Below are 72,089 nucleotides of genomic sequence, written 5' to 3' on the forward strand. Positions count from 1 at the left end.
TGATAAAATACGGCAAGCATTACCTTTACTCCAATCCTCATCTCCACCTGAGACCACCTCAGCCTGGATTTCATTGTCCAAATCATTATCAGCATTTTGGTCAAAGCCATTCAACAAGTCTCTAGGAAGTTCCAAACTTTCCCACATTTTCCTCTCTTCTTCTGAGCCCTCCAAACTGTTGCAACCTCTGCCTGTTACCCAGTTCCAAAGTTGCCTCCTGGCAGAGAAATTGTTTTGAGATGATTCAAGCACATTACATTTATTGTCCACTTTATTTCTATTATTATTACATTGTAATATATCATTAAATAATTATACAACTCACCATAATGTAGAATCAATGGGATAAATTTTAGCAAGTATAAATGAAGGCTTAATGAATTTTTTTTTGTTTTTTTTGAGATGGAGTCTTGCTCTGTCACCCAGGCTGGAGTGCAGAGGTGTGATCTTGGCTCACTGCAATCTCTGCCTCCCAGGTTCAAGCTATTCTCCTGTCTCAGCCTCCCAAGGAACCAGGATTTCAGTTGCATGCCACCATGCCTAGCCAATTTTTGTATTTTTAGTAGAGACAGGGTTTTGCCATGTTGGCCAGGCTAGTCTCAAACTCCTGACCGCAAGTGATCCACCTGCCTCACCCTCCCAAAGTGCTGGCATTACAGGCGTGAACCACCATGCCTGGCCTATTTCTTTTTCTTTTCTTTCCTTCCTTTTTTTTCCTCTCTCTCTTTTTTTTTTTTTTTTTTTTTTTTTTTTTTTGATAGCTGGGTGGCAGATGTATAAATTGTCATTGACCTAATAGAATTAAGTCAGGCCACAGAGAAAACTGAGAGCATCACGATTTAAAACACAGAATTCTCAAATGGACCACTGTGTTTAGACCTGATTGTGGAATGGAATGCCACACCTAGGCATATGAGGTATGGTTGGGGGCACTGTCACATGTCCAGCTTGGGAGCCATCATGTGTCCAGGTCGGGAGAGGTAAATGGACGAGACACAGACATGTGATGGGGGTGCAGTCACATGTCCAGATCAGGTGCCTGGGAGGGCCATCTCCTGGTGGGAGCCAGTCACATGTTGGGGTGGAGCCACCTGGTGGGGGCGCAATCCTGTGCTGGGGACACAGTCACCTGTCGGGAGCTAGTCACCTGCTGGGGGCGCTGCCTCGAGCCTCATGGCGGCCCCTGTTTCCGGCATGGGCCCACTCGGGCCCTGTGCTCTGGGCCTTCTGCTGCTGTTCCTGGTGGTACCACCTCCCCGGGTCGCAGCCTCAGTCCACAGACACCCAGAGAACCAGGGAATCTCCCTGACTGCCAGCATGGGTAGGCCCTGCCCCAGGGGCGGGTGGGCGGCTGGAGACATTGCCCTTGGGGCCTCTCTCGGTGCCGGGCCTCCTCCTCTATGTCGCCTGCCCGCCCCTGCCCCTCTCCCATGTCCCCTGCCTTCCCTTCCTCCTGTGTCCCCTGCCCCTCCCCCGCATCCCCTGCCTGCCCTACCTCTCCGGTGGCTCCAGCGTGGCTCCACCGTGAGCTCCGTTCTCCCTGCAGCCTGTGGTCGGCCCAGCATGGAGGGGAAGATCCTGGGCGGTGTCCCTGCGCCGGAGAGGAAGTGGCCGTGGCAGGTCAGCGTGCACTACGCAGGCCTGCACATCTGCGGCGGCTCCATCCTCAATGAGTACTGGGTGCTGTCGGCTGCCCACTGCTTTCGCCGGTGAGGGGGCGTGGGCCTGGGATGGTGAGGGTAGGTGGGCCTGCATGGCGTGCCCACAGCAGCTTGGATGGACCCCACGCAAGCCTCCCCCTTCACCACTGTCGGCACTCTTCACCACTGTCCGCCTGCGCAAAGCCAGGTCCCCACCAGTGAGGCTGGTCCCCAAACACACAGCTGGGTCCCCATCTGTGAGACGGGTCTCCCAAGTGCACGACCAGGTCCTCAAGAGTAACGCCGGTCCTGAAGATCACGGCCAGGTCCCCACATGCAAGGCTGATCCCCTAAGTGTATGGTTAGGTTCCCATGAGCTAGGTTGATCCTCAAATGCACAGCCTGGTCCATACGTGCAAGGCTGGTCCCCTAAGTGCACGACCAGGTCCCCACGAGTGAGGCTGGTTCTCAAGGGCATAGCCAGATTCCCACAAGTGAGGCTGGTCCTCAAGTGAACAGCCAGGTCCCCATGAGCAAGGCTGGTCTCTAAGCACCTGGCCTTCCCGATTGCTCCTCCAACAGCCCCATTCACCACAGCTGCCCTGCACAGCAGGCATGCCTCTCCTGTGGCCATCTGGCCTCCAGAAGGATGTGTGCAACCAGGTTATCTAAGAGTGAGAGCAGGTCTCACATGCATGGGCTGCTGGCCTGTATAGCTGGTGGCTGTGTACAGACTTGGGTCCCCAGAGCCTCCATGGGCCAAGTCGACTCCTTAGGGGGCAACTCTGCCAGACAGCCAGATAGGTCCCTACTATGCTGCAGGAAGAAGCTGGCTTTTCAATCCCACTGAGTGAGCACCAGCCCCCTGTGCTTGGCATGCCCAGGCTTGTGGGCTGACCACACAGGAAGCTGTGGGCATTGTGCCTCTGTTCTCACCCCCACAGGGACAAGAATATCAAAATTTATGACATGTATGTAGGCCTTGTAAACCTCAGGGTGGCCGGCAACCACACCCAGTGGTATGAGGTGAACAGGGTGATCCTGCACCCCACATATCAGGTGTACCACCCCGTCGGAGGTGACGTGGCCCTGGTGCAGCTGAAGACCCGCATTGTGTTTTCTGACTCCGTGCTCCCGGTCTGCCTTGCAACTCCAGAAGTCAACCTTACCAGTGCCAATTGCTGGGCTACAGGATGGGGACTAGTCTCACAACAAGGTAGGAATACAGTGCAGGGCTTTGTGGGCAGGATGAAGGCTTCTATTCCACCACAGGGAAGAAAATGCTCTGCCAGCTAAGGGGGCCAGGTGTTTGGGGACAGGAATCCCCATCCATCAATCAACATTTATTTGTTTGTCAGCATGGATATTTTGTTGTTTTGTTTTATTTCTGACTGGCTTTGTTGTATGCAGAAAAATACAGCTACTTTGATGTGAAGTTGGTATGCAGTATATCAAGAACACAAATTTAAAAGCATAGTTTTCCTTAGGATTGTAAATGGAACTTAGAAATCTCTTTTAGCTTATCTAAAAACCATTTGTTATTAAACTTTTCTCCAGAAAGGCCTGTGCATTCTTTGTAGATTTATACCTGGGCACTTTTCCATATTTAGGTCTATTCAAAAGAGATTTTTAAAATTGCATTTGCTAATTAGTCACAGCTATTGATTTTTGCACATTGATCTTATATCCAGTCATCTTATAAAATTTACTTTTAGTAGTTTATCAACTGACTATTTTGACAGTTCTAGATAAAAGATAATATTTTCTTCTAGTAAAGACTGTTTTATCACTCTCTTTCCATATTTTATCTTTTATTTATTTTTCTTGTCTTCTTACAATGGTTGGAACCTCCAGTAGAAATGATGCCAGATCTTTTCTTGGTTTTGGTTTGGTTGGAAATGCTTATAATGGTTCACTATAGCATTTGTGGCCTAGCCTGGAGATTTCAGATTGATGTATTACACCAGATTTAAAAAGTTACCTTTTATAGCTGATTTACTTAATTAAAAAAAATTATAGATAATTATTGATGTTATTAAAATGCTTGCAGCAACTCTTGATAGGATCATATAGTTTTGCTCTTTTAATCTATTGATGCCACAAATAGGCATTTAAGCTGGGTGCAGTGGCTCACACCTGTAAATCCCAGCACTTTGGGAGGCTAAGGTGGGAGGATTGCTTGAGCCCAGGAGTTTGAGACCAGCCTGGGCAACATAGTGAGATCCTGTCTCTACAAAAAATGCTGACTTAGCTGGGCTTGATGGCATATGCCTGTAGTCCCAGCTACTCAGGAGGCTAACGTGGAAAGATCTCTTGATCCCAGAAGGTCAAGGCTTCAATGAGCCAAAACTGCATATCTGCACCAAAGCCTGGAAGCCTGGGGAACAGTGAGACCTTCTCTCAAAAAAAAAAAAAAAAAAAAAAAAAAAAAAAAATATTTAATGTGAGATGGGTCTAGAATTTTTTTCTTAGCTAATTTTAATCTTTGGCATCAGTGTACTGCTGACTTTGTAGAATGAAACTTTACCATTTATTTGTACTCTCTGCAATAGTTTCTATTAAAGTAAAGATTAGCTACTTCTTGAAGGTTTGATGTGGCCATAAAACACTCTGATCCTAGTACCTTTTGCGGGTATAAATGATTACTCTATCTTACTTTCTGTTATGGCTACTGGTTCATTCCAATTTTTAAATTTATTCTTAGGCCAATTTTGATGGATTATATTTTTCTAGAAAGTTGTTCATTTTATTCCAGATTTTGAATATAATGATATTGTGTAAGATTGTAATTCATGTGCTATTATTTTTCTGACCTCTCTTCATTCCTTATCAGAGTTGCCAAAATTGTCTATTCTATTGCCTTTTTTATATAAAACTACCTGCTACAGATTTTGCACTGGTGCACGTGGGGAGATGGTGGTGCCTGGGACTTTATATGTTGGGTGCTTTGCTATTCGTTCCTACAGCCATCTATTCATTCATTAAACTTTTTATATTCTTTAAGTTTGCTTAACCAAACTTTTCTAATTTTTTGAGCTGAAAATATAAAAGATATTCAACATTTCATACTTTTTCTATGAATAAATTAAAGATTATAACTTGTCCTTTAAAGTCTTCTTTGGTCATGTTACAGGTTTTGAATTCTTATATATTTGTAATTCATTTCTCAAAACTATGTGCACCCTATTTTGATTTTTTCTATATCCAATAGTATAGGACAAAATTTTTCATATCTACAAAAAAGGCCATTGGAATTTTATAGGAATTGCACTGAATGTTCAGACCATGTTGACTATGTTGACTTTAACAATATTAAATCTGCCTATCCATGAATATTGGAGTTATTTCATTTATTGAGTCTTTTTTTTTTTTTTTTTTTTTTTTAATTTTTATTATACTTTAAGTTCTAGGGTACATGTGCATAACGTTTATATCATGTATAACTCCCCAATGCAATCCCTCGCTCCTCCCCCCTCCCCCTGATAGGCCCCAGTGTGTGATGTTCCCCTTCCCGAGTCCAAGTGATCTCATTGTTCAGTTCCCACCTATGAGTGAGAACATGCGGTGTTTGGTTTTCTCTTCTTGTGATAGTTTGCTAAGAATGATGGTTTCCAGCTGCATCCATGTCCCTACAAAGGACGCAAACTCATCCTTTTTGATGGCTGCATAGTATTCCATGGTGTATATGTGCCACATTTTCTTAATCCAGTCTGTCACAGATGGACATTTGGGTTGATTCCAAGTCTTTGCTATTGTGAATAGTGCCGCAATAAACATACGTGTGCATGTGTCTTTGTAGTAGAGTAATTTATAATCCTTTGGGTATATACCCAGTAGTGGGATGGCTGGGTCATATGGTACATCTAGTTCTAGATCCTTGAGGAATCGCCATACTGTTTTCCATAATGGTTGAACTAGTTTACAATCCCACAACAGTGTAAAAGTGTTCCTATTTCTCCACATCCTCTCCAACATCTATTGTTTCCTGACTTCTTAATGATTGCCATTCTAACTGGTGTGAGATGGTATCTCATTGTGGTTTTGATTTGCATTTCTCTGATGGCGAGTGATGATGAGCATTTTTTCATGTGTCTGTTGGCTGTATGGATGTCTTCTTTTGAGAAATGTCTGTTCATATCCTTTCCCCACTTTTTGATGGGGTTGTTTGTTTTTTTCTTGTATATTTGTTTGAGTTCTTTGTAGATTCTGGATATTAGCCCTTTGTCAGATGAGTAGGTTGCAAAAATTTTCTCCCATTCTGTAGGTTGCCTGTTCACTCTGATGGTAGTTTCTTTTGCTGTGCAAAGCTCTTTAGTTTAATGAGATCCCATTTGTCAATTTTGGCTTTTGCTGCCGTTGCTTTTGGTGTTTTAGACATGAAGTCCTTGCCCATGCCTATGTCCTGAATGGTACTACCTAGATTTTCTTCTAGGTTTTTATGGTATTAGGTCTAACATTTAAGTCTCTAATCCATCTTGAATTAATTTTCGTATAAGGGGTAAGGAAAGGATCCAGTTTCAGCTTTCTACTTGGGCTAGCCAATTTTCCCAGCACCATTTATAAATAGGGAATCCTTTCCCATTTCTTGTTTTTCTCAGGTTTGTCAAAGATCAGATGGCTGTAGATGTGTGGTATTATTTCTGAGGACTCTGTTCTGTTCCATTGGTCTATTCTCTGTTGTGGTACCAGTACCATGCTGTTTTGGTTACTGTAGCCTTGTAGTATAGTTTGAAGTCAGGTAGCGTGACGCCTCCAGCTTTGTCCTTTTGACCTAGGATTGTCTTGGCAATGCGGGCTCTTTTTTGGTTCCATATGAACTTTAAAGCAGTTTTTTCCAATTGTGAAGAAGAAACTCATTGGTAGCTTGATGGGGATGGCATTGAATCTATAAATAACCTTGGGCAGTATGGCCATTTTCACGATATTGATTCTTCCTATCCATGAGCATGGTATGTTCTTCCATTTGTTTGTGTCCTCTTTGATTTCACTGAGCAGTGGTTTGTAGTTCTCCTTGAAGAGGTCCTTTACATCCCTTGTAAGCTGGATTCCTAGGTATTTTATTCTCTTTGAAGCAATTGTGATATGGAAGTTCATTCCTGATTTGGCTCTCTGCTTGTCTGTTACTGGTGTATAAGAATGCTTGTGATTTTTGCACATTATTTTGTATCCTGAGACTTTGCTGAAGTTGCTTATCAGCTTAAGGAGATTTTGGGCTGAGACGATGGTTTTTCTAAATATACAATCATGTCATCTGCAAACAGGGACAATTTGACTTCTTCTTTTCCTAACTGGATACCCTTGATTTCTTTCTCTTGCCTGATTGCCCTAGCCAGAACTTCCAACACTATGTTGAATAGGAGTGGTGAGAGAGGGCATCCCTGTCTTGTGCCAGTTTTCAAAGGGAATTTTCCAGTTTTTGCCCATTCAGTATGATATTAGCTGTGGGTTTGTCATAAATAGCTCTTATTATTTTGAGGTACGTTCCATCAATACCGAATTTATTGAGCGTTTTTAGCATAAAGGGCTGTTGAATTTTGTCAAAAGCCTTTTCTGCATCTATTGAGATAATCATGTGGTTCTTGTCTTTGGTTCTGTTTATATGCTGGATTACGTTTATTGATTTGCGAATGTTGAACCAGCCTTGCATCCCAGGGATGAAGCCCACTTGATCATGGTGGATAAGCTTTTTGATGTGCTGCTGAATCCGGTTTGCCAGTATTTTATTGAGAATTTTTGCATCGATGTTCATCAGGGATATTGGTCTAAAATTCTCTTTTTTTTGTTGTGTCTCTGCCAGGCTTTGGTATCAGGATGATGTTGGCCTCATAAAATGAGTTAGGGAGGATTCCCTCTTTTTCTATTGATTGGAATAGTTTCAGAAGGAATGGTACCAGCTCCTCCTTGTACCTCTGGTAGAATTCAGCTGTGAATCCATCTGGTCCTGGACTTTTTTTCGTGGGTAGGCTATTAATTGTTGCCTCAATTTCAGAGCCTGCTATTGGTCTATTCAGGGATTCAACTTCTTCCTGGTTCAGTCTTGGGAGAGTGTAAGTGTCCAGGAAATTATCCATTTCTTCTAGATTTTCTAGTTGATTTGCGTAGAGGCATTTATAGTATTCTCTGATGGTTGTTTGTATTTCTGTGGGGTCGGTGGTGATATCCCCTTTATCATTTTTTATTGCGTCTATTTGATTCTTCTCTCTTCTTCTTTATTAGTCTTGCTAGCGGTCTGTCAATTTTGTTGATCTTTTCAAAAAACCAACTCCTGGATTCATTGATTTTTTGGAGGGTTTTTTGTGTCTCTATCTCCTTCAGTTCTGCTCTGATCTTAGTTATTTCTTGCCTTCTGCTAGCTTTTGAATGTGTTTGCTCTTGCCTCTCTAGTTCTTTTAATTGTGATGTTAAAGTGTCAATTTTAGATCTTTCCTGCTTTCTCTTGTGGGCATTTAGTGCTATAATTTCCCTCTACACACTGCTTTAAATGTGTCCCAGAGATTCTGGTATGTTGTATCTTTGTTCTCATTGGTTTCAAAGAACATCTTTATTTCTGCTTTCATTTCGTTATGTACCCAGTAGTCATTCAGGAGCAGGTTGTTCAGTTTCCATGTAGTTGAGCGGTTTTGATTGAGTTTCTTAGTCCTGAGTTCTAGTTTGATTGCACTGTGGTCTGAGAGACAGTTTGTTATAATTCTGTTCTTGTACATTTGCTGAGGAGTGCTTTACTTCCAATTATGTGGTCAATTTTGGAATAAGTGCGATGTGGTGCTGAGAAGAATGTATATTCTGTTGATTTGGGGTGGAGAGTTCTATAGATGTCTATTAGGTCCGCTTGGTGCAGAGATGAGTTCAATTCCTGGATATCCTTGTTAACTTTCTGTCTCGTTGATCTGTCTAATGTGACAGTGGAGTGTTGAAGTCTCCCATTATTATTGTATGGGAGTCTAAGTCTTTGTAGGTCTCTAAGGACTTGCTTTATGAATCTGGGTGCTCCTGTATTGGGTGCATATATATTTAGGAGAGTTAGCTCTTCCTGTTGAATTGATCCCTTTACCATTATGTAATGGCCTTCTTTGTCTCTTTTGATCTTTGATGGTTTAAAGTCTATTTATCAGAGACTAGGATTGCAACCCCTGCTTTTTTTTGTTCTCCATTTGCTTGGTAGATCTTCCTCCATCCCTTTATTTTGAGCCTATGTATGTCTCTGCATGTGAGATGGGTCTCCTGAATACAGCAGACTGATGGGTCTTGACTCTTTATCCAGTTTGCCAGTCTGTGTCTTTTAATTGGAGCATTTAGTCCATTTACATTTAAGGTTAATATTGTTATGTGTGAACTTGATCCTGTCATTATGATATTAACTGGTTATTTTGCTCATTAGTTGATGCAGTTTCTTCCTAGCCTCGATGGTCTTTACATTTTGGCATGTTTTTGCAATGGCTGGTACCGGTTGTTCCTTTCCATGTTTAGGGCTTCCTTCAGGGTCTCTTGTAAGGCAGGCCTGGTGGTGACAAAATCTCTAAGCATTTGCTTATCTGTAAAGGATTTTATTTCTCCTTCACTGATGATGAACTTAGTTTGGCTGGATATGAAATTCTGGGTTGAAAATTCTTTTCTTTAAGAACGTTGAATATTGGCCCCCACTCTCTTCTGGCTTGTAGAGTTTCTGCCGAGAGATCTGCTGTTAGTCTGATGGGCTTCCCTTTGTGGGTAACCCGACCTTTCTCTCTGGCTGCCCTTAAGATTTTTTCCTTCATTTCAACTTTGGTGAATCTGGCAATTATGTGTCTTGGAGTTGCTCTTCTGGAGGAGTATCTTTGTGGCGTTCTCTGTATTTCCTGAATTTGAATGTTGGCCTGCCCTACTAGGTGGGGAAGTTCTCCTGGATGATATCCTGAAGAGTGTTTTCCAACTTGGTTCCATTTTCCCCCTCACTTTCAGGCACCCCAATCAGACGTAGATTTGGTCTTTTTACATAATCCCATACTTCTTGCAGGCTTTGTTCATTCTTTTTCTTCTTTTTTCTTTTGGTTTCTCTCTCGCTTCATTTCATTCATTTGATCCTCAATCGCTGATACTCTTTCTTCCAGTTGATCGAGTCGGTTACTGAAGCTTGTGCATTTGTCACGTATTTCTCGTGTCATGGTTTTCATCTCTGTCATTTCGTTTATGATCTTCTCTGCATTAATTAGTCTAGCTGTCAATTCTTCCACTTTTTTTTCAAGATTTTTAGTTTCTTTGCGCTGGGTACGTAATTCCTCCTTTAGCTCTGAGAAGTTTGATGGACTGAAGCCTTCTTCTCTCATCTCGTCAAAGTCATTCTCTGACCAGCTTTGATCCGTTGCTGGCGATGGGCTGCGCTCCTTTGCAGGGGGAGATGTGCTCTTATTTTTTGAATTTCCAGCTTTTCTGCCCTGCTTTTTCCCCATCTTTGTGGTTTTATCTGTCTCTGGTCTTTGATGATGGTGACGTACTGATGGGGTTTTGGTATAGGTGTCCTTCCTGTTTGATAGTTTTCCGTCTGACAGTCAGAAGGACTGTCTGTTGGTCTGTTGGAGATTGCTTGAGGTCCACTCCAGACCCTGTTTGCCTGGGTATCAGCAGCAGAGGTTGCAAAGATAGAATATTGCTGAACAGCGAGTGTACCTGTCTGATTCTTCCTTTGGAAGTTTCCTCTCAGGGGGACTCCACCCTGTGAGGTGTGGGGTGTCAGACTGCCCCTAGTGGGGGATGTCTCCCAGCTAGGCTACTCAGGGGTCAGGGACCCACCTGAGCAGGCAGTCTGCGTTCTCAGATCTCAACCTCCGCGTTGGGAGATCCACGGCTCTCCCCAAAGCTGTCAGACAGAGTCGTTCGCCTCTGCACCGCCCCCGCTGCTTCCCTATGGACTGCAGCTGTGGGCTGTCCCCAGAGGTGAGTCTACAGAGACAGGCAGGTTTCCTTGAGCTGCTGTGAGCTCCACCCAGTTCGAGCTTCCCAGCGGCTTTGTTTACCTACTTAAGCCTCAGCAATGGCGGGCGCCCCTCCCCCAGCCTCGCTGCTGCCTTGCGGATAGATCGCCGCAGAGGCTGTGTTAGCAGTGAGGGAGGCTCCGTGGGCGTGGGACCCTCCCGGCCAGGTGTGGGATATATTCTCCTGGTGTGCCTGTTTCCTTAAAGCGCAGTATTGGGGTGGGAGTTACCCGATTTTCCAGGTGTTGTGTGTCTCAGTTCCCCTGGCTAGGAAAACGGATTTCCTTCCCCCTTGCGCTTCCAGGTGAGGCGATGCCTCGCCCTGCTTCAGCTCACGCTGGTCAGGCTGCAGCAGCTGACCAGCACCGATTGTCCGGCACTCCCTAGAGAGATGACCCCAGTACCTCAGTTGAAAATGCAGAAATCACCGGTCTTCTGTGTTACTCGCGCTGGGAGTTGGAGACTGGAGCTGTTCCTATTCGGCCATCTTGCTCCGCCCCCTATTTGAGTCTTTAATTTCTTTCAGCAATGATTTGTAGATTCAAGTATACTAGTGTTTCACCACCTTCATTAAATTTATTATTTTAGAAGGCATGTTATTATTTTAGATGCTATTGTAAATGAAATTGCTTTTGTAACTATCTTTTTTGGATTGTTCATTGGGGGTGTATAGAAACACAACTGATTTTTGGCCAGGTGCAGTGGCTCATGCCTGTACAATCCCAGCACTTTGGGAGGCCGAGGCAGAAGGTTCACAAGGTCAAGAAATTGAGACCATCCTGGCCAACATGGTGAAACCACATCTCTACTAAAAATATAAAAATTAGCTGGGTGTGGTGGCACATGCCTATAATCCCAGCTACTCAGGAGGCTGAGGTAAGAGAATCACTTCAACCCGGGAGGTGGAGGTTGCAGTGAACCGAGATCACGCCATTGCACTCCAGTCTGGGCGATAAGCTTGAAATTCCATCTCAAAAAAAAAGAAACTGATTTTTTTATGTGTTGACTTTATACCCTGCAACTTTGCTGAATTTGTTTATTATATGTAGTAGTTTTTTCTTTTTTTAAAGGATTAATTAGGATTTTCTATGTATAGGATCATATCATCTATGAATAGAGATTGTTTTACTTCTTTGTTTCCAATTTGAATGGCTGTCATTTCCTTTTCTTGTCTAAATTATCTGTCTAGAATTTCTAGTACAAAATAAATAGCAGTGACCAAAGTGGAAATCCTTGTTTTGTTTCTGATCTTATGGGAAATGCTTTCAGTCTTTAACCATTGAATATGATGCTAGTTGTCAGTTTTTAAATAAATGCCCTTAATGTTGATGAAGTTTTTCTACATCAATTGAGATGATCCTATGTTGTCTTTTTTCTTTTATTCTATTAATGTATATTATATTGACTGATGTTCTTACATTGAATTACACTTGTATTCCTTGGATAAATCTCCCTTTGTCATGATTTTATATGCTGTTGGATACAGTTTGCTAATATTTTGCTGAGGGTTTTCACATCACATTCTTAAAGGTATGATCTGTAGTTTTATTTTCTTATGGTGTCTTTGGCTTTGACATCAGGATAATTCTGGTCTCATAGAATGAATTATGAAGTGTTGCTTCCTCTTCTATTTTTTGGTGGAGTGTGATAAAGATTGATTAATTTGTCTTTAAATATTTGGTAGAATTTACCAGTGAAGTCATCTGGTCCTGTACTTTTCTTTTTTGGGAGATTCTTATTGTTGAATCAGTCTCTTTACTTGCTATAGATCTATTCAGATTTCCTATTTCTTCTATGGGAGTTTAGATAATTTGTACGTTTGTAGAAATGTGTCTATTTCATCCAAGTTATCTCATTTGTGAGATATTATTTCAGAAATTTATCATCATTTTTATGCATTTGTCTTTTGAATCCTGTAGCAAATAAAAAGTGGAATTAAAAAACAAATAAAAAGTGGAATTCAAAATCAAACTCACTTATAAGTGAGAACATGTGGTGTTTGGTTTTCTGTTCCTATGTTAGTTTGCTGAGGATAATGGCTTCCAACTCTATCCATGTCCCTGAAAAGGACATGATCTCATTTTTTTTTTTTTTTTGCACAGTATTTCATGGTATACATGTATCACATTTTTTAATCCAGTCTATCATTGATGGGCATTTAGGTTGATTCCATGTCTTTGCCATTGTGAATAGTGCTGCAATAAATATATGCATGCATGTATCTTTATAATAGAATGATTTATATCATGGTTTAATGGTTTCTATATTTGCCCATGCATTTACCGTTACCAAAGTCCTTTAATTTGTCATATGGCGTTGACTTACTGTTTTATGTCCTTTCGTTTCAATGTGAAGCACTCTGGTTAGCACTTCCTCTTAGGAAGATCTAGTGGTGCAGACTTCCATGGCTCTTGTTTATCTGTGAACGTCTTAATTTCTCCCTCATTTCTGAAGGATGATGTCTGATATAGGATTCTTGGTTGAAAGGTTATTTTTTTTTTTTTCCTTTTAGCACTTTAAGTACATCATAACACTGTCTTCTGATCTCCTTAGTTTTTTTTTTTTTTTTTTTTTTTTTGAGGCGGAGTCTCGCTCTGTCGCCCGGACTGGAGTGCAGTGGCCGGATCTCAGCTCACTGCAAGCTCCGCCCCCCCCGGGTTTACGCCATTCTCCTGCCTCAGCCTCCCGAGTAGCTGGGACTACAGGCGCCCGCCACCTCACCCAGCTAGTTTTTGTATTTTTAGTAGAGACGGGGTTTCACCGTGTTAGCCAGGATGGTCTCGATCTCCTGACCTCGTGATCCGCCCGTCTCGGCCTCCCAAAGTGCTGGGATTACAGGCTTGAGCCACCGCGCCCGGCCTCTCCTTAGTTTTTTATGAGAAATTGGCTATTAATCTGATTGAGGATCCTTGTACATGACTAGATACTTCTCTCTTGCTCATTTCAAGATTGTCTCATTGCCTTTAGTTTTTGACAGTTTGATTATAATGTGTCTTGTTGGGGGTTATTTGAGTTTATAATACTTGGAGTTTGTTCAATCTGAATTTGTAGATTTAAATATTTCAGCAGATTGCAAAATTTTGAACTATTATTTCTTCAAATATTCTTTCTACCTCATTCTGTCTATCTTCTCTTTCTGAAAATACCATAACACATATCTGGTTCATTTGGTGGTGTCCCAGGAGTCTCTTAGGCTCTCTTTACTTTCCTTCTTCTTTTTCCTTTCTAATCCTTAGATTTTATAATTTGAATTGTCCTATCTTCAAGTTCACCTATGCTCTCTTGTGCTTGCTCAAATTGTCTGCTTTGCCCCTCTAGTGAAGTTTTCATTTCAATTATTTGGCATTTTAATGCCAAATATTCTGTTTGGTTCCTTTGATAATTTCTACTTACTAATAGTATCATTTTGTTCATATATCATTTTCCTGATTTTCTTTAATTCTTTATGCTTTCCCTTAGCTCTTTGAGCATATTTAATATACTTGTTTAAAGTCTTTGTCTAGACTTCTTTAAGGACAGTTTCTGTCCATTTATTTTGTTTTCTTGAGTGTGCCATAGTTTTTTTCTGATTTTTGTTGTTATTATTACTATTATTGAAAACAGGAGTATTGAGTTTTATACTTATAATGAATGTTATATGTGGCTGAGTATTGATAATAATAATATATTAACTCTGGAAATAAGATGCTCTCCAACCCCAGGGTTTTCTGTGCTTTTTTTGGTTGTTGAAAGCTATAGTAGTCTGTTTAATGATTTTCCCAAACTATTTTTCAAAGACTGTATTCTTTCTCATGTGTGGTCACTGAAGTCTCTATTCCCTAGCTGCTGTTAGCTACTGTTTTGGCAGTATTTTCTTGAATGCTAGGAACTAAAAACCAACAAAACCAAAAAACTCTTCTTATGATCTTTGCAGATTGACTCTGTGCCAAGACACTTTTTCAATACTTAGCCATGCGTGCACCAAGCCTAGGGATCAGCCTGAGATGAAAGTTTTGGTCTTCTCAGGTTTACTTATGAGCATGTGTCTACCCTGGGCATGTTCATGGCCTTCTAAATTCCCGCAAGTACAGAGGTGCTTTTTCTAAAAATCTTTTCTGATTTATTTACTTTTTAAATTATATATTTTTATTTTGATAGATTTAGGAGGTACAAGTGCAGGTTTGTTACATGAATATATTCCATAGGGGTGAAGTCTGGGCTTTTAGAGTAACCATCACCCAAATAGTGAACATTTTATCCAATAGGTAATTTCTCATCCCTCATCACCTTCCCTTCCTCCTACCTTGCTGAGTCTCCAATGCATATTATTCCACTCTCTGTGTTGTGAACTTTATTTAGCTCCCACTCATAAGTGAGAAGAAGCATTATTTGACTTTCTGAATTATTTCACTTAAGATAATGGCCTCCAGTTCCAACCACATTACTGCAAAAGACATGATTTTATTCCTTTTTATGGTTGATTAGTATTCCATGGTGTGTGTGTATGATACATGTTATTTATTTATACATACAATATAAAATATATACACAAACACACCACATTTTCTTTATCCCATCATTTGTTGATGGGCACTTAGTTAGGTTCTATTTTTTTTTCTTTTTTGTTCATGCTGTCCCTGGGTGGGCTCGAAGGTTGGTTCTATATTGACATAGTTTGGATGTTTGTTTCCTCCAAATCTCACGTTAAAATGTGCACACCAGTGTTTGAAGTGGGGCCAGTAGGAGGTGTTTGAATCATAGGGGTGGATCCCTTATGAATGGCTTGGTGCCATCTTTGCAGTAATGAGTGAATTCTTGCTCCATTTGGTTTGTGCAAAAGCTGGACTAATGTTTAAGAGCCTACCATCTCTTTTGCTTCCTCTTGCATCATATGACATGCCTGCTTCCCTTTCACCTTCTACCCTGATTGTAAGCTTCCTGAGGTCCTCACCAGAGGCAGATGCTGACACTATACTTCTTGTACAGTCTGCAGAACAAATAAACCTCTTTTCCTCATAATTTCTCCAGCCTCAGTTATCCTTTATAGCTATGCAAAACAGACTAATAGCCATATTTTTGCTATTTCAAATAGTGCTGCAGTAAACATACGAGTGCAGGTATTTTTTTGTATAGTGACTTATTTTCTTTTGGATAAATACCCAGTGGTGGAACTGCTGGATTGAATGGTAGCTCTATTTTTAGTTATTTGAGGGATCTCTATAAAGTTTTCAATAGAGGTTGTACTAATTTTCTTTTTTTTCCTTCAACTTTTAAGTTCAGGGGTACATATGCAAGAGGTGCAGGTTTGTTATGTAGGTAAATATGTGCCATGGTGGTTTGCTGCACAAATTATCCCATCACCTAGGTATTAAGCCCAGCATCCATTAGCTATTCTTCCTAATGCTCTCCCTCCCTCCATTCCCCTAAACAGGCCCCAGTGTGTGTTGTTTCCCCACTCCCTGTGTCCGTGTGTTCTCATAATTCAGCTCCCACTTACGAGTGAGAACATGTGATGTTTGCTTTTCTGTTCCTGCATTAGTTTGCTGAGGATAATGGCTTCCAACTCCATCCATGTCCCTGCAAAGGACATGATCTCATCTTTTTTCCATGGCTGCATAGTATTCCATGGTATACACGTACCACATTTTTTAAATCCAGTCTATCATTGATGGGTATTTAGGTTGATTCCATGTCTTTGCTATTGTGAATAGTGCTGCAATGGACATTTGCATGCATATATCTTTATAATAGGATGATTTATATTACTTTGGAAATATACCCAGTAATGGGATTGCTGGGTCAGATGGTATTTCTGCCTCTAGGTTTTTGAGGAATCGCCACACTGTCTTCCGCAATGGTTGAACTAATTTACAGTCCCAGCAACAGTGTAAAAAATGTTCCTTTGTTCCTACAACCTCACCAGCATCTGTTGTTTCTTGACTTTTTAGTAATAGCCATTCTGACTGGCATGAGATGGTATCTCATTGTGGTTTTGACTTGCATTTCTCTAATGATCAGTGATGTTGAGCTTTTTTTCATGTTTGTTGGCGGCATGTATGTCTTCTTTTGAGAAGTGTCTGTTTATGTCCTTTGCTACTTTTTAATGGGTTTTTTTTTCTTGTAAATTTGCTTAAGTTTCTTGTAGACTCTGGATATTAGACCTTTGTCAGATGGATAGATTGCAAAATTTTTTCCCCTTTCTGTAGTTTGTCTGTTCACTCTGATGATAGTTTCTTTTGCTGTGCAGAAGCTCTTTAGTTTAATTAGATCCCATTTGTCAATTTTTGCTTTTGTTGCAATTGCTTTTGGCATGTTTGTCATGAAATCTTTGCCTGTGCCTATGTCCTGAATGGTATTGCCTCGATTTTCTTCTAGGTTTTTAAGTTTTTTTGTTTTTTTGATATGGAGTCTTGGTCTGTCACCAGGCTGGAGTGCAGTAGAGTGATCTCAGCTCACTGTAACCTCCAACTCCCTGGTTCAAGCAATTGTCCTGCCTCAGCCTCTGGAGTAGCTGGGATTACAGACACACGCCACCACACCCAGCTAATTTTTGTATTTTTAGTAGAGACGGGGTTTCACCATGTTGGCTGGAATGGTCTCGATCTCCTGACCTCGTGATCCACCCACCTCAGCCTCCCAAAGTGCTGTGATTAGAGGCGTAAGCCACCATGTCTGACCTCTAGGTTTTTTTATAGTTGTGGGTTTTACGTTTAAGACTTTAATCCATCTTGAGTTAATTTTTGTACATGGTGTAAGGAAGGGGTCTAGTTTCAACTTTCAGAATATGGCTAGCCAATTCTCCCAGCACCATTTATTAAATAGGGAATCCTTTCCCCATTGCTTGTTTTTGTCAGGTTTGTTGAAGAACAGATGATTGTAGGTGTACAGTCTTATTTCTGAGTTTTCTATCCTGTTCCATTGGTCTATGTGTCTGTTCTTGTTCCAGCACCATGCTGTTTTGGTTACTGTAGCCTTATAATATGTTTGAAAGTGGGTAGCATGGTGCCTCCAACTTCGTTCCTCTTACTTAGGATTGTCTTGGCTATTCAGGCTTTATTTTTTGTGCCATATGAATTTTAAAATAGTTTTCTTCTAATTCTGTGAAGAATGTCAATGGTAGTTTAATGGGAATAGTATTGAATCTATAAATTACTTTGGGCAATATGATCATTTTCACAATATTGATTCTTCCTGTCTATGAGCATGGAATGTTTCTCCGCTCGTTTGTGTCCCCTCTGATTTCTTTGAGCAGCAGTTTGTAGTTCCTTTTGAAGAGGTCCTTCACTTCCCTTGTTAGCTGTATTCCTAGGTATTTTATTCTTTTTGTAGCAATTATGAATGGGAATTCATTCATGATTTGGCTCTCTGCTTGCCTATTGTCAGTGTATAGGAATGCTAGCAAGTTTTGCATATTGATTTTGTATCCTGAGACTTTGCTGAAGTTGCTTACCAGCTTAAGAAGCTTTTGGGCTGAGACAATGGGGTTTTCTAGATATAGGATCGTGTCATCTGCAAGATAATTTGACTTCCTCTCTTCCTATTTGAGCACCATTGATTTCTTTCTCTTGCCTAATTGTCCCGGACAGAACGTCCAATATTATGTTTAATAGAAGTGGTAAGGCTGGGTACGGTTGCTCACGCCTGTAATCCCAACACTTTGGGAGGTCGAGGCGGGTGGATCACCTGAGGTCAGGAGTTTGAGACCAGCCTGGCCAACATGGCGAAACCCCGTCTCTATTGAAAATGCAAAAAAGGAGGGGGCAGAGCAAGATGGCCGAATAGGAACAGCTCCAGTCTCCAACTCCCAGCGCGAGTAACACAGAAGACCAGTGATTTCTGCATTTTCAACTGAGGTACTGGGGTCATCTCTCTAGGGAGTGCCGGACAATCGGTGCTGGTCAGCTGCTGCAGCCTGACCAGCGTGAGCTGAAGCAGGGTGAGGCATCGCCTCACCTGGAAGCGCAAGGGGGAAGGAAATCCGTTTTCCTAGCCAGGGGAACTGAGACACACAACACCTGGAAATCGGTAACTCCCACCCCAATACTGCGCTTTAAGGAAACAGGCACACCAGGAGAATATATCCCACACCTGGCGGGAGGGTCCCACGCCCACGGAGCCTCCCTCACTGCTAACACAGCAGTCTGCGGCGATCTATCCGCAAGGCAGCAGCGAGGCTGGGGGAGGGGCGCCCACCATTGCTGAGGCTTAAGTAGGTAAACAAAGCCGCTGGGAAGCTCGAACTGGGTGGAGCTCACAGCAGCTCAAGGAAGCCTGCCTGTCTCTGTAGACTCACCTCTGCGGACAGGCACAGCTGCAGTCCAATAGGGGAAGCAGCGGGGGCAGTGCAGACGCGAACGACTCTGTCTGACAGTTTTGGGGAGAGCCGTGGATCTCCTAACGCGGAGGTTGAGATCTGAGAACGGACAGACTGCCTGCTCAGGTGGGTCCCTGACCCCTGAGTAGCCTAGCTGGGAGACATCACCCACTAGGGGCAGTCTGACACCCCACACCTCACAGGGTGGAGTCACCCCTGAGAGGAAACTTCCAAAGTAAGAATCAGACAGGTACACTCGCTGTTCAGCAATATTCTATCTTCGGCAAACTCTGCTGCTGATACCCAGGCAAACAGGGTCTGGAGTGGACCTCAAGCAATCTCCAACAGACCAACAGACAGTCCTTCTGACTGTCAGAAGGAAAACTATCAAACAGGAAGGACACCTATACCAAAACCCCATCAGTACGTCACCATCATCAAAGACCAGAGACAGATAAAACCACAAAGATGGGGAAGAAGCAGGGCAGAAAAGCTGGAAATTCAAAAAATAAGAGCGCATCTCCCCCTGCAAAGGAGCGCAGCCCATCGCCAGCAACGGATCAAAGCTGGTCAGAGAATGACTTTGACGAGATGAGAGAAGAAGGCTTCAGTCCATCAAACTTCTCAGAGCTAAAGGAGGAATTACGTACCCAGCGCAAAGAAACTAAAAATCTTGAAAAAAGAGTGGAAGAATTGACAGCTAGACTAATTAATGCAGAGAAGATCATAAACGAAATGACAGAGATGAAAACCATGACACGAGAATACGTGACAAATGCACAAGCTTCAGTAACCGACTCGATCAACTGGAAGAAAGAGTATCAGCGATTGAGGATCAAATGAATGAAATGAAGCGAGAAGAGAAACCAAAAGAAAAAAGAAGAAAAAGAAATGAACAAAGCCTGCAAGAAGTATGGGATTATGTAAAAAGACCAAATCTACGTCTGATTGGGGTGCCTGAAAGTGAGGGGGAAAATGGAACCAAGTTGGAAAACACTCTTCAGGATATCATCCAGGAGAACTTCCCCAACCTAGTAGGGCAGGCCAACATTCAAATTCAGGAAATACAGAGAACGCCACAAAGATACTCCTCCAGAAGAGCAACTCCAAGACACATAATTGCCAGATTCACCAAAGTTGAAATGAAGGAAAAAATCTTAAGGGCAGCCAGAGAGAAAGGTCGGGTTACCCACAAAGGGAAGCCCATCAGACTAACAGCAGATCTCTCGGCAGAAACTCTACAAGCCAGAAGAGAGTGGGGGCCAATATTCAACATTCTTAAAGAAAAGAATTTTCAACCCAGAATTTCATATCCAGCCAAACTAAGTTTCATCAGTGAAGGAGAAATAAAATCCTTTACAGATAAGCAAATGCTTAGAGATTTTGTCACCACCAGGCCTGCCTTACAAGAGACCCTGAAGGAAGCCCTAAACATGGAAAGGAACAACCGGTACCAGCCATTGCAAAAACATGCCAAAATGTAAAGACCATCGAGGCTAGGAAGAAACTGCATCAACTAACGAGCAAAATAACCAGTTAATATCATAATGACAGGATCAAGTTCACACATAACAATATTAACCTTAAATGTTAATGGACTAAATGCTCCAATTAAAAGACACAGACTGGCAAACTGGATAAAGAGTCAAGACCCATCAGTCTGCTGTATTCAGGAGACCCATCTCACATGCAGAGACATACATAGGCTCAAAATAAAGGGATGGAGGAAGATCTACCAAGCAAATGGAGAACAAAAAAAAGCAGGGGTTGCAATCCTAGTCTCTGATAAAACAGACTTTAAACCATCAAAGATCAAAAGAGACAAAGAAGGCCATTACATAATGGTAAAGGGATCAATTCAACAGGAAGAGCTAACTCTCCTAAATATATATGCACCCAATACAGGAGCACCCAGATTCATAAAGCAAGTCCTTAGAGACCTACAAAGAGACTTAGACTCCCATACAATAATAATGGGAGACTTCAACACTCCACTGTCAACATTAGACAGATCAACGAGACAGAAAGTTAACAAGGATATCCAGGAATTGAACTCATCTCTGCACCAAGCGGACCTAATAGACATCTATAGAACTCTCCACCCCAAATCAACAGAATATACATTCTTCTCAGCACCACATCACACTTATTCCAAAATGACCACATAATTGGAAGTAAAGCACTCCTCAGCAAATGTAAAAGAACAGAAATTATAACAAACTGTCTCTCAGACCACAGTGCAATCAAACTAGAACTCAGGACTAAGAAACTCAATCAAAACCGCTCAACTACATGGAAACTGAACAACCTGCTCCTGAATGACTACTGGGTACATAACGAAATGAAAGCAGAAATAAAGATGTTCTTTGAAACCAATGAGAACAAAGATACAACATACCAGAATCTCTGGGACACATTTAAAGCAGTGTGTAGAGGGAAATTTATAGCACTAAATGCCCACAAGAGAAAGCAGGAAAGATCTAAAATGGACACTCTAACATCACAATTAAAAGAACTAGAGAGGCAAGAGCAAACACATTCAAAAGCTAGCAGAAGGCAAGAAATAACTAAGATCAGAGCAGAACTGAAGGAGATAGAGACACAAAAAACCCTCCAAAAAATCAATGAATCCAGGAGTTGGTTTTTTGAAAAGATCAACAAAATTGACAGACCGCTAGCAAGACTAATAAAGAAGAAAAGAGAGAGGAATCAAATAGACGCAATAAAAAATGATAAAGGGGATATCACCACCGACCCCACAGAAATACAAACAACCATCAGAGAATACTATAAACACCTCTACGCAAATCAACTAGAAAATCTAGAAGAAATGGATAATTTCCTGGACACTTACACTCTCCCAAGACTAAACCAGGAAGAAGTTGAATCCCTGAATAGACCAATAGCAGGCTCTGAAATTGAGGCAACAATTAATAGCCTACCCACCAAAAAAAGTCCAGGACCAGATGGATTCACAGCTGAATTCTACCAGAGGTACAAGGAGGAGCTGGTACCATTCCTTCTGAAACTATTCCAATCAATAGAAAAAGAGGGAATCCTCCCTAACTCATTTTATGAGGCCAACATCATCCTGATACCAAAGCCTGGCAGAGACACAACAAAAAAAGAGAATTTTAGACCAATATCCCTGATGAACATCGATGCAAAAATTCTCAATAAAATACTGGCAAACCGGATTCAGCAGCACATCAAAAAGCTTATCCACCATGATCAAGTGGGCTTCATCCCTGGGATGCAAGGCTGGTTCAACATTCGCAAATCAATAAACGTAATCCAGCATATAAACAGAACCAAAGACAAGAACCACATGATTATCTCAATAGATGCAGAAAAGGCTTTTGACAAAATTCAACAGCCCTTTATGCTAAAAACGCTCAATAAATTCGGTATTGATGGAACGTACCTCAAAATAATAAGAGCTATTTATGACAAACCCACAGCTAATATCATACTGAATGGGCAAAAACTGGAAAAATTCCCTTTGAAAACTGGCACAAGACAGGGATGCCCTCTCTCACCACTCCTATTCAACATAGTGTTGGAAGTTCTGGCTAGGGCAATCAGGCAAGAGAAAGAAATCAAGGGTATCCAGTTAGGAAAAGAAGAAGTCAAATTGTCCCTGTTTGCAGATGACATGATTGTATATTTAGAAAACCCCATCGTCTCAGCCCAAAATCTCCTTAAGCTGATAAGCAACTTCAGCAAAGTCTCAGGATACAAAATTAATGTGCAAAAATCACAAGCATTCTTATACACCAGTAACAGACAAGCAGAGAGCCAAATCATGAATGAACTTCCATTCACAATTGCTTCAAAGAGAATAAAATACCTAGGAATCCAGCTTACAAGGGATGTAAAGGACCTCTTCAAGGAGAACTACAAACCACTGCTCAGTGAAATCAAAGAGGACACAAACAAATGGAAGAACATACCATGCTCATGGATAGGAAGAATCAATATCGTGAAAATGGCCATACTGCCCAAGGTTATTTATAGATTCAATGCCATCCCCATCAAGCTACCAATGACTTTCTTCACAGAATTGGAAAAAACGGCTTTAAAGTTCATATGGAACCAAAAAAGAGCCCGCATTGCCAAGACAATCCTAAGTCAAAAGGACAAAGCTGGAGGCGTCACGCTACCTGACTTCAAACTATACTACAAGGCTACAGTAACCAAAACAGCATGGTACTGGTACCACAACAGAGATATAGACCAATGGAACAAAACAGAGTCCTCAGAAATAATACCACACATCTACAGCCATCTGATCTTTGACAAACCTGAGAGAAACAAGAAATGGGGAAAGGATTCCCTATTTAATAAATGGTGCTGGGAAAATTGGCTAGCCATAAGTAGAAAGCTGAAACTGGATCCTTTCCTTACCCCTTATACGAAAATTAATTCAAGATGGATTAGAGACTTAAATGTTAGACCTAATACCATAAAAACCCTAGAAGAAAATCTAGGTAGTACCATTCAGGACATAGGCATGGGCAAGGACTTCATGTCTAAAACACCAAAGCAATGGCAACAAAAGCCAAAATTGACAAATGGGATCTAATTAAACTAAAGAGCTTCTGCACAGCAAAAGAAACTACCATCAGAGTGAACAGGCAACCTACAGAATGGGAGAAAATTTTTGCAATCTACTCATCTGACAAAGGGCTAATATCCAGAATCTACAAAGAACTCAAACAAATATACAAGAAAAAAACAAACAACCCCATCAAAAAGTGGGGAAAGGATATGAACAGACATTTCTCAAAAGAAGACATCCATACAGCCAACAGACACATGAAAAAATGCTCATCATCACTCGCCATCAGAGAAATGCAAATCAAAACCACAATGAGATACCATCTCACACCAGTTAGAATGGCAATCATTAAGAAGTCAGGAAACAACAGGTGTTGGAGAGGATGTGGAGAAATAGGAACACTTTTACACTGTTGGTGGGATTGTAAACTAGTTCAACCATTATGGAAAACAGTATGGCAATTCCTCAAGGATCTAGAACTAGATGTACCATATGACCCAGCCATCCCACTACTGGGTATATACCCAAAGGATTATAAATTACTCTACTACAAAGACACATGCACACGTATGTTTATTGCGGCACTATTCACAATAGCAAAGACTTGGAATCAACCCAAATGTCCATCTGTGACAGACTGGATTAAGAAAATGTGGCACATATACACCATGGAATACTATGCAGCCATAAAAAAGGATGAGTTTGCATCCTTTGTAGGGACATGGATGCAGCTGGAAACCATCATTCTTAGCAAACTATCACAAGAACAGAAAACCAAACACCGCATGTTCTCACTCATAGGTGGGAACTGAACAATGAGATCACTTGGACTCGGGAAGGGGAACATCACACACTGGGGCCTATCATGGGGAGGGGGGAGGAGGGAGGGATTGCATTGGGGAGTTATACATGATATAAACGGTATGCACATGTACCCTAGAACTTAAAGTATAATAAAATAAAAAAAAAAAAGAAAAAAAAAAAACAAAAAGAAAATGCAAAAAAGTAGCTGCACATGGTGGCACACATCTGTAGTCCCAGCTACTCAGCATGCTAAGGCAGGAGAATCACTTGAATCCAGGAGGCGGAGGTTGCAGTGAGCCGAGATAGCGCCTGAGTGACAGAGTGAAACTCTGTCTCAGAAAGAAAAAAAAAAAAAAAGGTGATGAAAAAGGGCATTCTCTTGTACCGGTTTTCAAGGGCAATGACTGCCTCCAGCTTTTGCCCATTCAGTATAATATTGGCTGTGAGATTGTCATATATGGCTCTTATTATTTTGAGGTCTGTTCCTTCAACACCTAGTTTAGAGTTTTTAACATGAAAGGATGTTTAATTGTATCAAAGGCCTTTGATTATTGAGATTATCACGTGGTTTGTGTCACTGGTTCTGTTTATGTGACGGATTACGTTTATTGACTTGCGTGTGTCGAATCACCCTTGCATCCCAGGGATGAAGCCAACCTGATTGTGATGGATAAGCTTTTTGATGTGCTGCTGGATTCAGTTTGCCAGTATATTGTTGAGGATTTCTGCATTGATATCCATCAAGTATATTGACCTGAAGTTTTGTTGTGGTCGTTGTAGTATCTCTGCCAGGTTTTGGTATCAGGATGATGCTGGCCTCATAGAACAAATTAGGGAGAAGTTCCTCCTTTTCAATTTTTTTGTAATGGTTTCAGTAGAAATGGAATCGGCTCTTCTTTGTACCTCTGGTAGAATTCAACTGCAAATCCATCAGGTTCTGGGCTTTTCTTGGTCGGTAGGCTATTTATTACTGCTTCAATTTCAGAACTTGTTATTGGTCTGTTCAGGGTTTCAATTTCTTCTTGGTTCAGTCTTGGGAGCATGTATGTGTTCAGGAATTTATTTTCTAGTTTTCTAGTTTCTTGTCTAGATTTTTTTAGTTTATGTGCATAGAAGTGTTTATAGTATTCTCTGATGGTTGTTTGTATTTCTGTGGGGTCAGTGGTGATATCCGTCTCATCATTTCTGATTGTGTTTATTTGAGTCTTCTCTCTTTTCTTCTTTATTAGCCTAGTTAGTGATCTATTTTATTCATTCTTTTTTTTAGAAAACAGCTCCTGGATTCATTGATTTTTTGAAGGATTTTTCATGTCTCTATCTCATTCAGTTCAGCTCTGATCTTGGTTATTTCTTGTCTTCTGCTAGCTTTGGGGTTTGTTTGCTCTTGGTTCTCTAGTTGTTTTAGTTGAGGTGTTAGGTTCTTCAGATCTTTCTAGCTTTTTGATGTAGGCATTTAGTGCTATAAATTTCTCTGTTAGCACTGCTTTAGCTGTATCCCAGAGATTCTGACATGTTGTCTCTTTGTTCTCATTAGTTTCAAAGAACTTCTTGATTTCTGCCTTAATTTCGTTATTTACCTAAGAGTCATTCAAGAGACGGTTATTCAATTTCCATGTAGTTGTGTGATTTTCAGTGAGTTTCTTAATCTTGACATCTAATTTGATTCCACTGTGGTCTAAGGGACTGTTTATTATGTTTTCAGTTATTTTGCATTCGCTCAGGAGTCTTTTACTTTTGCTATATGATCAATTCTAGAGTAAGTGCCATGTGGTGATGAGAAGAATGTATATTCTGTTGTTTTGGAGTGGAGAGTTCTGTAATTATCTATTAGGTCCACTTGATCCAGAACTGAGTTCAGATCCTGAATATCTTTGTTAATTTTCTGTCTCGATGATCTGTCTAATATTGTCAGTGGAGTGTTAAAGTATCCCACTATTACTGTGTGGGAGTCTGAGTCTCTTTGTAGGTCTCTAATAACTTGCTTTATGAATCTGGGTGCTCCTGTATTGGGTGCATATATATTTGGGATAGTCAGCTCTTCTTGTTGAACCCTTTACCATTACTTGGGTCCAGGGAGCTAAGCAGCATCATTCTGCGAGCCCTACTTCCATGGCACCCCACAAGTTAAGACCACTGACTTTGAATTCCAGCCTGCCAGTCACAATAGGTTGGAATCTGCTTAAGAAGGACCAGTTCCCCAGGAAGAGGAGCAGTGCCATCTCTGCAGTTCAGTCAACTCATCTCTTCCAGCCTGCTGGCTCTGGAGAGTCCAGACAATCTGGATGAAAAAGGGTCCTCGACAATGCAGCACAGCTGCACTACCAAGAAGCAGCCAGACTGCTTCTATAAGTGGGTCCCTGATTCTGTTCCTTCACACAAGGGACAACCCTCCCCAGGGTTATGTAGGGACAGATTTCCCACCTTGCTGGGAATCCTGGGGCCAGAGTACACAAAACTCCTGGGTCTCCGTATGTGCCTGAGTGGCTGCTCTGTGGGGACTCCACACAGCTCTGTGTAGAGACCCAAGGACCTGGTGACATTGGCTTATGAGAGGATCGCCTGATCTGGTTGCAAAGATTCATGGTAGAAGTGTGGTATCGCACAATCACTTCACCACTTCCTTTGGCTTGAGGGCGGGAATTCCTTTGGGTCATCACCCCACCCTGCCTTTCTTCATTCTCCGTCGGGGGAGCTGTTTGTCTAGTCAGTCCCAGTGTGAGAACCTGGATATTTCAGTTGAAATATCACCCCACCCTGCCTTTCTTCATCTCCCCACCCTGCCTTTCTTCATTCTCCGTGGGGGGAGCTGTTTGTCTAGTAAGTCCCAGTGTGAGAACCTGGATATTTCAGTTGAAAATGCTGAATTCACTTGCCACTTTCACTTCTCTCTGTGAGTGCCACAGACCACAGCTGCTTCTAATTGGCCATTTTAGTCTTGTACTAATTTTCATTTCCACCAGGAGTGTATAAGCCTTCCCTTTTCTCTTCATCCTCACCAATTTCTGTTGTTTTTTGACTTTTTAATAATAACCATTCTGACTAGTGTGAGACGGCATCTCACTGTGGTTTTGAATTTCTCTGATGATTAGTGATATTGAGCATTTGTTCATATGCTTATTGGCCATTTGTATGTCTTCTTTTGAAAAATGTCTATTCCTTTGTCCTAGAAGTGCTTTTGAGCATTCCCAAAGAAATTCTCACTAGCTCTTGCTCATGGGCCTTAGGCAGTATATTGTATATACTTATACTTTTATTGCACATACGTTTACTATATATAGTATATTGTATATAGTTTATGATTTTTGAATCTATTGTGAATGCAATTTTCTCAAATTTCATTTTAATTGTTCATTGTTAGCATATTGAAGCATACTTGATTTTTATTTATTTCATATTGAGAAACCTAGTTTAAATTTTTTGTAATTCACTGTGAGTTTTTTCATATCTTATGTTGTTTGTGAGCAAAGACAGCTTCTTACTTTCCAGTGTGGGTAGCATTTCTCTCTCTTGCCTCATTACACTGGCTACAGCCTCTAATCTAATGTTCAATACAACTGGGAATAGTGGGTATCCTTGCCTTGTTCTTCATCTTAGTGGGGGAAATGTTTAGTCTTTCAGCATCAAGAATGATGTGAGCTGTGGGGTTTTTTGTAGATATCTGTTAACAGATTGAGGAGGACTTCTTTTGTTCCTAGTTTGTTGAGTATCTTTGTTATGAATAGGAGTAAGAAATGCTTTTTCTATATCTATCGATATGTTCCTGTGGCTCCTGATTTTTATGTTATTGATATATTATATTCAATTTTGGATATTAAACACACCTTGCATTCCTATGATTAATCCCTCTTGGTCATTGTGTATAATATACTTTCTAGGTTGCTGGAATCAATTTGTTAATACTTTGTTAAAGATTTTTGCAACTATATTTATGAGACATATTGGCTGAATTTTTCTTGTGATGTTTTTGTCTGGTTTTGGTATCAGAATAATATTCGTGTTTATAGTATTGGTATTGTTTTCTTCTTAAAGATTTGATAGAATTCATGAGCAAAGCCACCTGGGCCTGGGCTTTTCTTTACAGAAAGATATTTTATTTAATTTGTTATTTACTTTATGTATTTATTATTGTCCTATTATTTTTACATTTTCTTGTACAGGTGCATTCAGATTCCCATTTCTTCTTGAATTAGTTTAAGGTGTCTACTTTTTTTTTTTTTTTTTGAGATAGAGTTTTGCTCTTGTCACCCAGGCAAGTGCAATAGTGTGATCTCAGCTAACTGCAACTTCCGCCTCCTGGGTTCAAGTGATTCTCCTGCCTGAGTAGCTGGGATTACAGTTACCCACCACCAAGCCTTGCTAATTTTTTTTTTTTTTTTTTTAAGTAGGGACAGGGTTTCACCATGTTGGCCAGGCTGGTCTCGAACTCCTGACCTCAGGTGATCTGCCCACCTCAACCTCCTAAAGTGCGGGGATTACAGGCGTGAGCCACCACGCCTGGCCTTAAGGTGTCTAATTTGATAGCACACAGTTGTTCATAATAGTCTCATCATTTATTTTAATTTCTAAAAGGATAGTAGTAATATTTCATCTTTCCTGATTTTGGTAATTGGCATCTTTTCTATTTTTATCTTGGTCATTATAACTAAAGGTTTATCAATTCTGGTTGTCTTCTTGAAGAACTGATTTTTGGTCACTGATTTTCCGTATTACTTTTCTGTTTTCTATTTCATTGATTTCCATTCTCATCTTTCTTATTTTCTTTCTTCTGATCGCTTTGAATTTAATTGTTCTTTTTCTAGTTTCATAAGGTGGAAGCTTAGAGTGGTTTGTGACCTTTTTTCTTGTAATATAAGCATTTAGAGTTATAAATTTCCTTCTATGCACTGTTTTAAACGCTTCCCACAAATTTTGGTATACCATATTTTTGTTTTCACTTAGTTAAGGATATTATCTAATTTCCCTCATAATTTTTTCTTCAAAATTTCTTAATTATAAGTATTTGGTGAATTCCAAATAAAATTTCTATTTTAATTTTAACTTTAATTCCCTTGTGCTTAGAAAAAAATACTTGCTATAATTTTATACTTTTTGAACTTACAGAGACATGTACTATGGCCTAGAGTATGGTCCGTCCTGGTAAATGATCAGTGTGTGTTTGGAAAGAATATGTGTCTTGCTGTCATTGGTGTGGAAATTTTTATAAGTCACAGGTCCAGTTGGCTGATAACATTTTTAAGTCTGCCATATCCTTATTGGTGTTCTGTCTTTTAAAAGCAGTTATTGGGCCGGGCACAGTGGCTCATACCTGTAATCCCAGCACTCCACCAGGTCAGGAGATTGAGACCATTCTGGCTAACACAGTGAAACCCCATCTCTACTAAAAATATAAAAAATTAGCTAGGTTGGGAGGCTGAGACAGGAGAATCACTTGAAGCCAAGAGGCAGAGGTTGCAGTGAGCCAAGATTACACCACTGCACTCCAGCCAGAGTGACAGAGCAAGACTCCGTCTAAAAAAAAAAAAAAAAGCAGTTATTTAGAGTAAAGTATTAAAATCTCGATGACTGCTGAATTGTTTATTTCTCCTTTCAATTATGTCAGGTTTTGCTTCATATATTTTCAGGCTCTGATTGATTGGGTGCATATATATTTATAATTATGTCTACTTGGTGTGTTGATTCTGTTATCATTTAATCAACTTTCTTTGTCCCTAGTTACATTTGTTTTAAAGTTTGTTTTGTCTGATATTGATCTAGCCACTTAGGCTCTCTTACAATTACTGTTTGCATGGATATCTTTTTTCATCTTTTCACTTTCAATCTATATATGCCTCTGAATCCAAAGTGTATCTTTTGGTAGAAAGCATACAGTTGGGTCTTCCTTTTTTATGTAGCCTGGAAATCTCTGCCTTTTGGTTGAAGTATTTAGTCCTTCTTCACATATAATGTAATTATTGATTTTGTGGATTTAAATTTGCCATTTTGCTAAATGTTTTCTATGTATCTATATAATCTCTTTCCTCTATTCATTTTTCCATGCCTTTTTTTATGTTAACAAAGTGACTTTTGGTATGCCATTTTCATTCTTTCCTTGATTTTTTAGACTATATTTCAAAAGATGTTTTCTAAACAGTGGTTGTAGGGCTTGCTTTGTTTATCACAATCCAGTCAGATTAATACTGATTTAATTCTGGTGAAATATAACAATGGTTAAAGACCGAAAGCTTTCCCTCCAAGATCAGGAACAAAATTAAGATGCCTGCTTTCACCACTGGTATTCCACATTATACCAGAAGCTCTAGACAGACAAATTAGGTGAGAAAAATAAATAAAAGAAATCCAAATTGGAAAGGCAGAAGTAAAACTATCTCTGTTTGCAGATGACATGATCCTGTATATAATCCCAATGAAAATCCCAATGAATCCTAAAAACAAACACTCAGTAACAACAAAATAAAACTACAGATAATTTTTAAAATCCAGCCAAGTGACACGGTGCAAAATCAACACACAAAAAAATAAGTCGTGCTTCTATACAACCTCAATGAACTGAATTCAAAAAGGAAAATAAGAAAATTGTTCCATCTGCAGTGGCACCCAAACCAAAACATATCTATGATAAAAATGTATCTAAGAAAATGAAAATTACAAAATGACATTGAAAACTACAGAACGTTGCAGAAAGAAATTTTTGAAAACATAAATAAATGCAAAGACAGCTGATGTTCATGGATTGGGAGACTTAATATTGTTAAGACGACAATATTACCCAAAGTGATCTACAAACACAGTCCTTATCAAGATACCAATGCCCCTTTTTGCAGAAATAAGAAAGTCAGTCTTCAAATTTATATGTAATTAGAAGAGGCCACAAATAGCTAAAACAATCTTAAAAAAGAACAACCTGGCCGAGTGCAGTGGCTTACACCTGTAATTCCAGCACTTTGGGAGGCCGAGATGGGCAGATCACCTGAGGTCAGGAGTTCGATACCAGCCTGGCCAACATGGTGAAACCCCATCTCTACTAAAAATACAAAATTAGCCGGGTGTGGTCATGGGTGCCTGTAATCCCAGCTACTTGGGAGGTTGAGGCAGGAGAATCACTTGAACCAAGGAGGCAGAGGTTGCAGTGAGCCGAGATCGTGCCACTGCACTCTAGCCTGGGCAACAAGAGCGAGACTCCATCTTAGGGAAAAAAGAAAAAAAAAGCAACGTTGGACGACTCATACTTCCTGATTTCAAAATATACCATGAAGCTGCAAGAGTCAAAATCATGGGTTATGGCATAAGGAAAGATATAGAGACCAATGGAATAGAATTGAGAGTCCAGAATAACTGGCCCATTCATTTTCAATGAAGGTGCCAAGTGCATTCCATGGAGAAGGAACCGTCTGTTCAACAAGTTGTACTAGACATTCACATACAAAAGAATGAAGTTGGACATTTACTTCATACCATATACAAAATTTACCACAGAAGTTATTGAAGACTAAGTATATCAACTCAAAGTATAAAATTTTAGAATAAAACTGTCATTGGTTGAATTATCTCCCCCAAAAGACATATTGAAGTTAACACCCCCAGTAGTCATAAATGGAACATTTTAGAAATAGGCTATTTGCAAATGTAATCAAGTTAAGATGAGGATGTTAGGGTGGGGCCTTATCCAATATGACTGATGTACATATAGGAAGAGGAGAAGGGACACAGGCATGGAGCGTGCATGTGATGACAGAGGCAGAGACTGGAGCCATGCACCTGCCAGCCATGGAATGCCAAGGATTTCTGGCAACCATAAGAAGCTAGGAAAAGGTAAAGAGGGATCCTCCCTGAGACCCCTGAGAGGGAGCCTGGCCCTTCTGACACCTTAACATCAGACTTCTGGTCTGCAGAGCTGTGAGCTGTAAGACAAAAACTTTTTGTCGTTTGAAACTGCCCAGTTTGGGGTACTTCTTGACAGCAGCCCTAGGAAACAAACACAGAAACATAGGTCAAGAAATCACGACCTTGGACTGGTTTCTTAGAGAAACCAGTAGTTAGCAATGGTTTCTTAGAGACAACAAAAACATGAGCATCAAAATACATTGGCCAGGTGTAGTGGCTCGTGTGTATAATCCCAACAGTTTGGGAGGCCAAGGCGGGTGGATTAGTTGAGCCCAGGAGTTCGAGACCAGCCAGGGCAACATGGTGAAACTCAGTCTCTACAAGAAATACAAAAATTAGCCGGGCATGGTGGTGTTCACCTGTAATCCCAGGTACTCAGGTGGCTGAGGCAGGAGAATCGTTTGAACCCGGGAGGCAGAGGTTGCAGTGAGCCAAAGTTGCACCACTGCACTCCAGCCTGGGCAACAGAGCAAGACTTTGTCTCAAAAAAAAAAAAAGGGTCGGGCGCGGTGGCTCAAGCCTGTAATCCCAGCACTTTGGGAAGCCGAGGTGGGCAGATCACGAGATCAGGAGATCGAGACCATCCTGGCTAACATGGTGAAACCCTGTCTCTACTAAAAATAAAAAAAATTTAGCCAGACGTGGTGGGCGCCTGTAGTCCCAGCCACTCGGGAGGCTGAGGCAGGAGAATGGCGTGAACCCAGGAAGTGGAGTTTGCAGTGAGCCAAGAACGCACCACTGCACTCCAGCGTGGGCGACAGAGCAAAACTCCATCTCAGAAAAAAAAAAAAAAATTAGCTGGGTGTGGTGGTGAGTGCCTGTAGTGCCAGCTACTCAGAGGCTATGGCGGGAGGATTACCTGAGCTCAGTGGGTCAAGGCTACAGTGAGCCAAAATTGCACCACTGCACTCCAACCTAGGTGGCAGATCTAAATTGTCTCAAAAAAAAAATTGATAAATTGGGCTTCATTGAAATTAAAAACTTTTGTATGTCAAAGACAATACCAAGAAAGTGATAAGAATGGAAGAAAATATTTTCAAATTATGAATTGATAAAAGCCTAGTATCCGGAATATATAAAGAACTCCTATAACTCAACAAAAAGACAAGCAACCCAATTTAAAAATGGGCAGAAGACTTGAACTGACATTTCTCCAAAGATAATATGTAAATGGTCCACAAGCACATGCAAGGATGCTCCACGTCATTAGTCATTAGGAAACACAAGTCAGAATCCCTGCGTCCATTCATCACTTGCTAAAATGGCTGTAATCAAACAAATGGAAAATAGGTTCTGGCAAGGGTGTGGAGAAAGCAGAGCCCTTGTTCATTGCTGGTGGGAATTAAAAATGACATACTCCCTGCAGAAACAATTTAGAAGTTCCTTAAAAAGTTAAACAGGCCGAATGCACTGCTCATCTTTAATCCCAGCACTTTGGGAGGCCAAGGCAGGAGGATTGCTTGAACCCAGGAGTTTGAGATCAGCCTGGGCAGCATAGCAAGACCCCAACTCTAAAAAAAAAGTGTTAAACATAGAATTACCCTATGGCCCAATTACCAGGCATAACAACTCCACTCCTAGGTATGTACTCAAAGGACTGAAAGCTAGTGTTCAAACAAGTACATGTACATGTGTGTTCATAGTAGCGCTATTCACAGTAGCCAAAAGGTGGAAACAGCCCACATGTCCCACAGTGGGAAAATGAAACAAACTGGGGCATAGACATAGGATGGAAAATTATTTCAAGCATAAAATGGAATACATGCTACAACGCTGTCGAGCCTCACAAACACAATGCTAAGTGAAAAAGCCAGACACTAAAAGTCCTATATTGTGCGATTCAATGTATAAGAAATATCTGGAACAGGCAAATCATACAGATGGAATACAGATCGGTGGCTACCAAGGACAGGGTCTGGGGATGACTTTTGGCTTGATGAAAATGTTTTGGAATTAGATGGTGGTAATGGTTATATGGCATTGTGAATGTACTAAATGCCACTGAATTGTCTGCTTTAAAATGCTTAATTTTATGTAATGTAAATTTTGCCTTGATTTTTAAAAAGTGCTGTCCAGGTGTGGTGGCTCATGCCTGCAATCCCAGCACTTTGGGAGTCCGTGGCAGGAGGACAGCTTAAGGCCAGGAGTTTGAGACAAGCCTGGGAAACATAGCAAGACTCTGGTTATAAAAGAGGGGTTTGTTTGTTTTTTACCTTTTTTTTTTTGAGACAAGGTCTTGCTCTGTTGCCTAGACTGGAGTGCAGTAATATGAACACAGCTTATTGCAGCCTCAACATCCTGGGCTCCAGCGATCCTTCTTCCTCAGACTCCTGAGTAGCTGGGACCACAGGCACGCACCACCACACCAGGTAATTTTCTTTATTAGAGATGAGGGTCTCATTTTACTGCCCAGGCTGGCCTCAAGGGATCCTCCTGCTTCTCAAAGTGCTGGGGTTACAGGTGTGAGCCACCAGACCAAGCCAAAAAAGTTTTTAATAAAAGCTTCAATAACAGAATTTTCATTGGAAACTCTCATCTTTCATGTGAGAATGCCTTTATTTTATACTCTACATTTTTATTTGAGACATCGTTTACAAACTATAAAATCCGCAAATATTAAGTTTACAGCTCAATTATTTTAACATGTTCTTTTTTCATTTTTTAAAATTTTATTTCCTGTAACATTGGAGGTTACAATGACTTTTTAAAGCAAATTCCAGACACTATATTTCATCCATAAATATTTCAGTGTAGACAAACATTTTATTTATATATTTATTTAATCTAATTTTATCCTTTTAGTGGCAGGGTCTTCCTCTGTCACCCAGGCTGGAGTACAGTGGCACAGTCATAGCTCACTGCCGCCTCTAACTCTTGGGCTCAAATGATCCTCCTGCCTCAGCCTTCAGAGGAGCTGGGACTACAGGTGTGCGCCACCATGCCTGGATACTTTTTACACACGAATAGTCCTGTTGCATCACCATTACCACCCTCCAAGATAAAGGACATTTCCTCACTAGAGGAAACTTCCAGTCTCCCCAGGTGACAAATCCCCCTTGCCAAGGTAACCATATTCTGAATTTTGTCATCATTTAATAGTTTTTCCTGTTCTTAAACTTCGTTAATGAAATCACACAGCATGGATTCCTCTATGCCCAGCTTTTTTCGATGACTACTGTTTTTGAGATTCATTCATGTTGTTTCCACATCAGCAACTCATCCTTCTTTTTCTGTTGTGTCTTCTTTCAGTGTTTGCATGCAGCAAAGTTTCTTCTCTCCATAGTCCTACTAATAGACATCTGGGTTGCCATCAGTGTTTAGGTCATGTGACTAAGTCTGCAACAGATATTACTGTGCAAGTCTTTTGGGGAATATACGTACTTATTTATCTTGGGTCTATGCTTGGTAGAATCTGTTGGCTGTGGTGTAGGGATAAATTCAACTTTATTGGAAACTGCCAAACATGTTGCTAAAGTGGTCATGCCATTTTTCAATCCTGTGAGCAATGTAGGAGAGTGCTAGTTACTGCACCTCTTTGCCAATACTTGGTAGTGCCATCTTTTTCATTTCGGTTATGCTATTCATGTGTCATGACCCCTTCTTGAGGTTTGCTGACTTGTAGGAGTTCTTTATATACTCTGGATACATGTATTTCGATGTGTATTGCAAATATTTTCTACCAGACTGTGACTTGGTTTGTAATTTTCTTTTTTTGTTTTATTTTTCTTTTTTAGAGATGGGGTCTTGCTCTGTTCCCCAGGCTGGTTTCAAACTTCTGGCTTCAAACGTTCCTCCCACCTCAGCCTCCCAAAGTGTTGGGATGACAGTCGTGAGCCATTGCACCTGGCCAGCTTTTAATTTTCTTGGCAGTGTCTTCTGGTGGGAAAAAGTTTTTAATTTTGATGAAGTCCAATTTATTTTTATATTAATATTTTGGTTTCACACATGGGGGGTCTTTTATATTCTGTTTATAAAGATTTGCCTATTGTAAGTTTACAAAGACAATTTTCAACATTTATTCTAGAAGCATTTTGAATTTAATTTTTATATTTAGGCATAAGATCCAGCTGTATATGGTGTGAGGAAAAGGCCAAGTTTGAGCCAGCTGGTGGCGGTGTCACGTCTGCTGTGACTCCGTGTGTGACTCTCAGTGGGCTTTCAGTGCTGTCCACAGCCCTCTCCTGAGCACTGCCGCTGCAGATGAGCATTGCAGTCTAGTAGTCAGAGCCAGCACGGGCACTCTGGAGCCTTTGCATTTCCACTTGTGTTTGGAGTCAGCCCCCTCATTTCTGCAAAATGCCTGCTAAGGTTTCGAATGATCCATTGTTTTCCATGGCTCTTGGTCCTGTTCCCTGAGACATCCTTTCTTTTGCATTCATCTCCTTGGCTACTCCTTAAGTAGGCTTTGAAAAGTGTTCATTCTATTTGTCATGATGTCAGGATGTCTTAAGCTATAGGACTTACATACTCAGGTTTAAGTTTTGTTTGCTTTGAGCAAGTTAGATGGATGTTTTGGTCATTATAATGTGAAAACTCTTATTTCTTTGTAGTATTTCACCAATTTGTGTGTCTATGATAATTGTAAATACATGCAATGACTGTATTTCTTTTTCCAAATATAATTCTTTATTTTATATTATTTTTAAAAATTGAGTTAGGGCCTTACTATGTTGCCCAGGCCCAGGTCTCAAACTCCTGGGCTCAAGTTATCCACCTGCCTTGGCCTCCCAAAGTGCTGGGATTACAGGCATGAGCCACCACACCCAGCTCTACTGCTCCATTTTAATGCCAAGGAATAAGTGTTCTGGCAGCATAAACTGGTCCCTGTGAGGTAACGCGGATACATTCAGGTTCAGCCAACAACGTTTTGCATTTTTATGCTTCTTTTCCTGCCAGCCCTAAGGAAGTCAGTGTTGCCTGAATGCTTTAATAAAACATATCCCTGTTTAGATGTATGCAACTGAGCCAGGTGCAATGGTTCAAGCCTGTAATCCCAGCACTTTGTGAGGCTGAGGTAGGAGGATTGCTTGAGGCCAGGAGTTTGAGACCAGTCTGGACAACATAGTGAGATCCCATCCCTACAAAAAAGGAAATAAAATAAAATAATTAGGCAGGCATTGAGGTGCATACCTGTAGTCCCAGCTACTTGGGAGGCTGAGGCAAGAGGATGGTTTGAGCTCAGGAGGTCCAGGCTGCAGTGAGCCATAATCACACCACTGCATTCCAGCCTGTAACATAGCAAGACCCTGTCTCAAAGAAAAAAAGGTATGTAACCAGAGCAGGACCCTGTCTCAAGGAAAAAAGAAAAAAAAGGTATGTAACTGAAAAATAAGTTTTTAAAAGGTCTTTTATATATATTGCATTTGAGCAACTTTCTCAGACTTTCTTGGCTTAGTGGCCTTTTGACATTGTGAACATCCTGTTCTCCAGTTCAGACTGGTGACAGTTTTACAAGTACAGATCTTAGGTTCTTATGTCTTCTCCTGACATCCTCAATGTGCCACCACTCTTTCTGAGGTAACACTTCCTAAATGTCATCGCCGCCTTTTGGGGTGTGTTAGACTGTTGAGGGACAGCACCCCGAGGGTACTTAGAGTCACTGTCATCCAGCAGAGGATGTCTACCGGGAACGTTCTTAATTCTTCCCAGGACTTAGCACGGAATGCCTTAGCACAGGTGCCAACAGCCACACCCTGAGCCGCTCTTTATTCCAAGCCATGTCTTGCTTGATTTTCTCTTTGTCCCTAGGCTTTATTTTGTTTTCAGAATATTTTGCTAGCTAGAAAGACTTGAGAACAGACTCAGTTTAATTTTCTAACCCAGAAAACCGCAGCCCCTGTCTTACAGGGGTCAGTAAACTACAGACGAGGAGTCAGATCCACTCCATTGCTTGGTTCTGTGTTGTCTGTGAGCTTAGGATGGTTTTTACACTTTTGTTTTTAAAATATTATTTTATATTTTGAGACACAGTCTCAGGCTAGAGTGCAGTGCATTGACCATAGCTCACTGCAGCCTCAAACTCCCAGGCTCAGGCAATCCTCCCACTTCAGCCTCCTGAGCAGCTGGGGCTATAGGTGTGTGCCACGATACTCAGCTAATTTTTGTATTTTTTGTAGAGACGGGGGTCTCACTATGTTGCCCAGGCTGGTCTCAAACTCCTGGGCTCAAGTGATCCTCCTGCTTCAGTTTCCCAAAGTGCTGGGGTTACAGGTGAGCCAGTGCACCCAGCCTACACTTTTAAATAGTTGGGGGAAAAAAAAACCCAAAAGAGGAATATTTCATAAAACATAAAAATTATTTAAAACTCAAAATTCAGTGTCCCTATATTTTTCTTCAAGCACATACATGCCCGTTTATTTACATATTGTCTCTGGCTGTTTCCATTCCACAACAGCAGAGTGGAGCAGTGGCTGCAGAGCTGAGACGGCCTGCAGAGCCTACAGTGTCTACTTTTTGGTCCCTTATGGAGTTTGTTCACCCCTTCTTCACTGTGTGTCCTCTACGGTTGTTTGAAAATTGGCGTCTTCTCTTTCATGTTCCTCTCTTTTCTGTAATGCCTTTTCCTCAGCCAGAACCACCACTTGGCTTTCGTCATTCAGCCTGGAAGTCATCTTGTGAAGTCTCTCAAGTTCATTAAACATATTTTGTACTTTCCATGTCTCCGTCAGCAACAGTTTATGCCACTTCATCCCCCAAGCCACCATCTTCCCAACCTCCTATATCAGTTTTCCCTTCATTTTTCCAGATCCTACTGTGAGTGCTGCTAGCCACCAGCTTCCAAAACCAAGGCCACGTTTTTGATATTTTAGAGAAGCCTCTAATTCCTAGATGCCATTTCTGTATCATTTATCTATTGCCACAAGAATGCTGCATTATAAAGAGTAAGCAGCCCTGATTCACCCTGCAATGGGCCTTTACTGAGCTCAGGCAGCTGTGGGTTGGTGATGTAACCTGTGGGTTCTTATGGTTGGGCTGAGCTTCTCCCATCGGGCTGCTGGCTGGCCTGGGATAGCCTGAGCTGAGGGGCTGGACTCTGCCCCATGCAACTGTCTCCATCCAGCAGGCTGGCCTGGCTGTGCCCCTCGGCAATGGTGAAGATTCAAGAGAGTGAGAAACAAGCACTTTTCCAAGCCCCTGCTTAAATCCCGTTGACCAAACCATGTCTATGGCAAAATTCAGATCCAAGGATTGGTGAAATGCAACACCACACCTAGAGGAACCACAAGACATATGGCAGAGGGCACCCATGTGGGAAAGGCGGAGAAGGGGACCCACTAGTGCAGTTCATTTCCCCTGCACTCCTATTTTACTACTCAGCATACAAACATTTTAAATAGTGTAACTCCATTTTCTTCTTTAACCCCTTACACTTTTGTTCTGTATTTTTCTTCTATACATTATATTGGCATGAATGCTGCTTTAAATCCAGTAATCCTTGACCACATTTTTCACTAGTCTTTCATTTTTAACCACAACCAGGAAAGGGTTAACCCAAGGCCCAAATTCAGTTCACCCAAAACCAGGACCACCCACCCACCTCCCAGTAACAGCCCTCGTTCTCCAGCTCTGTCTCACAAATGTCTGCATCCTCCTTATCTCGGCCAGGGCATGTGAGCAGGCAGGTGTCTTAGTCCATTTGTGTTGCTGTAAAGGAATACCTGAGGCTGGGTAGTTTCTAGAAAAGAGGTTTTTTTTGTCACAGGGTTCTGTAGGCTGTACAGGAAGCATGGTGCTGGCGTCTGCTTCAGGGCCTCAGGCTGCTTCCACTCATGCAGAAGGAGAAGAGACCACATGTCTGGAGGGGAGGAGAGTTCCCAGGCTCCTTTTAACAACAGCTTTGTCTGTTGGAAGCTAATAGAATGAGAACTCACTCCCCCCACCTCCACAGCACTAATCTATTCATGAGGGATGCACTCCCCAGGACCCAAATGCCTCCCATTAGGCCCACCTCCAACATTTGGAGTTGAATTTTAACATGGCATTTGGAGGGGACAAACATCCCAACTATAGCAGCAGGGCAGGCAAATGGTGCCTGCATGTCGACCTATGATCTGTAGGCCCAGGTCATATCCATGCTTCAAGGTACCCTCATTCCAGGAAAGCTTTCTCAAATTCAGCTCTGCCCTCTCTCCCTTCTGAGACACTGAATGCCATTTTATATGTCTGGTGTCTGTCCATCTCTCTTTGTTTGGGGCACAGAATTGGATTCATTCTAATTCTCAGATCAAAAAAAATTTACTCTTCGTTGGTTCCTGCACGGTGCTCTTTTAGTGTTTGCTTGCTTATAATAATATAGACACCAATCCAACAGGGAAACTAGAGCACTGACAACATATCTGCTTCTGTGACCCTGCCCCATCTGGCCTTCCACCTCTCCTCCTCTGAGGGAACTTCTTTTTTTTTTTTTTTTTTTTTTTTTTTGAGATAGTTTCGCTCTTGTTGCCCAGGCTGGAGTGCAATGGCACGATCTCCAGCTCACCACAACCTCCGCCTCCCGGGTTCTAGTGATTCTCCTGCCTCAGCCTCCCAAGTAGCTGGGATGACAGGCATGTGTCACCACACCTGGCTAATTTTGTATTTTTAGTAGAGACGGGGTTTCTCCATGTTGGTCAGGGTGGTCTCGAACTCCCAGCCTCAGGTGATCCACCTCCTTGGCCTCCCAAAGTGCTGAGATTTCAGGTGTGAGCCACCGCGCCACCCGGCCTCTGAGGGAGCTTCTTACCATGCATCTTTGACAGACAAGTCATGGTAAGTATATCCATGGATTCCCAGGCCTTTGCAGAGAATCTGTTGCCCTCAGGAACAACAGCCCACAGATTGGAAAGCTCCAACCTTGATCACAGGAGCAGTAGACTTCACCCTCTCTCATGAGGACCAGCTTTTATATTTTCCTAACACCCTGAGACGGACACTAGGAATAGCCATGCCCTTTCTATGAGACATGTGTAGCCTTGTCTTGGCTGAATTAGTAAAAAAAGCCATCCATACATAATGCAGCACAGGGTTCCAGGATGCATACGTGAACCACAGGCCACAAGACTTGGTTTACAGTGCCCCAATCAAGGCCAGGAAACCAAACGTAACTGAAAAGTAGCCCTCATATTTATTCGGATCACTTAGATGATATTACATGATATGCAATTCCACAACAACACATATTCCCTCTTCTCCTATTCTCCCACACCCAACAAATCTTTGAACACATACATACAAAAACAAAAAACAAAAACCAGCCAGGCGTTGTGGCTCACGCCTGTAATCCCAACATTTTGGGAGGCTGAGATGGCCAGATCACCTGAGGTCGGGAGTTTGAGGCCACCCTGACCAACATGGAGAAACCCCGTCTCTACCAAAAATACAAAATTAGCCAGGTGTGGTGGCACACGCCTGTAATCCCAGCTACTTGGGAGGCTGAGGCAGGAGAATCATTTGAATCTGGGAGGCAGAGGTTGTGGTGAGCCAAGATAGCACCACTGCATTGCACTCCAGCCTGGGCAATAAGAGTGAAACTCCATCTAAAAAAATAATAAAAAACAAACAAAAAACTGACCAAGCACAGTGGCTCATGCCTGTAATCCCACCACTTTAAGAGGCCAAGGCAGGTGGATCACCTGAGGTCAGGAGTTCAAGACCAGCCTGGCCAACATGGTGAAACCCCATCTCTACTAAAAATATAAAAATTAGCCAGGCATGGTGGCACACACCTGTAGTCTCTGCTACTTGGGAGGTGGAGGTTGCAGTGAGCCAAAATTGCACCACTGCACTCCAGCCTGGGCAACAGAGTGAGACCCTGTCTCAAAACAACAATAACAACAACAAAACAAACAAACAAAGCCTCTATGTGACTTTCAACTCCCTAGACTGTTCTGTCCTGATTTGACTCTTCATGGAACACTCTCTTACTTTGACATCTTTTATTTGTTTTAACTTTTATACTTGTTTCTTTTTGATATAAATATTCAGGAAACCAAACATAGTGTTGGGGTTAGGGCTAGGGGTTAGGCTTAGGGTTAGTGTTCCTTCAATATGTGGTGGGGATCCTCCCCAGTGAGACCTGGGCTCCTCCCCATCTGTGGTTGGGACTTCATTCATGGATCATTGGAGTTACTCCCTGTCTGTGGTCAAGGCTTCCTCCCCTCCCCTCCACAAGTGGTGAGGTTTTCTCCCTGAGTGGGCAAAGCTTCTCCCTACGTGTGGTAGGGCTCCGTCCTCTGAGTGGTCAGGGTTCCTCTCTATGTGTGGTGAGACTCCTCCCTATGTGTGGTCAGGACTCCTACCTGTGTGGTGGGATTCCTCCCTATGTGTGGTCAGTACTCCTTCCAGTTTGTGGTGGGGCTCCTCCCTATGTGTGGTCAGTGCTCCTTCTGGTTTGTGGTGGAGCTCCTCCCCTATGTGTGGTGGGGCTCCTCCCTATGTGTGGTTAGGGCTCCTCCTCATTTGGTAGGGCTCCTCCCTCTGAGTGTTCAGGGCTCTTTCCTGTGTGTGGTGGGACTCCTCACCATGTGCAGTGGGGCTCCTCCCTATGTGTGATCAGGGCTCCTCCCTATGTGTGGTCAGGACTCCTCCCTATGTGTGGTCAGGACTCCTCCCTATGTGTGGTCAGGACTCCTCCCTATGTATGGTGGGACTCATCCCTATGTGTTGTCAGGGCTCCTCCCTACGTGTGGTGGGGCTCCTCTCCATGGGCTGTCCCCTTGGTGTCCATTGTGGGGCAGGGATCCCCCTACCCGACCCGAGGCAGGCGCTGCCCTCTCACGGGAGCCCTCCTCCCACAGGTGAGACCTCAGACGAGCTGCAGGAGGTGCAGCTTCCGCTGATCCCGGAGCCCTGGTGCCGCCTGCTCTACGGACACCTGTCCTACATCATGCCCGACATGCTGTGTGCTGGGGACATCCTGAACGTTAAGACCGTGTGTGAGGTGTGCCCCTCCTGGTCCGTAAAACAGAGGTTACGGGTGCCCTGTGCCTGTGGACCCCAGGGGACCCCGCTCTGGCCTCTCACTGACTAGCAGGAGCCCTGCAGCCGTGCCCTGAGCTGAGCAGGGCGATGCATGACAATGTACGAATGCCACATGCCTGCAGCAGGCCTCCCTGCAGCTCTGGGCTGTGTTGCAGCCAGTAGGGGGGCTGGGTGAGAGGCGGACACTGGCCCCTTCCAGCAGGGCCTGCACGGCCACCCCCTTGCACCGAGAGACAGGTGTAGGAGGCAGCAGACCTGGGACTCCCAGTTCACAATAACTCCCTCTTCCTTTCTAGGGCGACTCCGGGGGCCCACTTGTGTGTGAATTCAACCGCAGCTGGTTGCAGATTGGAATTGTGAGCTGGGGCCGAGGCTGCACCAACCCTCTGTACCCTGGAGTGTATACCAGTGTTTCCTATTTCTCAGAATGGATATGTTATAACATAGAAATCACACCCACTCCTCCTCAGCCAGCCCCTGCTCTCTCTCCAGCTCTGGGGGCCACTCTCAGTGTCCTTGTGGCCATGATGGCTGGCTGGTCAGTGCTGTGAGGTCAGGATACCCACTCTAGTGTTCTCACGGCTGCCCCGGCCCAGCTGCCTCCAGAGCCCTAAGCATCTCCTGTCCTGGTCTCTCTGAAGCAAGCAAGGGCCACCTATCCCAGGGGTGGATGCTGAGTCCAGGAGGTGATGAGCAAGTGTACAAAGAAGAAAGGGAAAGGGGAGAGCGGCTGGCGAGGGAGAACCCAGCTTGGGCAGAGTGCACCTGAGATTTGATAAGATTATTAAATATTTACAAAGCAAGCCTCTGAGATCACCTGTGTGCCTCCTTCTGCCCCTGCCGGAGTCATTGTCCTCTTCCACGCACAGAAAGGAGAGACTATCACCCCTCCTGAGGTTCTCAGGAAAGGATAAGCACAGACCGAATCAGCTCTTTCCAGAAACAGAGGGGCGATGACACAGACACACTCCTCTGAATCTGTGGGATATGGTCAAAGCCCAGGCCCGAGGAAAGGTCATTGCTTACATGCCTACACCTGTACATATAAAACAGCTGCAGACATTTAAACATCCAATTGCAAAAAAAAAAAAAAAAAAAAAAAGTGTTGGGGCAGTAACCTGAGCTGAAAGTAGACACCAGGAAGGAACAAACACGATGAAGCATGAAGGAGCCCCAAGTCAGAAAAGCACCAAAAACTTGTATTTCAAAAGTCTGCTCCTTGGAAAAAATCAAACAGTGGACAGGGGTTGGGGGAGATCACTAACCTACTCAAGATAGGAGATGAGAACAAAAATATACGAAATGAGAAATGACAAGTGAAAATGATCCACCAACAGTGAAAAGGTAAGAAACCACATGAGAGAGTGTACAACTCTATATAAACAAATTTAAGTGAAAAAAGGCAGCACTTTTTAGGAAAAAAATTTGCTAAAACTAACCCCAGTAGAGAGAGAGGTTTTAGGCTGGGCACTGTGGCTTATGCCTTTAATCCCAGCACTTTGGGAGGTCAAGGCAGGAGGATCACTTGAGCTCAGGAGTTCAAGGCCAGCCTGGCCAACATAGCAAGACCCCTGTCTAAAAAAACCAGCCAGGCATGGTGGTGCACACTTGTAATCCCAGTTACTCTGGAGGCTGAGGTGGGAGGATTGCTTGAACCCTTGAGGTTGAGGCTGCAGTGAGATATGATCGTGCCACTTCACTCCAGGCTGGACCACACAGTGAGACACAGTCTCAAAAAAAAAAAAAAAAAGAGAGAGAGCGAGAGAAAGACAGAGAAGTTTTGTTAAATAGACTGAATTTTTGTAGAAGAAATTGAGACATTTAAGAAAGAACATCCCCCCACGGTAAAAGTTTTTGGGGAGTCAAAAGCTATATATGGATTTTTTACTGCATGGGGGGTACCAGTAACCCCAACATTGTTCAAGGGTCAACTGGACTTCCTTTTACAATTTTAAATAGTTGCCCTAGAGTTCACAATAAAGAATTACAACTAATTTTTGTCCACTTTCAAAAAAACACTGCCATTTCACATTTCACAGGTAGTAGCTCATCTAGTGATGAGACATCAGTAGCATTCTTCATTTCTGTTACAGTGGTTTTGATTTCTAGCGTTTCTTTTTGTTTGGTTTTCATCTTCACATTTTATTTTTATTTTCGTAGATTTAGGGGTGCAAGTGCAGTTTTGTTACATGGATATATTGCATAGTACTGAAGTCTAGGCTTTTAGTGTAACCATTACCCAAATAGTGAACATTATGCCCATTAGGTAATTTCTCCTTCCTCATCCCTGTCACACCCTCCCACCTCTCTGAGTCTCCAATATCTATTATCTGCTCTCTATATCCATGTGTACACATTATTTAGCTCCCACATAAGTGAGAACATATGCTAATTGACTGTTTCTGAGTTGTTTCATGTAGGATAATGGCCTCCAGTTCTATCCACATAGCTGCAAAAGACATGATTTCATTCTTTTTTATGGGTGAGTAGTATTCCATGATATATATGTACGTTGTCTCTATCCAACCATCTGTTGATGGACACTCAGGTTGCTTTCCTGTCTTTAGCATTTCTTTTTATTCTTTGAGTTTCATGGCTCTGCTTTCAGTGCTCCTCTCTTCTTCTATGTGGCCCACTTTTCCCATTACAGCCCTTAGTGTATTAATCCTAATACTTCAAATTCCCAGTCCAATAATTCCAAAATATCTGCCATATCTGAGTTTTGTTCTGATGCTTGGTCTCTTCAGGCTGTGTGGGGTTTTTGTTTTGCTTATTTTGCCTTTTAGCATGCCTTGTAACTTTTTGTTGAAAGCTAGACATGATATATTAAGTAAGAGGATCTGAGGTAAACTGATCATTGGTGTGAGGTTTATCTGACTAGCAATTAGGCTGTGTTTACCACCTCCTGAAGCTGTGGTGTTTGAATCTGAACTTTCCCCTGATGATCTTGTTTTTGTCTCCTCTGTTGTCTTTGGGTCTCCCTGGAGACTCCTTCTTAAATAAACAAGTAGTTATTTCAGCTGTAATCCTCTGATATTACATAGGAACCCCACGGATGTAATGATAAGGTGTGGGGATGAGGAAGCATTCTTTAGTTCTGTGGTTAGGTCTCAGTCTGTTAGTGAGAAGGTCACTACCCAAGTGTTTTTCTCACCTTCACTTTCCCCCCTTAAGTGTGATGGGAAAATAATGGGCTGAAGTTGGGTATTTCCCAACATTCAAGGCTAGGACAGGCTGGATTCCAGTATTTCCCTTCCCACACGTCAGACTGATAGAACCCAAGTCGGTTAGGCTCTGGTTAAATAGTTTCCCTTGAGGGCAGGCTTTGGTTAATGAGAATAGATAGTGCTGGGCATATTTAAAATTGGCTACTTTTCTCCTTGCTATGCCACAAACACTGGAGGATTCTTCTCTGCTCTTCACCTGAGAGCCTGGTGTAGCTTCCAGAACTAAAACTCATAAAAGTGTGAGGACCCCTAAAAGTGGGCCCTGAGGAGTTTTAAGCTCTCAAGTTAGCCCTTGCTTAGTCTCTAGCAGTTCATCAATTACCCTTTAAGTATTTCCACTGGTGCTGACTCTGCTGGGGCCTCTCCTCCCCAGCAAGTTGTGATTGTCTCTGTCCACCTGTCTGTCTCTCCAGTGTTCAGGGAGGTAGTTTGTTCTGTGGCCTCACTTCTCTTATGAATCTAAAAAGAGTTGTTGATTTTTAGTTTGTTCACCTTTTTTCTTGTTGTAAGGATGGGAGTGATAAGTTCCAACCTGTTTACATGCCAAACCGGAAGCTAGATGTCACTCAAATACTTCTATAAAGAGACATCTTGTCATCTACTATTTGGTTGCCTAGTGACAAATTTGTATAGAAAAGACAATGTCTTATTCTTTTCTTTAGAAGCTCTTGAGATCATGTGATTGTTCTTTTTCACCATCTAAAGCGGGCCAATTAGCTTTTAAATGTTATTTTTAGGTCATAGATTTAAATATATTTGATGGGTTTCAATTCATTGCAATTATTATTCCTATGAAAGCTCAAATTGCCCCGTATTCGTACAACAGGAGCTTTGCCAGCTTGGTTCCTGACTCCTTTTAACAGTGCTGGGCATAATAGTACTAATGGTATCTGCTAGTTTTCTTTTATATGGTTTGACAAGATGTTCAGGCTCATCTGGTCTATTTCCTGCCTAAGACCTAGAGCCAGTCATTCCCCCAAGAAGCCTTGTTTTTTTGTAGTCAAACACAGTATTTCAAGAGCACGATCTGTGTGCTCAGAAGATCATTGCTACTGAAGGTGGGATGTAAATTCCAATTTAAGTCCAGAGCTACAGAGTTTTTACTTATATTCTTTTTTAAAAAAGCAATCTGTAGTTTGTATTCTGTATTGAGAATACTTTCATCAGTTCTAACAGTTTTAGTGTTTCCTTGGGGTTTTTTGGGTGGAGTCTTTAGGGTTTTCTATATATAAGAAATGAAATGTCATCTGAAAACAGAGACCATTTCATTTCTTCCATTCCTATTTGGATGTATTTTATTTCTTTTTCTTGCCTAGTTTCTGTGGCAAAGACTTCCAGTACCACATTAAATAGAAGTGGTGAGAGTGGGCATCCTTGCCATGTTCTTGATCTTAGAGGGAAATCTCAATTTTCGCCATTGAGCATAATGTGTTTCTCAAGGAGGTGATAACCCATAATTATTAATTTGTTTTGTCACACATTCACACACAACAATCTCATACACATCATTAATATGAACACTAACAATATGATGACTGAAAACAGCTTAAATGTTTTAGTATGGCCTTCATTTCCTCACAGTCTTTGATATTTGTAACTACAGTTTCATCGCTGGAGCACATGCCAATTATGTTCTCTTCCCTTTAACTCTCATTTAGTGTTAGTGCAACAAGTGATTGTCTATTTAATTCTGGTCATTGAATAAATGTCTCTTATGGATGTTTCAGGAAGGGTTCATGGAAGCAACCTTCCCTGATTTCCTACAAGTATATCTCTGTTCATTTTATTCAAAGGGCAGTCTTCCTGGATTTAAGTACTTAGCTCCCTTTTTCTTTGAATAAGTATATTACATGTGGAACTCTATTTTATTAGAACATTGAGGCTTGTTGTCAAAAATATCTGATATTAATAATTCATTGTCCTCTCAGCACTTTGGGGGGCCGAGGTGGGAGGATCACCTGAGGCTGGGAGTTCGAGACCACCCTGACCAATATGGAGAAACCCTGTCTCTACTAAAAATACAAAATCAGCTGGGTGTGGTGGTGCATGTCTGTAATCCCAGCTACTCGGGAGGCTGAGACAAGAGAATCGCTTGAACCCAGGAGTGGAGGTTGCAGTGAGCCGAGATCACACCATTGCATTCCAGCCTGGGCAACAAGAGTGAAACTGCGTCTCAAAAAAAGAAAAAAAAAAATTCATTGTCTTTCCGCTATAAGTCATTGGTCTTAGTGTTAATCTTTCCGAATTGATTCCCAAGTAGATAATGTCCTATTTTAATATTAACATAACATTTCAACATTTTTTCTTTTTTTCTCCAAAGTTTACTGACTCCAGGTTACCACCCTTGTTAAAGTTATAAGACTTGGGTTTCTTGTTTGTTTGTTTTTAGTGGCTTATTTATTCATTTATTTTTGTAGAGACGGGTCTCACTTATGTTGCCGAGGCTGGTCTCAAACTCCTGAGCTCAAGCAATCCTCCTGCCTCAGCCTCCCCAAATGCTGGGATTACAGGTGTGAGTCATCATCACACCTGGCTTCAAAACTTTTCTTAATTTAGGAAAAGTTTTAATTATAGTTTATTGTTTGTTCTAGTATCTGAATCTTCCTTTCTTCTTAGGAATTCTATTAGTTTTTATTTTAAACTCCTCTGCCTACTTTATTTTTAAATCAATTTTATCAAACTTTACTTATCAATTTTCTTGGGTCTTTCTTATCCTTTTCTTAATTCATCTTTCATTTTTAAAACTGCCTTCCTGTCTGCTAGCTTAATTTTCATTTATGAGATGATTTTTCTTTAATTTTAATATTTTCTCAAGTACTATCACCTCATTTCTGTGTTTTTCTAATTCTGACTTATGCTGTTTTTCATGTCTTGTATCCTTTTTTTTTTTTTCCTGAGACAGGGTCTCACTCTGTTGCCAAGCCTGGAGTATAGTGGTGCAGTCATGGCTCACTGCAGCCTCAAACTCCCAGGCTCAGGTGAATCTCCCACCTCGGCCTCTCGATTAGCTGGGACCACAGGTTTGTGCTACCATGCCTGGCTAATTTTCTTTTTTGTAGAGACAAGTTCTCATCATGTTGCCCAGGCTGGCCTCAAATTCCTGGGCTCAAGTGATACTCCTGCCTCAGACTCCCAAAGTGCTGGGATTACAAGTGTGAGTCACCACACCCAACCATTTTCTTTTTTTCTTGTCTGAGATGGAGTTTCGCTCTTGTTGCCCAGGCTGGAGTGCAATGGCACGATCTCGGCTCACTGCAACCTCCACCTCCTGGGTTCAAGCGATTCTCCTCCCTCAGCCTCCCAAGTAGCTGTGATTACAGGCATGTACCACCACGCTTGGCTAGTTTTTGTATTTTTAGTAGAGACAGGGTTTTGCTATGTCAGCCAGGCTGGTCTCAAACTCCTGACCTCATGTGATCTGCCCGCCTTGGCTTCCCAAAGTGCTGGGATTACAGGTGTGAGCTACTGCACCCAGCCCAGCCATTTTTTAAAAATCTGTTTTGAAATAGTAGATTACAGTTTTCACCTGAGTGCTTCTCTTTCTGGCATGCTTTCATTGTCTATAGAGGTATTATTATTCTCTTTTCTCTTGCAATAACCTTGCAGAGGATTTGATCTCAATACTTTTGCATTGCTTGTGTTTGTGAGAAATTAAGTCTTTCCAAGTTTTTATAAAGAAGTGTTGGGAGCAAGTCCCCCAAAATCTGGCCATAAACTGGCCTCAAGATTGGCCATAAGCAAAATCTCTGCAGCACTGTCATATGTCCATAATGGCCCCAACGCCCAAGCTGGAAGGTTGTGGGTTTACGGGAATGAGGGCAAGGAACACCTGGCCCGCCCAGGTGAGAAAACCGCTTAAAGGCATTCTTAAACCACAAACAAAAGCATGAGCGATCTGTGTCTTTAAGGGTGTGTTCCTGCTGCGGTTAACTAGCCCAACCTATTCATCTAATTTGGCCCATCCCTTCATTTCCCATAAGGAATACTTTTAGTTAATTTAATATCTATAGAAACAATGCTAGTGACTGGTTTGCTGTTAATAAATATGTGGGTAAATCTCTGTTCGGGGCTCTCAGCTCTGAAGGCTGTGAGACCCCTGATTACTCACTTCACACCTCTATATTTCTGTGTGTGTGTCTTTAATTCCTCTAGCACTGCTGGAATTAGGGTCTCCCCGACCGAGCTGGTCTCAGCAAAGAAGCATACTTTAGGATAATATCTTTCACTGTTTTCCTGTAGCATGAGTAACTGTGGCAGCTTGTTTTCCAAAATTCCCTGTCTCCATTTCCTGCTTTGACTTTTTTTCCCGCCCTTCTTTTCATTTTGTCATTATTGTCCATAACCTGCCCAATTTTGCCTCCACTGCCAGTGGGGTCTCCTCAATGGGACCTGGTTCCAGAAGGGAGGCTTGGGGGGCCCTCCAGCACTGCCGACTCCCTACCCAAGCTGTGCCTTCTGTAGTGTGGGCTACTTGTCTTAAGCTAGTCCACGTGTAAGCCGCTGCTGGCTCTCTAGGGCTCTCCTATCTCCAGGCCCTCGATGCCACTTCCACCGAGCAACACTGGTAAACATGTGGGACTTGTGGCTGTTGGTGGTTTGTGGGAAGTAGGACAAGCCTTGTCACCTAATTTTATTGTGAAAGTTGTCTGTTTCTTTTACTCTCCAGTTACTCTTTAAAAAAAAAAAAATTGAGACAGGGTCTTGCTCTGTCACCCAGGCTGGAGTGCAGTGATGTGATCACAGCTCACTGTAGCTTTGACCTCCTGGGCTCAAGCAATACTCCCACCACAGCCTCCAGAATAGCTGGGACTACAGACATGCACCACTATGTCCAGCTAGTTTTTTAGATTTTTTAGTAGAGACAGGGTCTTGCTATGTTGTACAGGCTGGTCTGAAACTCCTGGCCTCAAGCCATCCTCCCACCTTGGCCTCCCAAAGTGCTGGGATTACAGGTGTGAGCCACCACACCTGGCCTGCTCTGTCTATTTTATGTGGAGATTTAGAGAGACCTCAATTCTATGTCGTTGCCACTGCCACTTCCAGAATTCCTCATTTGTTTTCAACAACCATTGTTATTTTCTACTCACACACATATGTTTACTCTTTAGGGTCCTCTCTATAGAAGGCATTTATCCAAGGAAGAGTTGTAACTCACATATATTTACTCTCTAGGGTCCTCTCCACACAAGGCATTTATCCAAGGAATAGTCATGAACATTAAATACAGTCACTTGTTGTACTAATAGCAAATGAGAATGAGAGGGGAGAGGCAGTAGTGTATAACAGGATGTGCTCCAGTGGTGTAATGATAGTTACAAATATGAAAGACTGCAGGGAAACCAGAAGACCTCTTCTCCATTCCTTCTTGCAGTTCAATGCTTAAATCTGGGATCACTGCCTTTACATGAACTTCTACCATGGAGAGGTATGAAAAGGGAATGGGGTTGTAGCTACCGTGGGGGACATGAAAAGGGAAGAAGGTTGGAGGGGACTCCCTGGAGCTCAGAATGTCCTCGATCTGACTCCAGATAGTTGTTACAAATGGGCTCACATGCACACAGATTCATTGAGCTGTTCCCTTAGGAGGGTCCTCTTTACAAACATAAATGAACACTGATCATAGAAAAATGGTATTAATAATATTTAACGAGGTTTGGGAAAAATAGAATTAGAATACTGGATATCAAAATGTAAAATTGGAATGGAGGGAGTAGGGCTAAGGTGTTCTAAGGTCTTGTATTATCCAGGTTGAGAGTAAAGATTTTGATTAACTTTAGATTTTAAAGATTATAAGCTGTAATTTTAAGACTAATCACTGAAAGAATAGAAACAGAGTGTGTCATTGTAATTAATAATGGAGGAAATTGAGAACTAAAAATTTTTTAAAAATCAGCCAGTCCACAAGGCGGGGAAAAAGAGAAAATGTAGAAAAGGAAGAAAAAAATAGAAAGCACAAAATAAGGAGGTATACACAAAAACCAAAACATCAGCAATTACATTAAACTTACAAGATAATCCAGTTAAAATCAAAGAATGTCAGATGGTTACAAAAAAAAAAAAAAGAAAAGAAATGCTATTACAAGAGACATGCCTAAAACAAAAATTAATTAATTAGAAATTTATTAAATAGAAATTTAATGTGTGATAGAGAGGGCCAATAAGGTTAAAATTTGGTACTTTGAAAGAACTGTTCATTTTTCTAAGTCTTCAGATAGTTGTGTTTTATATTTTTATTTTTATTTTTTTACATATTTTTTGAGACAGGGTCTTGCTCTGTCGCCCAGGCTGGAGTGTAGTACTGCAATCTTGGCTCACTGCAACTTCCATTTCCTGAGTACAAGTGATTCTCCTACCTCAGCCTCCTGAGTAGCTGGGACTACAGGCATGCACCACCTTGCCCGGTTAATTTTTATGGTTTTATAGAGATGGGGTTTCACCATGTTGCCCAGGCTGGTCTTGAACTCCTGGGCTCAAGCGATCTATCCACCTTGGCCTCCCAAAGTGCTGGGACTGCAGGCTGTGTTTTTAATATTTTATCCAGTTCGTAGTTATTTATGGGAAGGTTGAACTGATAGCAACTACATAGCCATTAACAGAAACAGAAAGTACATCAATTAACTCACAGAGAAAAAAAGTCATATGATTATCCCAATTAATGCAAAAAATTTTATAAGGTTCAATATCTATTTATGATTAAAATATATATAGGGCAAACTTGAAATATCAGGAAAATTTTCTACTTTGACAAAGGCTACATTTAATATCTAAGAGCAAGCATTATAGTTTTTCTTGAAAAAGCAAGGTGTAAAAATTTTAAAAATAAAATAAATAAAAGTAAAGCATTATACTTTTGTAGAAAGTTTCAATTCTCCTAAAGACTGGGAACTATATAAGAATGTGTTAGATATCATATTGGGCATGTTGACCAAATAGAGGATAAGGGCTGGAAGAGAAGAAATAAAACTAATGTTATAATAGATGATGGGATGATCTATCCTCCTAGAAAAATCTGCAGAATCAACAAACTCTTCAAACATTTTTAAATTCCCCAAGTTTGCCAGATACACAATCAACCTACAAAAGTCAATTACATTTATTGCCATAGCTAGAAAATATAATCACAGAGAAAGAAAACAAAACCATGAAGTATACATAAAACTCCTATGGAGAAAGCACTCCCATTCTAAGGAAAGGCAAAGAAGAGGAAACGAGACATCCCATGCTCTTGCATGAGACAATGTAATATTAATACATATCCAGTTTCCCTCCAGTAAATCCATATATTCAAAACAATTTTAATCAAAATTTCAATTGGATATTTTTGAAAGAACTCCATAAATTTAATCTGGAAATGTATGTGGTGGAACAAAAGGTCTGTAAATAGGTAAGTCAACCTGAACGATAAGTATAAAGTTATAAACACCTACTTCAAAGCTATGGTGGTCTTAGTAATAAAGGTACTGCTTTGATGAAGGACAAAAGAGCCCATGAGACAGAACAGAGGTCAAACAGATGCACACATGAAAGTATTCCCCAGGCAAGGAACGGCCAGGCTGCTTAGTGTAGATCATATCAGGAAACAGGGCTTGCTGTAGGGAGGAAAATAAAACTGGGTTTTATGTAACATCGCCCATGAAAACAGCCACAGGGCCAATTAAAGGCCTAGATACAAAACTTAAAATAAAACGGGAATCAAAAATGCAGAACATCTTTGCGACCAAGGAGTGGAGAAGAGCCTCTTACATAGAGGCTCAAAAGCACAAACCATCTGAGGGAAAAAGGTTATTTAATTCCAGCAAGTGAAAAAACTTTTTTTTGAGACAGGGTCTCACTGTGTTGCCCAGACTGGAGTGCAGCGGTAGAATCATGGCTCACTGCAGCCTCGAACTCCTGAGCTCAAACAATCCTACTGGCTCAGCCTCTTGAATAGCTGGGATGACGGGCACACACCACTACACCTGGCTAATTGTTTTTAAATTTTTTGTAGAGATGGGATCTTGCTATGTGGCCCAGGCTGGTCTCAAACTCCTGGGTACAAATGATCCTCCCACCTTGGCCTCCCAGAGAACTTTGGAAAGGCCAGGCCACTGGCTCGTGCCTATGGTCCCAATGCTTTGGGGGACCAAGTCAGGAGGATTGCTTGAGCCCAGAAGGTTAAGACAGCAGTGATCTGTGATTATGCCACTGCACTCTAGCCTGGGCGATAGAGCAAAGACCCTGTCTCAAAAATAAATAAATAAATAAAATTTTAAAAGAGAGCCAAAGGTGGAAACAGCCTAACTGTCCATCACCTGATGAATGGATAAAGCAAACATGGACCATCCACACAGTGGAATAACATTCGGCCATCAAAAGGGATAAATGACTCAGGCCACAATGTGGATGAGCCTTGAAAGTCTGATGGCCAAATGAAAGAAGCAAGACTCAAAGGGCCGCAGAGTGTGTGATTCCACTTTGGACAATGTCGGGAAAAGGCAAAGCCCGAGAGACAGAAAGTTAGCTGGTGGTTGCATAACTGTGGAACCAGGCCAATCTGGCTCAACTTTTATAAAACAAAATTGTGAATTGTTTTTCAGTTGCATGGACCCCAGATTGCAAGTTACCTGAACACATCCAGATGAACCAAGCTTGCAACCACAGGCAGAACCTAAGTGCTAGACCAAGGAACAGAGTAGTGAATTAAGAAACTGACACCGCAGGCCGGGCGCAGTGGCTCACGCCTGTAATCCTGTACTTTGGGAGACCGAGGCGGTCGGATCACAAGGTCAGGAGCTTGAGACCAGCCTGGCCAATATGGTGAAACCCCATCTCTACTAAAAATACAAAAATTAGCCAGGCATGGTGGTGCGTGCCTGTAGCCCCAGATAATCGAGAGTCTAAGGCAGAAGAATCACTTGGACTCGGGAGGCGGAGGTTGCAGTGAGTCGAGATCACTCCACTACACTCCAGCCTGGGTAACAGAGCGAGACTCCATCTCAAAAAAAAAAGAAAAAGAAAAAAGAAAAGAAAAAGAAAAAGAAACTGACATCGCATAACGGGATCCATGCTCCAATTAGATTAAGCCCTGGTGTCACCCCATGGTGGGATCCAATCAAATCACACCTCTCAGCATCACCTCATTGCAAGATCCAATCAGATCATGCCTCATTACCCTCTTTATAAAACCTGCCTCAGATCCCAGCTCTAGGAGACAGATTTGAGCACTTCCCCCTGACTGCTTGCCAGTCAACACAGTAAAAGCCTTTCTTTTCTCAAAAGCTGGTGCCATAGTATTGGCTTCCATGCATGTCAGGCAGCAAGCCCATTACTCAATGACAGTTGTTAGGGGATAAGGGGAAGGGAATGCAGTGTGATTGCTAATGGGTACAGGTTTCTTTTGGGGGTGACGAGAAGATTTTGGAACTAGACAGAGGTGGTGGTTGCACAATGTTGTGAATGCACCTAGGGCCACCAAACTGTTCACTTTGAAATGGTTAATTTTATACACAAAGCTCACCTAACAAAAAGAAATGCAGTCACACAAAATGATTAAGCACACATTGCAAGAATGTATTCCAGTAAAAGTGCACCTTAAAAATATGTAAATGATTACCTCAGATAGAGAGGGAAAGGAGAATGAATGTGGCAAAAGATGGCCATAAAGAAATGCACAGATGCTGGAAAAAAATAAAAAAAGAAACGCGCAGATGAGTATCTGAAAAGAGGTGTGGCCTGCCCAGATCAGCAAGACCAGAGGGAAAAGGAAAAGAAAGAATACCGATGTCCCTGTCCCTCTGCTGGTCAAGTAGCATGGCTTGTGAGGCTCCTGTGCTGGTGAGACCTGGGCCAGGCTGGGGTGGGGAGACCCCAGACCCAGGATGGGAGTTGGGGAAGGCATGGGTGGGGTCCATCAGCAGAGGTATCTCCTCAACCCTCCAAGAGACTTTACAAAGGCAGGTGCCATCCCACTCTGTTTATCCTCTCGGACTTGAGATTGTGCAGGCCTGTCCCTTGGCATGCCTAGTAAGTTGCACATGCACTCCGGACCCTTTTGTGTAAAAATTGTACAGGAACTGTACAGTGGCTCATGCCTGTAATCCCAGCACTTTGGGAAGCCAAGGTGAGAGGCGGAGTTTGCTTGAGCCCAGGAGTTCAAGAGCAGCCTGGCAACATAGCAAGACCTCGCCTCTAAAAAATTTTTGTATTAAAAAAATTAACTGGGCATGGTGGCATGCACCTGTGGTCTCAGCTACTTGGGAGCCTGACGGGGGAGAATGGCCTGGGCCCAGGAGTTTGAAGGTGCAGTGAGCTATGACTGAGCCACTGCACTCCAGCCTGTGTGACAAAGTGAGACCTTGCCTCTAAAAAGCAAAAGAAGAAAAAGTTGGACAAGATGCGGATGACATTGCTTATGGGATGTGCCAGAACTGGCAAGTGCCTGGGAAAGGCCTCTATAGGTCCACAGCTCACCATGCCACCCGGCTTTCCACCGAGGCCAGGCTGCTCCCCAGTGCCCCTCCCCACTGTGGTCTTTGTCTTCCAATACTACAGGACCATGCAAATGCTGATTTTGATGAGCACCCACAGGTGCCTTCAGAGTGCTACTGATGCCTGCCCCTTCTTGGGCAGGGACTGTCAGCTCCAAAGACCTCTTTCAGAAAGTGATCTGCAACCCTGATCCTCCAAACACACTGTCTATGCAAGTTCCATGACCACACCTTGCTTTGGAAGAGGATGGGTCAGATCCAGGGGAGGAGACCACCTGTGGGCAGATGAGGGTTAGAGAGGATGGGACTGTCTACACCTGCTGTTTGGGGTACCTGAAGATTCCAGGGTTCACGATCTGGCCTTCTCTTCTGTGGATTCCAGGATCCACCTCTCCACCCACCCCTGCGGGCGTGGTGGGCATCCTCAGCCTGGTGTGTTTATGCAGAAAGGTGTTCCTGGGACCCTAAGGCCAGCAATCCTATGCAGTTTCCAAGCGTGGCTTTCTCATCTGTAACTCACAAGCTTACAAAGTTACATCTGCAACTCTCAAATGATTTTCCTTCAAGGACAGACCAAGGGGCGGCCTTTTTCTGGTGGTGGCATCCTGAACTCTCCTACCACCAGGGGGCATTTCTCTGACGTCCAGGAAACTGAACTTCCCAGGACCCCAGTAAATTCGCATGGACTTCCAAGTAGATCCCTTCACTGCCCAGTAGGGCATGCAGTGCCCAGAGACCCACCGGTGTGAAGCACAGTCATGGCATGAGTGACACGGGGTTTAGGGGTACTGAGATTGGCAGTGACAAAAGGCAAGTTAAATCTAGGGGTTCCCCAATCTTTCATTTGTCTTGAGCATTGGAATGCCCCCACTAACAGAAGCTACCAGAAGGACCATGTCTGTGCACAGATCACAGGCTGCAGAAAGCCCGGCCCATGGGGCTCCCTCTCACACTCTAGCCAGGTCCTGCAGGGTCGCATGGGGGACAAGGCCCAGCAGGCTGCAAGGGCAGAGGCTTCACCAGGGTGCCCGGCAGCCTGTGCACTCCAGCATTGGGCCGAGCCACCCAGCACTCAACTCTGGCCAGGCAGTAGGGCCTGCTGCTTGTGGGCCCCTTGGGGGAGGTCCTGCAGAGTGGGCACATCTACTCCTGCAGGGCTGCCTCCAGGGGAAACCTCCTGAGCGGCCTCTGCTTTGCCACCCAGTGCTGGGGATGCCACCCATACTGCGCAGAGGAACCTCAATCTGCCCTTCTGCAGCCTATGTCTATTCCTGAGAGAGTGACAGGGAGACATGCTTCCCACAACAGCATGACCTCCCCAGATCAGCCCCTGGGCAGCTTCCGGTGAACAACTGGCCACGAAATCCAGACAGACAGTAGTGTCTGGTGCTTGGGGTGAGGGTTTAGGAGACAGGCAGGTGCACCTGCTCCTAACCCAGAGCAAACTCTTCTCTCTTTTTCCAGGTGAACTCTGGGACACCTGAGTCTGTAAACTGAACCACATCTGGAGATGTGGTTCACAACTTGGAGATGTGAACTGGGATGACATAGCTGCAATCCCCCTGGGGTCTCCGGCACTCATGCCAGTGTCTCTTACTGCATAGAATCAATCCATTTTTATTGCCGTGTCCCACCACCTCTCCAGGAAGGCTCCAGCAGGCCACATCCACTCTCCTGACTTTCTCAGTGCCTCAAGGTCCCCTGTGTCTGTCATGATCCGAGAGCCTCTCCCTGTCAAGAGGGCTCCCTGGAAGCTGCCCATCTCATGCCCTCCCCTGGCAGTGCATGCTCTCACTCAAATCACTTTATCTTCTACCCATCCCTGCATCCACCATGGTGGTCAGGAGCCTCCCCTGAAGTGTGAAATATCCCCTCTGAAATGTGCAGGGCAGTACAAAGGCCACGACATTCTTCTAATAGCAACTGTAGAAGGACAGGATACATAGATATAATTATGGGACATAACATAACACCTGCAGATATAATGGCCAATAATCTTCCATTAATGAAAAAAGTAAGTTTTCCACTTGCTAAATCCCACTAAAGATGTAGATGCATATTTTTAAGTCCATATTTTATATATCTTAGTAAAACTTTGGAAAACCAAAAGTAGAAAAAGCTTAAATGCTGAAAATAAACAGAAGGAGATTCAAAGTGAAATCAAGCTAATAAGGAACATACTGAATACCAAAAGAATGTAGGGTCATATCTTCAAAGACAAAGGGAAAATAATTGTGAGCCTAAGTTTCTACACCCAGTCAAGCCAACACACCTGAGTGAGAATGAAAAGAAAGTGTTTTGTCAGATATAAAAGGACTTAGAATGGACACTACAAACTGAAGGCTACTGAAAGTCACTACAGAATGTACATAGAGAGGAGAAAACTGATCTCACACATATGTTCTCTGATTACAGTGAAGCTGACTGGAAATTAGTAACAGAAGGGTATCTAGGAAATCTCTGTGTTTACAAATTGAGAAATGCACTTCCAAATAACCTATGAGTCAAAGAGGATAATAGAAAATAGTTCAAACTGAATTTTTTTTAATGCAAACTGAATTTTTAAAAAGGAAATTAAAAAAATTAAAAATAGGGAACATCAAAAGCTGCCCTACAAGAACTACCCTACAAGAAATGCCAAGAGGTCCCTTCAGGCTGAAATGAAAGAACACTGACAATAATTCACAGCCACACGGAGAAATACAGGTCACTGGGTTAGGTGCTTACAACAGTAATATGAAGGCCAGCAGAACTGTGAAGTTTTTTTGTAATTCCTCTTCTTTCCCTATATGATTTAAAGGACAAATACATGAAACAACAATTATAAAGATATGCTAATGGGCATACAATATATAAAGATGTAATTTGTTACAATAACAAGGAAGGAGGAATAGAACTGTGTAAGTCCAGGGTTTGTGTATACTATTGAAGTTAAGTTAGTATTAATGAAAACTAGAACAGTATATTAATAAGTTTAAGGTGTTAATTATAATCCCCAAGGAAATCACTAAGAAATAACTACAACATATACAAAAATGTAAATGAGAAGGGAACCAAAATGATATACCAAAAAAAAAAAAAAAAAAAAACTCAAAGTAAGCAGAAGGCATTAATGGAAGGATTGAGGAACAAAAAAAATGAAACATTTCTAAAAATAACAAAACGGCAGTAGTCTTTTCTTATCAGTAATTATTTTAAATGTAAATTGCTTAAGTTATCCAACTGAATAGCAGAGATTGGCAGAATGGATACCAATAGCAACAAAACCCAAACAAAACAAAGCTTATGGTTCATCTATACGCTTAGAAGAGACTCCTTCAGACCCAAAGACACACATAGGTTGAAAGTGAAAGAACAGAAAAAGATAACCCATGAAAATCATACCAAAAGAGAGCTAGGGTGCCTATACAGACAAATTAGGCCTTAAGTAAAAAATAGTTACGAGAGACAGAAAGGGACATTATATTCAAAGGTTCAATCCATCAAGAAGAGACAACAACCATAAACATATATACACCTAACAAGAGATCTCTAAAAAACATGAATCAAAAATTGACAGAATTGAAAGGATAAAGTTTCACAAGAATAAAGACTTCAATACTCCACTTTCAATAATGGATAAAATAACCAGACAGAAGATCAATATGAAAATGGAGGACTTGAACAATACTATAGACCAGCTAGACCTAGTAGATATATACAGAACACTCCATCCCCAGACAGCAGAATATATATTTTCCCCAAGCACACATAGAACATTCTCTAAGATATACCATATGTTAGACCACAAAACAAGTCTTAATAAATTTCTAAAAGTTAAAATTATCCAACTTATCTTCTCCAACCACAATGGAATGAAACTAGAGATTAATAACAGAAGGAAAACTAGAAATTCACAAATATGTGAAAATTAAATGACATATTTTAAAACAATCAATGGGTCAAAGAAGAAATCACAAGGGAAATTAGAAAACATTTTGAAGTGAATAAAATCAAAAACACAAAATATCAAAAGTTGGTTATGCAGCAAAATCGGCACTCAGAGAGCAATTTATAGCTGTAAACATCTACATTAAGAAAGAAGATCAGTTCAGTGATCTGGTGGAGTTGTACAAAAAAAGAAAGAGAGAGAGAGAATCAGTTAATACAGTTGAAAAAAAGAGAAATATAACAGTAATCTAGCTTTTCACCTTAAGAAACTAAAGAAAGAAGAACAAACTCAAGCTAGCAGAAAGAATAAAATAATAAAAAGTAGAGCAGAAATAAAAATAGAAAAATAGATAAAATAAATGAAACAAAAGTTGGTTATTTGAAAAGATTAACAAATTTGCCAAACCTAGACTTTCTGAGAAAAAAAGAGAAATATAACAGTAATCTAGCTTTTCACCTTAAGAAACTAAAGAAAGAAGAACAAACTCAAGCTAGCAGAAAGAATAAAATAATAAAAAGTAGAGCAGAAATAAAAATAGAAAAATAGATAAAATAAATGAAACAAAAGTTGGTTATTTGAAAAGATTAACAAATTTGCCAAACCTAGACTTTCTGAGAAAAAAAGAGAGAAAATTCAAATTGCTAAAATCAGAAAGTAGTAACATTACTATTGACCTTAGAGAAATAAGAAGGATTGTAGCAGAATGCTATGAAGAATTGTATACTGACAAATTAGATAATCTCGGTGAAATGGACACATTTCTAGAAACACAAAAAGTACCATAACAGCCTCAGGAAGAAATAGGAAATCTGCACCGACTTATAATGGGTGAAGAGCTTGAGCCCGTAAGAAAACCTTTCTAACAAAGAAAAGCTTAGGACTAAGTGGCTTCACTGGTCCTAAGGGAAGTGCTGGGTGCAGTGGCTCAAACCTGTAATGCCAGTGCTTTGGGAGGCTGAGGTGGGAGGATTGCTTGAGGCCAGGAGTTTGAGACCAGCCTGGGCAACATAATGAAACCCCATCTCTACAAAAATAATTAAAAATTAGCTGGGCATAGTGGCGTGCGTCTGTAGTCCTAGCTATTCAGAAGGCTGAGGTGGGAGGATCATTTGAGCCCAGGAGGTCAAGGCTGAAGTGAGCTATGATTCTACCATTGCACTCCAACCTGGGTGGCAGAGCAAGACCCTATTTCTAAAAAACAAACAAATAAAGATTAAAAATAGCACCAACTCCTCTTGAACTTCTTTAAAAATTGGAAGAGGGAAGAACACTTCAAAACATCCTATAAAGCCAGTGTTATCCTGATACCAAAGTCAGACAAAGACATCATTAGAAAAGAAAATTAAAGAGCAATATTCCTTATGACTTATATATGAAAATTCTCAACAAAGTACTAGTAAAATGGAATTGGAATATTAAAAGTATCATACACCATGATGAAGTGGGATTTATTATAGGACCTCCAGGGTGGTTCAAGATACAAAAAATAATCAATGTGAAACACCATATTTATAGATAAAAACACCATATTTATAGGTAAAAACCATAAGCATCTCAATTGATGACAATAAAAATTTTTAAATCACTTGACAAGAGCCAATATCTTTTCATGATTAAAAAGAAAAACTCAATATACTAAGCATGGTGGCTCATGTCCGTAATCTCAAGGAGGCCAAGGTGGGTGGATTGCTTGAGCTCAGGAGTTTGAGACCTGCCTGGGCAACATGGTGAAACCCCATCTTTATCAAAAATACAAAAAAATTAGTTGGGCATGGTGGCACATGCCTGTGGTCCCAGCTACTTGGGAGGCTGAGGTGATAGGATCTCTTGAGCTGAAAAGGCAGAGGTTGCAGTGAGCCAAGATCACACCATTATACTCCAGCCAGGGTGACAGAATGAGAATCTATCTTTAAAAAAGATACCACTTAAGAAACTAGGAATAGAAGGAAACACCCTCAACACAAAAAGGTCATATTTGAAAAATCTGCGGCTAAGAGCATAATCAATGTAAAAAAACTGGTAACATTCCCCCTGAGATCAGGACAAGACAAAGATGCCTGATTTCCCCACTGTCATTCAACATTGTACTGGAAGTTCTAGCCAAAGCAATTAGATAAGAAAAAGAAAAATCATTAAAATTGAAAAGAAAGAAATAAAACTATCTCTAATTTCACATGGCATTGTCTTACATATAGAAAACAAAGGGTTTTTTTTAAAAAAAAAAAACTATCACAGCTCATAAATAACTTTGGCAAAGCTACAGGATAAAAATCAGGGTGAAAAAAGTTGTGTTTGTATACACTAGCAATGAACAATCCAGAAAGGAACTTAAGAACACAATTCTGTTTTCAATAGCCTCTAAACAACAAAATGCTTAGAGAAATACATTTTATCAAAGAGGCACAAGACTTGCACACCACAAACTACAAAACGTGACTGAAAGAAATTAAAGAAGACCTAATATATGGAAAGACATCCCACGTTCATGAATTGGAAGGCTTAATAGTGTTAAGATGCCATTAGTCCCCAAAGCAATCTACAAATTCAATGCAATCACTATCAAAATTTCCATACTGTTTTTGCAGAAGTGGGCATGCTAGAATATGAGATCAGAAAACCACCGGCTGGCACATTCCACAGGAGGGCCTGAAAAACACTACATTTATCAAGAGCATACAGTATGTCCCAAATGGCTGTCCTCCATGGGAGATGTTTTTCCCAAATGGGTGGGAATGTTGGGACTCTGGAAGAGTAGTAGCCAGAGCAACACAACTATCAGAAGCAGCATGGGCATAAGTACCATTATAGTCAGCAAAGTCAGAACAGCAGCTATAGGAATCTGACCTTTGAGGGTCCATGGAAATAAACTGAGTGAGGACTTGGTGTTCCTGGAGCAAGTTTGACAGACAGCCAACAAGAGTATCACTAATCTATAAAATGGGAGGTGGTCACTGATGAATAAAAGGCTGGGGTCAACCATCCCAGTGGAGACTCACAATCTCTTTCCTTGCTTCCAGTTCTGAAACAATTTTCAGATCCAGAACTTGGGTCCCTATGAGGAGAGACCCTACAGACCCTAGAAAGACTGTCCAGTATTGATCCCACATCCCTTCCCAATGGGATCTATGGCCACTTGCACAGTAATCCTATCTCAGGTAAAGGGAAACCCCTAGATACTTCAAGGGCTGTTGAACACAGGGTCCAAATGGAAACTGACCACTGTGGATCAAATGGCCCATGCTACTACATTACAGAGGGGCCCAGAGCAAGAAAGGACTCCAGCTGCAGTAAGAGCAGACACACCTCCAGGTGAAGGTTCCAGCTACAGTGCAAGCAGACCCACCACTTGGATTGCATGTCTCAGCAGATTCTATGGTACTGGATAGGTTTATGGTAGAAACAAACCCTGTGTGAGGCATCTGACCAGCCCCAATAGGAGGTGGGCAGGGCAGCCCCTCCCCTTGAGCCACTGTTAAAATGCTGTCCTGGGCATGGCACCAGAGCTGAGTAGAAATCAGGCATTCAGCCAACTGACCAAGTGACCATGTGGCTGAAGCTTCCCCAGACGAGGTGAGTACTGACAGATTCACTAAGTCATAAACTTAGGTGGGCCCAACTGCTAACCATTGTGATACATAGGGATTGTGTCCAGACAGGTTGAGAGGGCACAGTAACCTACACAAACAGGCGGTCCTATCCTCTGTGTCACCTGCTAGTATTGTATGGATGCCTTTCCTCAGTTCACCCCTGACTCCATGGGGGTCCTTAAAACCGGCTGACAGAGAAGGAGGAAGCCTTGAAGTCAGTGGTGAGGGGAGACTCCTAGTGGTGGAGCTCCCAGCAGGGCATTTAGGCATCCACCTTGTGCAAGATATAAGTGGTCCAAGATAAGGCTGTAGGGAATACATCTAGTGAAAGATGAGCTGCAAATTGCTTAAATGGTAGGTCAGGCTGGTGACACGCCATGGGGGAAGGGGCGCTGATGAACGTACTTGGTGCCTGATGTTCCTTGCTGTCCCTGTGCCATAGCTCATGACGGGTCACAGACTCCTCAGGGATGAGGACCTGAGCTGCTGCACTGGGTCATCTCCACCAGCAAAGGGAAGTGGGCTGTGGTGGTGGAGGAGGGAGATGAACATCTGTTATGGCCTCAGGACGACCCGCAGCATCCCAGCTGTCTTTTATCATCCCGCTGACTCTCCATTTGAACATATTCTCAGGAATTGGGACCCACCAGAACCCTGAGGAAGCTGGGCCAGATGGAGTGCATTTGATCAGGGAAGCAAGGATGTGGTGGATGCTGTTGGTTTCCCACCCAGATCCTCTCCAGCAAGCAGTGCTCCCTGTGCCAGCTGTGGTGAGTGTTGACTGCCAGCCCCTCACAGCTGTCCTCAGGAGTGTCAGCCTGAACCAGGTGGAGCGCCTGGCCTGGGAGGCCCCATGCCACTGCCCACTGCAGTCCAGACCATGGTCATGAATGGCCTGGCAGGAGGAGCACAGGGCAGCTGCTTTGCCTGAAGGTGGCAACAACTCTGCCAGCTGCTCTTGGGCACGAGGTTTCCTGCAGGCTCCAGCCAAGACCACATCCTGCTTAGTTTTCCTCCTCTGTCCTGCCCGCCACTTTGCTGCTGTTCTCCTGAGAACACACCCTTGCTCAATAAATCTGCTTTAACAAAATCAATGAATTTAACCTAAAACAGGTTACCATTTCAATAAGTTTTTAAAAATCATGATTGATAATAGACAATGTCATCATCTACTTAGGAATACATCTAGTAAAATGTGTGCAAGATCTCTACCCCAAAAGGCTACAAATGATTTGGAGAAAAATTAAAGAATCCTTCAATGAACAGAGCTGTGTTATGATGCCCCTCCAAAATTCATGTGTTGGATACTTAATCTCATTGCAGCAATGTTGGGAGGTGGGGCCCAAGGGGAGGTATTTAGGACGTGGGGGCTATGGCCTCATGAATGGATTGATGCCTCTATAAAAAAGGCTTTTGGGAGTGGGTTTTCTCTCTTCCACTCTTCTGCCATGTGAGGGCATAGTAAAAAGTCCCACACTGGATGCTGGTGCCTTGATCTTGGACTTCCCAGCCCTCAAAGCTGTAAGAGAGTACATTTCTGTTCTTTATGTATTGCCCAGTGTGTGGTGTTCTTTTATAGCAGCACAAACAGGCTAAGGCACATAGTCATGAGTTGGAACACTCAGTATTGTAAGGTGCCAACGCTTTTCAAACTGGCCTATAAATTAAATGCTATTGCAATAAAAACTTCATTGTGTTGTGTAAATTGATTCTGATGCTAAAACTTATATAGGAAAAAGTAGTTGAGATACACTTTAGGCAGAGAAAGGAGTCACAATGACAGCAGGGCTGATGGCCGTGGCACCATGAGGAGTGGGGGCTGGTGACACACTATGGGAGAAGAGGCGCTGATGAACGTACTTGGTGCCCATGTCTCCTAACACAAGAAGTCAAGACATACTTGAAGAAGCAGAACAAGGTGGGGTGACTTCCTCTGTGTGGTATTAACAAAGCTATGGTAATTAAGACAGAGGATATTGGTGTGTGGATAAACAAATAAGCCCATGGAGTGGAATAGAGAGCTGAGAAATAGTCATATCTTCATATGGACACAATGCAAAATCGAAATGATTCTGCATGGTAGTGGAGAAAGAAGTGTTTTCAACATTTATTTGACCTCTATCTCCCAACTTGTCAGTTCCAGGTACATTTAGGTTCAACTGTGAAGACAAAACAAAACTTGTAGAAGAGAATATAAAGTATTTTCACAACCTCATCATAGACAAGTATTTCTTTAAAAGGATGCACAAGTTAGCCAGGCATGTTGGCAGACACCTGTGGTCCCAGGTACTCAGAAGGCTGAGGTGGGCAGATGGCTTAAGCCCAGGAGGTTGAGGCTGAAGTGAGCAATGATTGTGCTACTGCACCCCAGCCTGGGTGATAAAGCAAGACCCTGTCTCTAAACAAAAAATATTTAAAATTAAAAAATTGGCCGGGCGCGGTGGCTCAAGCCTGTAATCCCAGCACTTTGGGAGACCGAGAAGGGCGGATCACGAGGTCAGGAGATCGAGACCATCCTGGCTAACACGGTGAAACCCCGTCTCTACTAAAAAAAAAAAAAAAAATACAAAAAAAAAATTAAATTAAAAAATTAAGGGGACCTGGGCAAGATGGCCAAATAGGAACAGCTCCAGTCTGCAGTTCCCAGTGAGATCAACACAGAAAGTGGGTGATTTCTGCATTTCCAACTGAAGTACCTGGTTCATCTCATTGGGACTGGTTATACAGTAGGTGCAGCCCACAGAGGGTGCGCAGAAGCAGGGTGGGGTGTCGCCTCACCCAGGAAGCACAAGGGGTTGGGGAACTCCCTCCTCTAGCCAAGGGAAACTGTGAGGGACCATGCCATGAGGAACGTTGCACTCCGGGCCAGATACTATGTTTTTCCCATGGTGTTTGCAACCCACAGGCCAGGTGATTCCTTTGGGTGCCTATACCACCAGGGCCCTGGGTTTCAAGCACAAAACTGGGTGGCCATTTGGGCAGACATCGAGCTAGCTACAGGAGTTTTTTTTCATACCCCAGTGGCACCTGTAACGCCAGAGAGACAGAACTGTTCACTACCCTGGAAAGGGGGCTGAAGCCAGGGAGTCAGGTGGTCTAGCTCAGCGGATCCCACCCCCACGGAGCTCAGCAAGCTAAGATCCACTGGCTTGAAATTCTTGCTGCAAGCACAACAGTCTGAAGTAGAACTGGGACACTTGAGCTTGATGGGGGGAGGGGCATCCATCATTATTGAGTCTTGAGTAGGTGGTTTTCCCCTAACAGTGTAAACAAAGCTGCAGGGAAGTTCAAACTGGACAGAGCCCACCGCAGCACCACAAAGCTGCTGTAGCCAGACTGCCTCTGTAGATTCCTCCTCTCTGGGCAGGACATCTCTGAAAGAAAGGCAGCTGCCCCAGTCAGGGGTTATAGATAAAATTCCCATCTCCCTGGGACAGAGCACCTGGGGAAGGCGTGGCTGTGGGCGCAGCTTCAGCAGACTTAAACGTTCCTGCCTGCCGGCTCTGAAGAGAACAGCAGATCTCCCAGCACAGCACTCAAGCTCTGCTACGGGACAGACTTCCTCCTTAAGTGGGTCCCTGACCCCTGTGCCTCCTAACTGGCAGACACCTCTCAGCAGGGGTCAACAGACACCTCATATAGGAGAGCTCCAGCTCAGCTGGCATCTGGCAGATGCCCCTCTGGGACGAAGCTTCCAGAGGAAGGAGTGGGCAGCAATCTTTGCTGTTCTGCAGCCTCCGCTGGTGATACCCAAGCAAATGAACTCAAGAAGACCTGCAGCAGAGGGATCTGTTAGAAGGAAAACTAACAAATAGAAAGGAATAGCATCAACATCAACAAAAAGACATCCACACAAAAACCCCACCTGAAAGTCACCAACATCAAAGACCACAGGTAGGTAAATCCATGAGGATAAGGAAAAACCAGCACAAAAAGGCTGAAAATTCCAAAAACCAGAATGCCTCTTCTCTTCCAAAAGATCATAACTCCCCGTCAGCAAGGGAACAAAACTGGATGGAGAATGAGTTTGACAAATTGACAGAAGTAGGCTTCAGAAGGTGGGTAATAACAAGCTCCTAAAGGAGCTATTCTAACCCAATGCAAGTAAGTTAAGAACCTTGAAAAAAGGTTAGAGGAATTGCTAACTAGAATAACCAGTTTAGAGAAGAATATAGATGATCAAATGGAGCTGAAAAGCACAGCATGAGAACTTTGTGAAGCATACACAAGTATCAATAGCCAAATCGATCAAGCAGAAGAAAGGATATCAGAGATTGAAGATGAACTTAATGAAATAAAGCATGAAGACAAGATTAGAGAAAAAATAATAAAAAGGAACAAACAAAGCCTCCAAGAAATAGGGGGCTATGCAAAAAGACCAAACCTACGTTGACTGTTGTACCTGAAAGTGACAGGGAGAATGGAACTAAGTTGGAAACACTCTTCAGGATATTATCCAGGAGAACTTCCCCAACCTAGCAAGGCAGGCCAACATTCAAATTCAGGAAATACAGAGAACACCACAAAGATACTTCTTGAGAAGGGCAACCCCAGGACACATAATCATCAGATTCACCAAAGTTGAAATGAAGGAAAAAATGTTAAGGGCAGCCAGAGAGAAAGGTCGGGTTACCCACAAAGGGAATCCCATCAGACTGACAGCAGATCTTTCTGAAGACACCCTACAAGCCAGAAGAGAGTGGGGGCCAATACTCAACATTCTTAAGGAAAAGAATTTTCAACCCAGAATTTCATATCCAGCCAAACTAAGCTTCATAAGCAAAGGAGAAATAAAATCCTTTACAGACAAGCAAATGCTGAGAGATTTTCTCACCACCAGGCCTGCCTTACAAGAGCTCCTGAAGGAAGCACTAAATATGGAAAGCAAAAACCAGCACCAGCTACTGCAAAAACATACCAAATTGTAAAGACCATCGACACTCTGAAGAAACTGCATCAACTAACTGGCAAAATAACCAGCTAGCATCATAATGACAGGATCAAATTCACACATAACAATATTAACCTTAATGTAAATGGGCTAAATGCCCCAATTAAAAGACACAGACTGGAAAATTGGATAAAGAGTCAAGGCCCATCTGTGTGCTGTATTTAGGAGACCCATCTTATGTGAAGAGACACACATATGCTCAAAACAAAGGGATGGGGGAATATTTTCCAAGTAAATGGAAAGCAAAAAAAAAAAAAAAAAAAGCAGGGATTGCAATCCTAGTCTCTGATAAAACAGGCTTTAAACCAACAAAGATTAAAAAAGACAAAGAAAGGCATTACATAATGGTAAAGGGATCAATGCAACAAGAAGAGCTAACTATCCTAAATATATATGCACCCAATACAGGGGCACCCAAATTCATAAAGCAAGTTCTTAGAGAACTGCAGAGAGACTTAGATTCCCACACAATATAGTGGGAGACTTAACACACCATTGTCAATATTAGACAGATCAACGAGACAGAAAATCAATAAGGATATTCAGGACTTGAACTCAGCTCTGGACCAAGCAGACCTAATAGACATCTACAGAACTTTTCACCCCAAATCAACGAAACACACATTCTTCTCAGCACCACATCACACTTATTCTAAAATTGACCACATAATTGGATTTACACTCCTCAGCAAATGCAAAAAAATGGAAATCATAACAAACAGTTTATCAGACCACAGTGCAATCCAATTAGAACTCAGGATTAAGAAACTCACTCAAAACCACACAACTATATGGAAACTGAACAACCTGCTCCTGAATGAGTACTGGGTAAATAACAAAATTACAGCAGAAATAAATAAGTTCTTTGAAACCAATGAGAACAGACACAACGTACCAGAATCTCTGGGACACAGCTAAAGCAGCGTTTAGAGGGAAATTTATAACACAATGCCCAGAGAAAAAGTGGGAAAGATCTAAAATTGACACCCTAACATCACAGTTAAAAGAACTGGAGAAGCAAGAGCAAACAAATTTAAAACCTAGCAGAAAACAAGAAATAACTAAGATCAGAGCAGAAGTGAAGGCGATAGAGACATGAAAAACCCTTCAAAAAGTCAATGAATCCACAAGCTGGTTTTTTGAAAAGATTAACAAAATAGATAGACCACTAGCCAGACTAATAAAGAAGAGAGAAGAATCAAATAGACACAATAAAAAATGAAAAAGGGGAGATCACCACCAATCCCACAAAAATAAAAACTATCATCAGAGAATACTATAAACCTCTCTATGCAAATAAACTAGAAAATCTAGAAGAAATGGATACATTCCTGGACACATACACCCTCCCAAGACTAAACCAGAAAGAAGTCGAATCCCTGAACAGATCAATAACAAGTTCTGAAATGGAGGCAGTAATCAATAGCCTACCAACAAGAAAAGTCCAGGACGAGATGGATTCATAGCAAAATTCTACCAGAGGTACAAAGAAGAGCTGGTACCATTCCTTCTGAAACTATTCCAAACAACAGAAAAAGAGGGACTCCTCCTTAACTCATTTTATGAGGCCAGAATCATCCTGATACCAAAACCTGGCAGAGACACAACAAAAAAAGAAAATTTCAGGCCACTATCCCTGATGAACATCGATGTGAAAATCCTCAATAAAATACCAGCAAACCGAATCCAGCAGCACATCAAAAAGCTTATCCACCATGATCAAGGTGGCTTCATCCCTGGGATGCAAGGCTGGTTCAACATACACAAACCAATAAACATAATCCATCACATAGACAAAACGAATGACTAAAACCAAATTATTATCTCAACAGATGCAGAAAAGGCCTTCGATAAAATTCAACACCCCTTCATGATAAAAACTCTCAATAAGCTAGGTATTGATGGAACATATCTCAAAATAATAAGAGCTACTAATGACAAACCCTCAGCCAATATCATATTGAATGGGCAAAAGCTGGAAGCATTCCCTCTGAAAACTGGCACAAGACAAGGATGCCCTCTCTCACCACTCCTATTCAACATAGTATTGGAAGTTCTGGCCAGGGCAATCAGGCAAGAGACAGAAATTAAGGGTATTCAAATAGGAAGAGAGAAAGTAAAATTGTCTCTGTTTGCAGATGACATAATTGTATATTTAGAAAATCCCATTGTCTCAGCCCAAAATCCCCTTAAGCTGATAAGCAACTTCAGCAAAATCTCAGGATACAAAATCAATGTGCAAAAATCACAAGCATTCCTATACACCAATAACAGACAAACAGAGAGCCAAATCATGAGTGAACTCTCATTCACAATTGCTACAAAGAGAATAAAATACCTAGGAATCCAACTTACAAGGGATGTGAAGGACCTCTTCAAGGAGAACTACAAACCACTGCTCAAGGAAATAAGAGAAGACAAACAAATGGAAAAACATTCCATGCTCATGGATAGGAAGAATCAACATTGTGAAAATGGCCACACTGCCCAAAGTAATTTATAGATTCAATGCTATCCCATTAAGCTACCACTGACTTTCTTCACAGAATTAGAAAAAAACTACTTTAAATTTCATATGGAACCAGAAAAGAGCCCATACAGCCAAGACAATCCTAAACAAAAAGAACAAAGGTGGAGGCACCATGCGACCTGACTTCAAACTATACTACAAGGTTACAGTGACCAAAACCATGGTACTGGTACCAAAACAGATATATAGACCAATGGAACAGAACAGAGGTCTCATAAATAACACTACATCTACAACCATCTGATCTTTGACAAACCTGACAAAAATAAGCAATGGGGAAAGGATTCTCTATTTAATAAATGGTGTTGGGA

At 42.0% G+C, this 72,089-nt stretch overlaps 1 protein-coding gene across 1 annotated transcript; it reads left to right on the forward strand.

Moving 5' to 3' along the window:
* Positions 1 to 1,166: 1,166 nt before the first annotated feature.
* PRSS38 (serine protease 38) lies at positions 1,167 to 43,889 on the forward strand. Its single transcript, XM_033196523.1, has 5 exons — positions 1,167 to 1,321; positions 1,547 to 1,709; positions 2,585 to 2,856; positions 42,903 to 43,045; positions 43,383 to 43,889. The coding sequence occupies exons 1-5, from the start codon at positions 1,174 to 1,176 to the stop codon at positions 43,635 to 43,637; spliced, it is 981 nt and encodes a 326-aa protein (XP_033052414.1). The 5' UTR covers positions 1,167 to 1,173; the 3' UTR covers positions 43,638 to 43,889.
* The last annotated feature ends 28,200 nt before the right edge of the window (positions 43,890 to 72,089 follow it).

Source organism: Trachypithecus francoisi, unplaced genomic scaffold (assembly GCF_009764315.1).
Source record: "Trachypithecus francoisi isolate TF-2019V2 unplaced genomic scaffold, Tfra_2.0 Lachesis_group5, whole genome shotgun sequence".
NCBI lineage: Eukaryota > Metazoa > Chordata > Mammalia > Primates > Cercopithecidae > Trachypithecus > Trachypithecus francoisi.

Bases quoted from the DNA above. Each gene is read 5' to 3' on its own strand.
- PRSS38 (XM_033196523.1), top strand. From the start codon at position 1,174: ATGGCGGCCCCTGTTTCCGGCATGGGCCCACTCGGGCCCTGTGCTCTG. The intron at 1,322-1,546 runs GTAGGCCCTGCC...TTCTCCCTGCAG, and splicing joins CTCCCTGACTGCCAGCATGG to CCTGTGGTCGGCCCAGCATG. The intron at 43,046-43,382 runs GTGTGCCCCTCC...CTTCCTTTCTAG, and splicing joins ACGTTAAGACCGTGTGTGAG to GGCGACTCCGGGGGCCCACT.